The sequence below is a fragment of the Mastigoproctus giganteus genome, chromosome 2 (assembly GCF_048544385.1).
Source record: "Mastigoproctus giganteus isolate SK-2022 chromosome 2, ASM4854438v1, whole genome shotgun sequence".
In the NCBI taxonomy this organism is placed as follows: Eukaryota; Metazoa; Arthropoda; class Arachnida; order Uropygi; family Thelyphonidae; genus Mastigoproctus; species Mastigoproctus giganteus.
Genome location: NC_143576.1, coordinates 94,089,954 through 94,162,042, shown reverse-complemented (window position 1 = coordinate 94,162,042; position 72,089 = coordinate 94,089,954).

Sequence of the window (72,089 nt, the reverse complement as noted above, 5' to 3'; positions counted from 1 at the left end):
TCTAATAGATCTTACCAGGGAGCAACTGGAACAACAAAATGGGGATGTGAACAAGCTCCAGCAGAATATCACAGATACTATTAAAGAGGCGGCTAACAAAACCTTCCCACTCAAACAAAGGAAGCCCAGAACAGTCCCCTGGTGGACCCCAGCACTTGCAACACTAAGGAGGGAACTAAGAAAGGCTAGGAAGGAATTCCAAAAGGCAAAAAGAAACAACCACAATCAAGCGGAACTGGCCACTCTATATGAAACGTACAAAACAGCTAGGAACAATTATTTCAATAACATTCAAAAGGAGAAAAAAGTAGCATGGGACAGACTAATTCAAAGAACACTGGGAAAAGATCCTTGGGGCTTACCGTACAAACTACTTATCAATAAGCTACATCCAGCAACCCCATTAGCATCAATAGTAAAGCCTGACACAACGGAAACACTCTCCTGGAGTGCAACTATGGACACCATATTAGATGAAATTATATACCAAGATATAACTGTACCAGAAAACCTGGAACAGACAAACATTAGGATTCAGCACCTGACATATACTGCAGTGGCAGAAGAGGCACCGTTTTCAGAACAGGAAATAGAAGCTGCGATCACATCTTTAAAGGATGGTAAAAGCCCTGGAATAGACCTGATTGAGGTCTCCATAATAAAAAGGGTATGGAAAACCTGCCCAGATATGCTGAGAAACCTTTATAACTCCTGTCTTGTAGCTGGCACCTTCCCTACAGCTTGGAAAACAGCCAACCTGAAAATTATATTAAAGTCCCCAGAAAAACCGACAAACCAGGCCACGTCATATCGACCAATAGCACTGTTACCCTTCCTTGGGAAAGTGCTGGAAAAACTCCTGGCCCAAAGACTCAGAAACTACTATAACTCAAAGGCACTAAATTCAAACGGGCAACTAGGCTTCACTCCACACAAGTGCACCACAGATGCAATTAACCTTATGCTAACAACAATTAAAAATTATAACCACAAATATGTCCTCGGCCTCTTCGTGGACTTCAAAGGGGCATTCGATACACTATGGTGGCCGAGTGCCCTTGCGAGGTTCCGAGAGGCTGGGGTATCAGCTCCAATCTACAAGCTTATGGACAGTTACTTTCAAGACCGGCGCGCAGTAGTCTCCTCGGGCTGTTGCTCAGTTATGCGAAAGATAACAAGAGGATGCCCGCAGGGTTCAGTCCTGGGACCCCTGTGCTGGAATATGGTGCTGGACGGGTGGCTAAATCTACCACATGGAGAGATTATACCCATCGCATACGCGGACGATCTCGCCCTGGTAATCCCAGGAAACTCACGCAAGGAACTCGAGGATAAAACAAACACAATCCTGCAGGAACTTTACACATGGAGCAATACGCATAAGTTGATAATATCAATACCAAAGACCAAGCAAATCCTTCTCAAAGGCCACCTCGACCTCAATAGACCACCAAATATTAAATTAGAAGGTCAAAGAATTGAACTAGTGCGTCAGCATAAATACCTGGGCATCTGGATAGATGACAAGCTATCCTTTCTGCCACACATCAGGCATATCGTCAAATCAATCAGGAAAATAGCAGGATGGCTCATTAACATCACAAAAGCCATATGGGGAATTAAATCCTCCACACTAAGCCTATACTACTCCTGCTTGTACATTCCCATTGTCTGCTATGGAGCCGGGGCCTGGGGTTACAGAGCACTGAACTCGGCTTGCAAAAAATACTTATTGCAGTCACAAAGAGTCTTTCTCCTGGCAACCTGCAGAGCATGCAGGACAATTTCTACTGAGGCCCTCCAGGTACTGTGCGGGAGACCACCCGTATACTTTGATGTAATCTACCACTACCTGGCACACAACCAACGGCTAGGCATACAGGCTACGCTGGGAGGAATTGCCAACGACACCAACCAAAGTATAAAAGAAAACAAAGCAAGAATTTATAGGGACATAGGCACAAAATGGCAGGATATCTGGCAAACAACAACTAAGGGAAGAGACACCTTCACCTTCTTCCCACAAATATATCTGCGAGACAAATCCAGGAACTGGTGGACACCAAGCATGCATACTACTTTTCTAATCACAGGACATGGTAGTCTCAACTCCAAACTCCACAAATTAGGCCTAACTCTCTCCCCCCTTTGTCAATGCGGCGAAGAAGAAACAGTGAAACACCTCATACTTGACTGTTACCTCTACACAGATCTGAGACATCCCCTGCTATTGGGGACTAACGTAACTAACGCTGGAGAATTCCCACAACTGATAGCTGGGGCAGAATCGCTCAAACTTCTTTCAGCTTTTGCAGGAAAATTATTCAGGCGAAGGGCGGCCCTCCAGCAGGAAGCACAGAGAGACAGTAGGTAAATGGGAAAATGAAAAGAAGGAATGAAGTGGAAGGGACTCAACAGAACAAGAAAATAGGAAGTAACGCAGAACGGAAGCACAATTATACTGAACTGAATAAGAAGCAAAAGTAAGGACTCAAGAACAAGACATCCCACAGCTTAGGAGCAGCGGAGCACACATAACTGTGATGTAGCTTCCTTGAAATTAGTGACTAACACTGATCATGCCCTAAAGAACTGGGTCGATGTCATAGGCCACATAGTGTCTTCAGTATGTGCGTTTTTTTTTTTTATTTTTTTTTTTTATTTATTAGTGAGGACCCTACCTTCATAGGACAGGACCGAGATCTACGAGAAGCTGAGCAATCGAGAATTTCATTTGGTTATAGCCCTACAGGACTGGGTCGAAGCCACTGGCAATAATCATGTTTCCCGTTAACTACCCTGCCACACTGGCTTGTCCGTCCTTCTACTCGCAAAACACACAATGAACTCATCTCCACACACTCTAGGACAGGATTGAGCCCTGCAAGAATGTGTGTCTTGAATGCGGTGCTTCCCCTCAAGATGAAATTAAACCCTGTAGGACGAGCAAAGATAACTGTGAACTGTATAGCTATGATAATTATAAGATATTCTTAACTACCTTAGAACTGTTAAGTTGCTGTTGCGGTAGCGCTGTGGTTAAGGACACTGGTTGTGTCTTCGGCCGTAGTGTTGTTGCGACAGTGGCTGTTTTGCCAAGTATTTATATTGTCAACTGTAAAATTGTAGTAATTACTAACTTAGAAGTGTTCACTTTTGTTCAGGTTTGCTGTGGCTCCGGGGGTGCCGCGGTTGTGGTGCACTGGTTTGTGTCTGTCGCCGCGGCTCCGTCGTGGCTGCCGCAGGTGCATGGAATTGATTGTTACGCCGTGCCCTCTTCTGGCAGGATGGGCCCCTACAAGGGCCAATATTTGGTATAGATCATTGGACAACCTAAACATTGAACATGCTAAACTCACTAGAAACACCCACTACTTTACTGCTCCCCTTAACTAAATCTAAATTCATCCACACGCTATGTTTTAATCTCCTGACGAAACTTAACTTATTTTAAATTATTACCATATTGTATGTAAAACACACTAGAAATATTCACTCCATTAATTGATCCCCACTCAACTAAACCAACTCTATCCACACTTGATGATTTACTCTTTTATTGCTATATTTATCTCTATTTTAATATTATTGTATAAACATATAGAGGTTCAAGAACCTCCTTTTGTGAAAACCAGACTCCCTGGAGCGCCTCCACGTGGCTAGGGACAGGAGTCAGGACGCAAGATATATCTGTTCTTGCCTCCTGGCTGCAAAGTCTCCAGGTGCCGGCATACAACACTCAACAAAACAAACACTCAAACAAAAACCTCCCCATACACACACTCGCCGGCTTAAAAAAACCTACAAGAATCATTGCGGCAATAGGGGAAACCCTGGAGGCTGCAGTAAACAAAAATACTTTGCATACTTTGCATGATACTGTGGAACGGGGAGAGTGCAATTTCTGTACCATCTCCGCGATAAAGTGACACAATGCAACTACTATCATCCCTCTCCCTGATAAATCCTCCCCGACCGTATGTCCAAATTGCAAACTCAGAAATAAACCTGCAAATCATTCCTACAAAGATACTACTTGCCCCGAATTTTTCAGGGCGCAAGAACAGACCAAATTAAGAACTGACTATGAATAGAACACAAAATAATAATGTAAATTTTAGTGTTAAGATATTGCAATTAAACTGCCAGCGTAGTCTGGCAGTTGTTAATGATGTATATAGAATGATTTCATTGCATAAGTTTTCTGTTTTGGCCTTACAAGAGCCATACTCCTTTAAGGGCGTAGTTAAAGGTCTCCCACTTCAATCTCGGATCGTGCAGTCTATTCCAGAATCTTCTTGTGCTGGTCGTGCTGCGGTGACCAGGGTTTGGGCGGCCCTGGTCATTGCTGATCCGTCGATTACGGTTACAAAGATTTCAAGCCTATGCTCTAAATTCGCAGCTTGTGCTTGTGTTGAAGGATCTTTCGGCTTATTCTTTTTTGTTTCTCTTTATATGAGGTGTTCCCAACCTATTGAACCTTTCCTTAATTATCTTGAGGACCTTTAATTTAGGCTTTCGGGTTTACCAGTTTTAATCTCCTCTGACTCAAACGCTCACTCTCTAATGTGGGGTGGTAACACATCCTGTCCCAAAGGTGAGTTACTCGAAGATTTTATCATCTCTAAAAACCTTATAGTCCATAACACCAGAGGTCAACCCCCCACCTTCTCAAATGCCTTGGGACAATCGTTTATTGACATAACCATATCTAATCGTCCATTTAATTTAGGTATTAATAACTGGTTGGTTCGTCCTTCCTGGTCTGGTAGCGATCACCACTCCATTACGTTTGATCTGGTCACCACACTCAGACCCTCTCCTTCCCGTTTTAATCATGATACCCCTCGTTATAGGACAAAGGACGCGGATTGGTCTCTTTTTGATGCTAATCTCCTCAGTCTGGCTACAGAGGAATTCATTTCAAATACTACTACCTTAGATCCTAATTCTCTGGAAATGAAAATTACTGAACTTATTTCCAAGGCCTCTGATCTTAGCTTTGTAAAGAGGAAAAGAATCATAAACTCTGTTCCGTGGTGGACTGCCAGTCTTAATGCTCTTCGGCGTCTTCTCAGGGCTGCTCGACGTGATCTAAATAGGGCCAAAAGGTCTGATAGGCCTCCTGCAGAACTGAATAGGCTCTTTGAAATTTACAGAGCTGCTAGAAGCAACTACTTTAACACTATCCGGAAGGAGAAATCTCTTTCATGGGATAGATTAGTTGAAAAAACTATTAAAAACGATCCCTGGGGCCTACCTCACAAAGTTCTTGCGTCAAAATTACATCTGCATACCCCACAGAATTCAATCTCACTCCCCAATTCCTCTGAAACTCTCACTTGGTCTGCATCTATTGAAGTGATTTTAGATGAACTTCTTCCACAGGATACTTCGGTTCCTGAAAGTAATGACCAGACTCTGTTTCGTCTTCAACATCTTTCCTTTGAAGGCCCCTCAAATGAACCTCCTTTTACCGTTGAGGAAATCGATACAGTGGTCAACTCTTTCTCTTGTGGCAAAAGTCCTGGGCTTGACAATCTTGAGGTCTCTATCGTAAAACGCACTTGGAAAACTAAACCCTGTCTCATTGCTACCTTAATGAATACTTGTTTGCTTTATGGTGTCTTCCCAGATCGTTGGAAGACTGCCAATCTTAAACTGCTAATTAAGAGTCCGGCTAAACCAGTTGACTCACCTTCCTCCTATAGGCCAATCTCTCTTCTTCCTTTTCTTGGGAAAATTCTGGAAAAACTTCTTGTTGCAAGATTTAAAGACTACTATGTTTCTAGGAATCTCTCCTCTTCTTCCCAGTTTGGTTTCACGAAGGGCAGATCAACTACAGATGCTATAAATCTTCTTTTAAATACTGTTAGAACATCTCCTTCAAAATACGTTCTCGGTCTCTTCGTGGACTTCAAAGGGGCCTTTGACACCTTGTGGTGGCAGAGCGTCCTGGAGAGGTTCCGGAGGGCCGAGGTTTCCTATCCTATCTATAGCCTTATTTCCAGCTACTTTCAAGATAGGAACCTTGTGGTCTCATCGGGCTTCTGCTCGGTTTCGAGACCGGTTTCTAGGGGTTGTCCTCAGGGATCCGTTCTTGGTCCTGTCTGCTGGAACGTGGTCCTTGATGGATGGCTAAATGCCCCTCATGGCGATATTGTTAATATTGCCTATGCTGATGATCTTGCCCTGCTGATCCCTGGGAATTCTCGCCTTGAGCTTGAAACAAAGGCTAACCACATCTTGGATGATCTACACTTATGGTGCTCACTTCATAAACTTTCGATTTCTGTATCTAAGACGAAGCAGCTTCTCTTAAAAGGTATGTTAAATCGTAATCGTCCTCCTGTGGTGAGGCTTCTCAACCAGACAATCAAGCTTGTACGTGAATTTAAATACCTTGGGGTGGTGATTGATGATCGCCTTTCTTTCATTCCACACTGCAAATTCCTAAAGGAAAAAATTAAATCAACTACTGGCTGGTTAATTCACATTGCCAGATCTCTTTGGAACCTCAAATCTCGAACATTGGGTTTATACTACAAATCTATATTCCTCCCAATTGTTACATATGGCGCGGGTGCGTGGGGTTCCCAAGTCCAAAACTCTCTGATCCTTAAAATTCTTCTACAGACGCAAAGATCCTTCCTTTTGGCCACGAGCAGGGCATGTAGAACTGTTTCTACTGATGCCCTGCTAGTTCTGAATGGGCGCCTTCCCATTCACTTAGAAATTATCCTTGCATTTCTTAAATTTCACAGGAGGCGTCTTACCCCTGCTTCCATTGGTGTTTTTGAAAATAATTATAATAACTCTACCGACCTTGAAGTTTCTCGACTGCTCAGTTTAGCCCTTGATGAGTGGCAGCTCTCTTGGGATGACTCTTCCCTTGGCAGAATTACTTTCTCCTTCCTTCCTAAAGTCTTTGTAAAATCTAAGAATCTTTCCTGGCTTCAACCTGGACTTTTTCCCTCTTTTCTTCTTATGGGTCACGGCCTTAACTCCCGCCTTTTTAGGTTTTGACTGGTCCCCTCTCCTCTTTGTCATTGTGGAGCTGAGGAGACGGTGGAACATTTAGTCCTAAATTGCAACATATATTTAGATTTACGTTACCAGCTCACGTTAGACACTAATGTTTACACCCTAGATGATTTCCCAAAATTTTTGGAAACATCAGAATCCTTCTCAGCTTTTTGTAACTATGCTAACTCCGTGTTTAGAAGACGAAAGATGCTAAACACAGCTCATCTTGTTTAACTCAAAATTTTGGATTAAAAAAAAAAAAATTATTGTTTAGAATTACAACTTCCTCTTTTTATGTAATTGTGAACTTAATTTTATTATGACTCTCGGAGTTAATAGCCTTGTTAAATCTCAAGTTTTCCTCATTGTGTGTTAAGATACTAGAAATGCAGTTCTAACAAAATCACTGAAGGTTATTAGATTGCTTGTTATTTAGTGTAACTGTTTAAAACTCTTACCAACTATTGTTCAGACAAGTTCTGGGCTTCTCAGAAGTCTTTTTTCTCACTGTAAATTTTTGGAAAATTTGGTAATTAGATGCTAAGTTAAGTTATTTTCTTGGTGTCTCAGACACAATTAAATTTGTTTCTTGAGTTTTCCTTTCTCTGGCTGGCTGAGGTTGGGCTCCTCTTCCAGTCGGAGAAAACCTAACTTTCCTCTCTGTTCTTAGTTGTTAATTCATCCTACCGTTTTCTGCTCCTTTCTTAAGAGAATATCTCTCTTCTTTCTTTGTCCTACTTCTCCTTCCCATAACTTTCACGGGTTTACCACTGGTTGGAAACCCTCTTTGCGGTTACTAACCCCTGGAGCGCCTCCTCGTGGCAAGGTACGGGAGTCTGGACGCAGGTGGCTTCCCCCCCTGTCTCCAGGCTGCAAAGTCTCCAGGGCCGGCAAACAACACCCATCAGAACCTACACTAAAACATACACACATACATTTATACACACTTGCCGGCTATAAATAAACTACAGAAGATACAGCGGTATATAGGGGAAACCCTGGAGGCCGCATTCATTACACGAATACCTTGTACCTTGTACTATCATCCCTCTTTCAAAGTCGGTAACTCACGATATCTATCCATACTGACATCGAATTACCGTCTACGTGAATGCAGTGTACCTATATATAGAAGAACTCGTTATTGCATACAAAAGGCACACGCTGTACACAATACCCTTCACGGCTACAAGCCAGGGGTTTACAGTAAAGGTTAATACAATGTAATAAATATGGATGAGAAAACAAACAAAAAAAAAACAATATTACTAATTATACAAGTGTACGATTAAACATTGGAGAAAAAAATGAAAAATTTATATATGGAAATATATACACAAGAGAATGTTATATCTGCCAAGAGGTGGGTTCCTCCACTAGCGAGAGGGTTGACAACGTCGCGTTGCCCAGGAACCAGTTATCCCATGAATTCTGTCCTTTCTTTCAGTGTAGTAGTATAGGTTTCAACATCAGAAAGTAGTGGAAAAAAAAAAGAAGCGAGTGTACTCTGAACGCACGAAAGATGTTTTATGTGGAAACATACTTGGCTTGGAAGAGGTTAGCGAAATCCAAGCCAATAGCGTAATTAGAATGACACTATTCAACAAATTGAATAGTTTTTTTTTAATTCAATTCTGACGCTATCATTCTATTCAACAAATGCTAGACATTTGTTGAATAGAATTGCAACAATCAAATGCTTGCTTTCTTGCATTGCCTATGCTAATATGGTACAATAAAACCAGTAGACAAATTGCTAACCGACAAATTGGTTACTTGTCCAGAAATTGGTTACTAGTTAAAAAGTTACCGACTTATGGAAGATATTTTGCCTGCATTGCTTGGAGGATTGGATTGGATTTTAGATTTTTTGGCGCATTAGCATCAGTGGCTGTTATGTGCAGTATTGCTTGGAGATGTTCGTTGCCAAATAAGACGTGAGTTCTGATTCATGCAGTGGCGCTCCTGTCGATTTCAGTAGATAAACGAGGACTCATCTTGATACCATCTACCCACCCAGATGGATAAATAGCGTAGTTGGACAATACGTCCCAGCATTTTTTGCCCATACTTTTGATACACCCTGTATCTACTGAAATATATGGTGAAGTTGAAACTTTAAAATAACAACAATAGGAATTAGTATTTATATATTTACGACTGTCCTTTAGAAGTAGTTATTAGAAACGTAATTTTTAAATCATCTTGTAATTAGAACTTTTATAGCATCGTCTCTTTAAAAACTAAAAACACAGTTTCCAATCCACCCATTGTAGATTTTTCTGTATTTGAGTCCCACTGCGCATTTAAGCTTTGTGAACTGAGACGCACTTGCCGAGTTTATGGCACACCTAAATTGCTAGAATTCAGACTTGCAGAATAACTTAAAATCTTTATATACATTTATTAATTATGGTTATTTATACAGAGCACCTCACCTTTACAAGGTGAGCATAGTTGAGCATTATAAACACAACATTTATTTCAGACTTATCTCCCATAAGACGCCGTATCTTCAAGTTATGCTACTTCATGACCTTCCTCCACTTGTAACTCACAAAATATCCTACGTTTCTCTTTGAAAAGCAGAGCAAGTTAAAAGGCGGTTCCAGTAAGTACCACTCCTGTTCACTTGAATGAAAATAAATTTTCATTTCCATCTACACGTTCTGCTGTGGTGCAGGGATTTAAAAAAAACGTTTCATTCCCATTTCTTAGGGTTTAAGGCGTTAGGTGCCAAAATTTAAGAAACTGTTCGGTAGGCCCTTATTTGTCTTTATATCTAACATTATCTGTTTACAGAATTCGTCCATTCTTCTTTGATCTTTCTAATGTGATTATTAGAGACGCATGCCAGAAATTAAGAAGACGCTTGATGATTGGAAATAATCCTTAGTGGTTCTGCTTCTGGCCGACGGATGTACAGACAAGAAATAATGCGCTGAAAAGGAGAGAGAGAGAGAGAGAGAGAAAAAAAAACGAATCTCAGAATATAAATCGGCTTCTACAAGAACATTTAATAGAATGCAAATTTTTCTTATCCGACTTAAGGAAGCCGTTAACTTAAGACCGGTTGAGAAGTTTCGGGCCTTTCAGAAGGTTCATATTATTCCTTCTCATCCGAATTCCGTTAGGTAAATGATGGCGTGGTTCTCTTTGTTTTAATATACGAATAAATATGGATGAGGACTCGAAATCCTCTTGAGGAAGGCTAACGCTATATGCAAGGCATTTAAAATTTTAAACCAAATGCATGAGAAGGGAGAGAGAGACGAGTTAAAATTCGCGAGATTTCTACGTTTCCTTTGAGGATGCGTACTGAGAAAACCACAAACTACAAAAACAGCAGACGGTGATGGAATTCCTTGTGTATGCAGTGGCAGAATAATGAAAAAAAGAATAGCGATGATTTTTTAAAAATTCCCTGACGTTTTCACGAAAGAGGAATACTTTATTCTTAAAAATGTTTTGCGCAGATGTTTGGATCTTTTCTAACTAACTAACTAACCGAAAGATCTTTACAGAATGCAGGAAATGAATTAATTTTTGCTTCTGGAGCGGGTTCAAATAATCGATGGGTAGAGGTTCCGTTTAAATCAAAAGAAAAGGAAAGATTAATATTGTGGAAAGTGATCTACTTCTGGAATTCTTAAGAAAGAGGATTTTTACATTGTTTCACTTTTAAATGACTTAATGACATTCGTTTTTATATACACTATCCTGCCAAAAGTAAAAATGTATGTGGTCTCTTCTGTTTATGTAAAAAAATACCTTTAGGATTTCAGGCAGTCGTAAGGGAAACTTCTGAAAATCTCTTGTTCCCAAAATTTCTGTGCCCTTAATTTTTTTTCTTTAATTTAACCTTAAGTTAAGGAAACAGTATTTCTAAGAAACTATAAAAAATTGTCTAGTCTGGGGAAGCCTAATTTCCCTCGATTCCCAAAAGTTAAGAAAACTTATTGCTTTCCAAAGCACCTCTCTTATAAATTCTGCGCAACACTTTTCTTGAATTCATAATAAACGCTTTGCAAAAGATACAGAGAATTATTTTTCGCAAAAACTATTAAATAAATCTAATTTTGAAGAAAATATATTCATAGTACACATATATATAAACTTCTAAAAGAAAGTTATTCTTCTTTAACTGGTTTGGTGACCACTTTAAATACTAAGGTGGCCACAATCGTGCTAATAAGCATTTCTACTGCAGCAACATAAATCTGCTTGCTCATCAAATCACCATAAACTGTAATGGTGGTACTGGAGTGATAGTATCTAATACTATCACATATTGTGTGAGCACTCAGAGCAGTCCTGTTACAAAATGTGATGCTCCCCTCCATCACAGGCTGTGAATTTTTCACATCTGCTTACTGTTTAAATTCATTAATTACATCACTGTACACGGTTTCAGATGTTTGTTATGAAAGATTTGTCATCTTCCATAACAAATTTGTCATCAGTGTAAATCCATTGTGTCCAGACCTTTATGTATTGTTCGAGATTTCCGGTGGCCGCTCGGGACTCCAACCTCAAATTCTTTAGTCTTTTGAGGAGGGGAAGGTAAGCAGGCTCAAGGGGTGTAATCAAAATCCAAAAGGCGATGTTTCAATGGGAAAAAAAAGCCCGATAATAGTCGATTTCAAAGAAGGACACTTATTTTTGGCGCACAAAAAGGTGGAAGTACGAAGTAGCAACTATTGAATTCATAATCCAAGTCTATAAAGGCCAGTATTTATAAGAAGCAATTAGAAGATGAGACCCACTTCCGGAAGGATTACTGTGGCAGAAAAAGAATGTTGTAGGAGCGCATTATTTGAGTCGACACGACTGGATTTTATGGAATTGAGAACAGGTCCTGTGGTTTGATTAAAAGCGATTTACTCTATTGTGTGGGAATGGAACAAAGCAGGGCTCGTGAGGAAATCGTATAAGGCGATAGATCTATCGTGTGTGTGTTGTCTCTACAACACAAGCTGTGAGATGTCGAATGATGCATGACGAATGTTCTAATGACACGGATTAGGTCCATAGACATGTCTGAAAGGACGAAAAAAGACTTCTGGATATGTAAGAGAATTATCAATTACGTGCATCTTATAGGATTCTTCTTTGTCTCCGAAGAGGGACACTTTCAAGATGACAGCACAACTGTCCATCGAGTTACATCTATTCTTGAGTAGTTCCACGAACTCGAGGGCGAACGCAGCCACGTGCCTTTCAGTTCCTTCACTCCATCACCTCGTTGAAAATCTCAGGAATGCATTAAAACCTAATGAACGGGCTCGCAGTACGCTACCCGATTTCAGCTGTAATTCGGGCACACGTGTATTTAAGGAATTTCAGCTTCTCGTTAGGATTGTGATTGTATTGCACAAGGTAATATGGAAAGCTAGGTAGATAGTTATCTTAGCCCTTTACACATCATTCTTGTACAGACAAGTAATTCACTTAGGAGAATGTGTCAGAAGCATTAATCGACTTAAAAGTTTAATCATAAAATTTTCTCCCCCCTTTGGTATTATCTATAATCAATTTAAGTGAGTTTATTGTAGGTAGACGTAATATATGTGGAATATTTTTGCATGAAAACGCAAGCTATTGATCGATGTAAAATAATTGTCTGCTAGTTTAACTTCTGTAATTGTCGAAGTAAATCTTTGTGTCGAATATTAATGCGGTTTGTGCAAGGCTGTATGATTGTTCCTTAAATAAATTCCTCTGAACTAAGTAAAATTACTGCTTTGTGTAAAGAGGAACGTAGTTGCTGTGCCCGAATAGGCATTTGTGAGAGTAACAACAACTTTATTACGTATTAATTTTCTCCTTTGCGTATCAATGTCTTCAACTGCAAACACCATTCAGAGTTTCTGTTGGTAGCACTTGAACATTCTTCATCCAAACTAGCTGGAGAAATTTATGTTGCCCGGGAAATTTATTCATTTATTTTATTTACTCAGTTTTAACAGCTGTAAAGCATTTAAAATAGATGGGCTTACAGGTTTCATCCCAATTTTGACTAGCTAGTAGAGTTACATTAATATATGGAATTAAGAATACATAGAATAACACATTAAATTACCTCGAAAAGCATTGTACTTAACCGTTAGAATATAATATAAAATTAGACTTAGTTGCACGAGAATATGTTTATTTTAGAATTAATCAATGGAAGCTGTTTTCGGTTAGGGTAAATTAATCAGCAGACTGGATTAAAAAAAAGACAACCCATCTAAATAGTTTGAATTAGATTTGTGACAAGGTTTCAGCTTTGTGTTTTTCAGAGTTGCACGTCTTAGTGAAATCTGGCCACAGCATATTGCACACAGGAATTGCATTAGTTGGGAAGAATGTTCAAGGAAGTCAAGGTTATTAAGCTTAAAACCGCCATTGGGTGTTAAGGGTACAATGTTTACTTTCTTCTCCTTAAAGGTCTGTCAGAACTCTGGAGATATCAGGAGGTGTCAATTCCCTCGTTATGAATTGGGACAAAATAGTGAGATTCTTAACAAAAGCAAGTTTTTTCCAAGGGATGATTTGCAGGTTAGCAAAAATAACTGAGTAAAAATGGTTGGTGGATTCAATCAACTTCATTTGGCCATTAGAGATACCCAGAAACTGTTGGCTTCAACTGTTGATGATTGTCCTCTTTCTGCATAGCAGCAATGTATAATATATTTATATTATGAATATATTTTCATTATATTTTCTCTATTTAACTGTTTTTTTTTTTTTAAATTTTGTATATCATATAATGGACCGCATAGGACTCTAAGCTGTACTTAATAAAGTGGCCACTAAGTGTATAAATACTCTAAACAACAACAAAAGTGAAATGCATGATCGTGAGATATATTTTATGTGAGTAACTTCCATGGAGTTGATGTTTGCATCTTTAAGTGCAAGAATTTCATTGAAGCAGTGTTTGTGATGCCGATTTCGGTTGCCTGAACTTGGACAGTGAAATTTTCTTCAAAACACCTCGTTGAATAAAATTCTAACGCCTCGAGGATGATAAATTTCCATAATTCCAAGATTAATTCTGGATTTGTCTCGCAATACACAAACAGAATAAACCGAAAACTCCGAGCTTTTGTAGTTAATTGAATTTAAACCCTCCGTTACTGGTGCGATGAGAATGAAATGCTGAACTCCCTCATATGAGCGAGTTTGCAGCATATTCCGAGTGCGCACTTTTATCACACGGAGGAAATACAAGTAATTACCCCATCAAGTACGCGTGACTAATTCGTTTACACAAACATTAAAGTCAAATATCAACTTCCCTGAACTTTCCTAATTCACTTTTCCATTTTGAAGAGACCAACAGTCGTATTTCCGGAAGGAATGACATTACTTTGTGTCCGACGTGGCTCGTTTCGTTATTTCCTTCGGGTTCGCACGAAATTAAATTCAATTCATTTGCAAGGAACACGACAGTTCCATAATTTATTTGTATTTGCAGTCTATCAGAAGAGAGTAAAATCATGCGCTCCTAGTTAAAATTTCAAATATTTTAAATTTAAAATAAATGGTATCTTTGCTGAAGAGAAGACACTGCTTCTGAATAAAGGCTTCTCCATCATGTATGATGGAGACTTCTCCATCATACATGATGGAGAAGTCTCGAATTCGAATCCCGTCTAGACGAGAGGAATATTTATGGAATTTTTCATCCGGGAATAGTTAGCTGGTTTTAGGAGAGGGTTATACGATTTTTATTTCTGAAACTCCCGCTTTCTATTCAATAAAATAGGAAAACTGACCACAGAACACAATCATAATACACACCATGACTCCAACGCCTCATTACCTCAGTTAACTTGGCTTAAATACTTGGTTACTTAAATTCTTTGAATCCCGCATGCCTGCAGGAGTCAAAGAATTATGGACAATTAAAGACGATGATAATTTATTATTTTTTTTAATAAAATTAACTTCTAACCGCCTATGCCGTACATTGGATCTAAAGAACTTATCCTAACTTGGCAACATTCATGATATACAACAAAGGAATGACAAAAAAAAGTTCCAACTCTAATTTTGTAATTGTATATGTAAAGCAATCTAGCTGAGAACTGCTGGCATAGTTCGTTTATTTATATGAGTGTATCCAGCTGTGAACTGCTGCCATTTCATCCGTGATGGGCCATTACGTGATATATGTAATGAAAAATAAGTATCTTTCTGTCTTTGATCGCTTTAAATCCAGAAGCAGCACTTCTTTCTTTTTTAGAAATGTGCGGACTGGCATGCAATTCAATTACTATTTCCTTTCATCAGTTTAAAAACTTGTTGTTTCGCATAAGTTTTACTCTCAAGGAATGTTTTCAATGATTGTGGACTTTCAGCAGCTGCAGTCTGGTGTGCACAATGAGTGTCGCCTGCCCTTTCTGCTTATAGGCTTGCCTTCATTCGATCACAGGTGCTTTACACTTTTATTTTGACAACATTAGTGTCCACTCTGATATGCTTCTAGTTGTTATCTTAAATCCAGTACATTAGCGAAGCACAAATTTTTATTTTAATCGAAAATAGTGTCCTTTTCTTACATTGCGCATACAGTTGACTTGTGGGAACTGGGTCTTTCTTATTTTTTATACTTATTTTAATTTCTTTACTGTATAATTTTATTGCTTTCTAATACCCCAGATGACCTTGGAACCACAATTGGGTAGCTGTTGATAAGTTTGGATTCAACACTGGGGTCCTCACTTCTCCAAGGCCCACAAGCTACCTGACTGCGCTACTATCCTTTTACAAAAAAACTCCGGTTCATGAGGATTTTTATTCCCTTTTTCTTCCTCTTGTTCATGATACTAAAGTGGTTTACTGTAGAGCTGTGTGTATTTCTCTGTATTGATCAGACATTTTCATTTTTATTAACATTAACAAGTTTATTATTCAGTATTAATCAATTGGAATTTACAAACACATAATAATCATATAATAACACACTTCTTCCTACCAACTACAAGAGCAATACAAATACAGGGTTGGCTGGTATACTCTCCTCTACAGTTATACTTAATTCTACAGATAGCTCGTTACTATTTTAGCCAAATCCATGCAAGTGTTTTGCAGTCTATTATTAATAATATGCCGATATCATACAATTCCATTATAATCTCACTTTCCCCGGATACACTGGGCATCACATTCGGGTACATTACCCTCATTGGTTCACAGATCCCTCTAGTTCATATACAGAGAGAATTCTACACTTTAAACTCTTACTTCCTAAATCTTACTTCTTAAATCTGAAAGTACCTGACAGTACTTTCAGATTTATAGTTCTACACACGCCTCTCTGTCATAGAAAGGTAACACTCTCTCTCCCTCACTCACTCTTTCTCACTACTTAAGTAAATCTACTCCCATCCTTTATTAAATTACTCGGGCCAACTTATATGCCTTGCATAATGTCTATGTGATTAACTATCAATTTTTCAGAGGACTTACTTGTACCGTTTCTTCTTGCCTTCTCTCCTTTTTCTTTACCTCTCTCTTCTAGATAGAGTTCTTTCTTACAGGATTCCTACGATCTGCCGTCTTCCTTAAATGGCTTCTGCATGACCCTTGCTCGACATTCTCCTCTTTGATGCTGCTGTCACAAAGATTCTCGTTACTATTGGACGCTTCTGCCCCTTGCATAGGAAAGCTTTCTGGTGCTCCTCGTCTCGGCACTATTTCTTTAAACACTCCTTTATCCTTTCACACTTCCCACTGTTACTCACTAAATACCCTTCACTGTCCCACACTCCCTTCCAAAAGAAAAACACCGCACTTTTCCATTACTACTTATCTTCTCCCGATTTTGATACTTTGACTTCTCACCCTTTAACCTTCCTCCACCACATCAAAAAGAAAAAGTCACCTTCTCTCTCTCTCTCTTTTCGCGCCATTTTCCTTTTCCATCTCATCCTCTCTCTCTGGCCAATCACCTTCCAATTTTTTAAAGCATCCTCATTCTAATTCGATTCTGGCCCTCTACTTTTGTCTAGAACCTCGTTCTGATTGGTCGAAAACTATGTTCATAACTGAGGACAGTTTTATGTTCAGAGATTTCTAGAACATTCCTGCTCGCAATATATGTCCACTTACCCCATTTAGTCACACCTTATAGAAGTGACCACCCTTGAAATTTATAAGGGTGCACTTAACATCGGCCTCTTTATTCTTCACTTTTAAAACTCTAATCCTTGCTGCACTAGAGATCTGAACTGCTATAGAGCTCTGGAAATTTCTTGCGGGGAAAGTATCCCTAGGAGGTCTATACATAACGGTAGCCTCTCTAACAGCCATAACCGCTCTACATTTCTGAAATGGTCACTCTCATATCAGTCACTTTTTTCTGCCTCCACTTTTACTCTTCATTTCCCTCAAGTGCGGTGCCCGCTCTACTCTTTGTAAGCCGTCCAGCCCCTTGCAGTTTGTCATCCACTGTTTACCCCTTTCCCTCTGTAGCCATTCTTAACAAGATGAATGCGCCCTACATCAAACAAGTCCCGCTAAGCGCCTTTCGATGTGATTATTCTTTGCCGAAAGTTAGTTTTATTTCCAGAATTTAATCATAACCAAATATTATGTCCAAATATTATGGATGAGGTTCTATTCAGGTAACCCTAATATGACAGGTTTTTTTTGTATCTTGCTTTCAGTAAACTCCTCATAAAATAACAACGGTTACTTAAGAATGAAACAGACTCTTAAACTGCTATTAACTAACAGCTAATACTCTTTTGAACACTGATTAAAGGATTTCCAAAAAATTATAAATAATTTTTTGGAAATTTAATATTTTAATATTTTCAGCCATTGCAGAGACTTTGGAAAGTGTATAGAAGGTCAGATGGAAAGTATTTTGAAGGTGACCACTTAAGGAGTGATATATTTTTTCTTTACAGCACTCATCTGGTAACTTTATTGCCAAACCTTGTATTGCAGGGATTTTCGGTGTCTTGTTTCTAAATTGTGGACCTTGGAGAAAGTACCTGAATCGCTCATTTCAAAATACGGTTTAGCATCTGTTGGTCCCCAGTATATTTTGTTGTTAGCTGGAACATCAACAGCGTTAATCATCAAGAGAGCTCTGTTCGATTAATTCATGTTAATAGACTATCCGATGGTGCTGAGGGACTGCTCCCTTTCAACTTCCGCTTCCTTTCTCTGTCTCGCCAACTGGTAATTGTCATTTCGAGTGAGCACTACCGGAAATGGAATAATCAAACTAAACTTTGGAGTGGCAAATAAGGAAACATGGACTCTCTGAAGGGTACGAAAAGGAAATAGATTGAAACGATGATGACAAAACAGAAAGAAGTAAATCAATTTCAATTAAACTTTCAGGAAATTAGTAATTAGAACAGAATATTCCGAAAACTCTCGGAAACTTCCGATATATGAAGACTCCGAGGAAATAGATGAAGGATTCAAATCATGTTTGAGAGGCATAGATATTTTTATGCTTGCACCCATCCTGGAATTAATTGAGAATTTTAAAATTATACAAGAGCGGATTTTGGTTAGATGTTGCAGGTAAGATTTTCATAAATTTTATAAAGAAGCCATTCAATATTTGACAGCTCAGTCTGTGGAAGGGTTTAAATGATCTGGAGACTCTTTCCTAGTGTTTGTTATAGTTATTCTGGTTTAACACAGTGCAATTTCACTGCAATGCGTGGTACTGGTTATTTAACCAAAAGAATTGAAATTACACGAGCTTTTGGTAGTGACAAAATGGATAGCGTTTCTGATTTCTCACATATTTAGCATTCTCTTCAGTTTGCAAAGGCACTCGTTCGTTTACTGCACCTGGCCGAAATTGAGAAAAAATTGTCGTTGAGATGGGTCATCGTGGGTGGTTATAATCGCCGTCCTTCCTTTCTACACGGGGCGTAAAAGGCCCAGTTCGAATCTCGTCAATGACTCGATGGACTTTTATGGGCTTTTTTCACTCCGAGACTGAGTTAATCGGTCTCAAGTGAGGACAGCAGGTGTTTTCGTCCAGCAAAACAGGCAAACCGGCCAAAGAACATATGTAATTTATGGACAAATGTACGTGGGTGGTTGAGGATGTTCTTTGGTAACCCTAACATGGCAATTTTTGAATTGAATTTTTTGTCTTCGAGACGGGGAATAATTTTTATTTTCTTTCTTTTTTTGCACTGTAGTTTCAGCCTTGATCTTTATCCTGTAAACTGGGATTTTTCATCTAGAAAAACAGACTGAGTTTCGGCCTTATTTACTTTGACACAAAACAATGAGCAAGAACAAGAAATTAGTATACTTTAGAGCACTCCCTGAGTTAATTAAAAAGTGTAGAAGGGTTCGTGAAGGTAATATTCATTTGGCTGCAGCATAATCCTGGTGTATCTTATAGCCACGAATTCGTCCTTCATTGCAGATAATTAGACCCGGGTTATTTCACTTTGCAATGGCACGAAATTATTGCATTTTTAAACACTTTCATTACGGCTTATCTGAACTTCGACATGTTTCTACGATGAATCAAACTTAATCTTTCTTCTCAAAATAGAAATAGGTTGGCGACTGCGCCTATAATCGATGTGCGCGGTAATTTCCAAACTGATGGGATCAGTGTCTTTCGCTTTACGGGCATCTGGGTACGTGGGAATCTTCACTCTTAATCTCCGTCTAATCCTTCCCTCGAGAATGGCATTCTCTGAATTATAAGCAGAAAACATTACGATTAGGAAATATGTCACCACTGAATATGAGGAGGTTCTGTCCAGCAAGTTCAAGCCTAGTTTTATGTTGCACATTTCGCCGTGATCCCGAAAACTGGCTCGATTACAAGAGCTGTCAGAAGAACAGTTTCTCTTTGATGATGTCTGCTAACATTTAGTTGTTAATTGTTTCTTTGGTGATAAATAACATAGTGTTGGAGAGCTAGTTGGTCACACACACACACACGCCTATTTAATGCAATTAAACAGACATTCTCAGATGATTATTCCGATATAGAGAGACGTGTGCTGCTAATCGCTTAATAGTAAGCTCGCCGACTGAAACCAACTGTTCATCAAACATAACTAATTACATTAACAACCAGCTAGGGAAACCATCCAAAATATAACAAACAGGTTCGGGGGAATCCTTAGTATTGCATCTTTGGATTCAGACACGTTTTAAGCAGTTATCTTTGACATTTAAGAAACCATTCAGCAGTACCTTCAAAATATTAATGACGATTTCAAAAACCGGATGTGTAGTAATAATTTAGTTTCTCTTGAAGGTGGAATCATTGTACTTCAGAGGAACTATTCAGACCTTTTTCAGCTACCACGAAAGCTGAAATAGATATATCTGCAAGATATGTCTGCAATAGATCACAGACGGGTGACTTGCACATTATATATTGACAATCGGAACTCTCTCTCTTCCCCTCTCTCTCTCTCTGTACCAGGTTTGTGGGGATAAAACGCAGGTGGCTAGGGCTACCAGGAAAATCATTTCATATGTTGTGTCTGTAAATTGCGTGTGCTCTCCGGTCAATTTGACTGTTTTACTGGACGAAAAACCCAAGTTTCAGGGAGAAAACCATACTATCTACGCCTCAGACCGATTAACTTAGCCGCAGAGTGAAAAAAGCTCATAGAAGTCTTACGTTATTTAAATTCGGGCCTTTTTCACCCGGTGGGGGGAGGATGGTGGCGATACCACTGTGCTACACAACCAGACAGATGAAACGCAGTGCATCACAGTTCAGACGCATTAGCAAATAGGAATAGTTCATGGTTTATAGAAAAAAAAATCTAGCAAAAAGCAACGATTTTAGGCGCGAAGCGAGAACATTTCTTTTATACGCATCCATCACATTGAACAGCAAACACAATATCGAGTGTGTCAGCTGCAATATAGGATATATGGATAGCCCAATTGATATGTATGAAAAAACATAATAATTTGCGAAATTTATATTGGACTTAATTTAGTGAAAGTTATTACGTGCGGACGGACGAACAAATAAATAATAATTGTCCGATATCTGTTGATCTGACTTTAATGAAATTTGGGATGGCTCAGTTCAAAGAATCTTTTTAAAAGGTCCAAACATAATATTTCATGAAACTCCATGAGCTATACGCCGAGTTATCATATGCAGAATGGTTGTCATGATCTGTCTCCTCATTTAAGACTTACCAGTCTTAGTTAGACAAGCCAGGGTGACGAGCTCTTAACAGTTAAATAAATATTCATTTATTGCAAATAAGTTCTGTATGGTCTGATGATGGAATTCGACTGGGACCCTGAATTGCTACTGTAATAAGTTTAGGAAACAGGTCAACGCACTTAATTCATTAAAAAAAACTGCATTATTCATGTAGTAAAAGAGTGGTTAATTTAAAAAAATTAATCTTTAAAGTCGGATGGGAAAATCTGCCCACAAAACCACGTAAGTTAAAAGAAGTTATTTTTTTCTTTTAATGTAATTGCAATTTCGAATGTGAAAAAAATAGTTTTTTAGTGCCTGTAGCAAAAAATGAGGAATACTCATAGATGTCTGCGCTGTGTGCATTTAATTTTTAGTCAAAGAGACCACTGTATGACCATAAGCTCAGCTGATGCGCAATAGTTTATTTGACCGCAACAAGTTTGTCTAATCATTTTTTTTTTCAATATCATTTGTCAGACACAGTATGTCCAATGTTGCCTGTGCGCCAAAAATTGCGCAAACAACAGCAGCAGGAGAAGTAACTTTAGGCTTAACACTCCACTTACTGAATTTTTTATTTTTGCCCTCGGAATAAGAGAAACGTCACGAGCAGAGATACCAGATTCTCCGGATTTGATGCGAAACAAGAGAGACCCAAACAAACAAGATCGCATCGCCCAGTTTATTTTCCTTCGATTGTCATTTTCCTTGGCAGCCTATCATATTCTATTATTAATAGAAGACAAAATTATTAGGCAGGGCCCTAGGAACACACACCTGCAAAAAAACTCCTCTAATCTGGCGTTCTCTTGGAGAGGTCGCAAAGAAAACAGACGTTTTGTTTTTTTTATCCTCGGGCTTCGAGTTTTGCTTTCTGTTCGAGACGACCACTCGCAGAGACATTCACAGAAAGATTTCCATAGAGACCAGCTAGTGATTAGGGCCGTGCCTGAGCCTTTTATAGTAAGTTCTTAAAGATTTTATACGAGCACATTAGAGGATGCGTAGCCGTGATGTCATATTGAGAATACATTTTGGTGGCACTTGGGAAATAGCTTAGACGCGTGCAATCATTGGCAGCCACCGAGAACTGAAAATCTTTCCACCAAAATACTGCAGAAAGTGTCTTCACAGACACAATATCCAAAGTGGCAATGGTGTTTTTAGTGATAGTGAATTGTTAGAAGAAGCAGGTAAACAATACTCAATCACAGTTGGTCTTTAGGACTTCATCGTGATTGCATATAAATTGTCCGTTTTGCTTAAATTAAAAAGTAGGTTAGAATTTAAAATGATCTCGTGTAAGTCGCAAAGCCAATTCGGATTACATCAAATGATGATCGAATGTATTAAATGTGATTGTCACTGGGGACTGTGTTAGTCTCCGACGGGATTTGAACCAAATTCCACTCTATACAGGTGACAGTCGCAGAGTAGGAAACGGAGGAGGGGATCTGGAGAGGTGCGTAGTTCTGGTTTTTATCATCGTTATAAAATAAGAATCGCTATATAGGAGACGTTAGAGTTATGGGATTTTCTGGTGCAAGGACAGCTTTGCACCTATCAGAATTACTGAGGCTACATACGATGACCGGTACGAAAATAATGCCTCATCACGTGTCACTGAATGCTCACTAGGGGCCTTTAGTTTCATCACTCTGAGTGGCGCTGTGATCGATCTTCTGAGTGCAGCACACAGGTAGTTCAGAATGGTGGATGTTACAGATATACATATTAAGGAAGGAGTGGCGATTGAATTCCTTACCAAGGAAGAAGTGACGCCTATCGAAATCCGTACGCGCAACAAAAAATGTTTATGGTGACGATACTGTAGGTGTGAGTACAGTCAGATGTGGAGTAAGACAATTTAAGAGTGAGGGGAAGTGACATCGTGACAAACCCTGGAGCGGCCGGCCAGTAACGGGACAAAGATGGGGTCTTGCTTGTGGACTCCTTGGAGCGTGGCACCACAATCAACTCATATCGATATGTTGAAAAAAAAAAAACAATCTCAATGAGTTCTTCTCCATGACAATGCACGAACCCACACTAGTCTGCGCACGATGGAGGCCATTGAAAAACTGGGATACACTGTTTTTCCTCACCCCTCTCATAGACTACATCTTGCACCAAAAAATACAAAAACAAACTATTATATTAGGCCACCCGAATATTTAAATTCATCTTCCGTGCGTGTCTTATGTCTGTTAATTGGGTGTGTTCTATGGTCGATTTGTCTGTTTTTCTGGATGAAAACCCCCCAGTGTCTGGGTGGAAAAACCTTGCCATCTACGCGTGAGACCGACTAACTCAGCCACGGAGTAAAAAAAAAGCCCTTAAAGTTCCTCACGTCATCGACAGGAGTCGAATCTGGGCCTTTTACACCCGGTGTGGGGAGGACGGTGACGATACCACTGTGCTACCCGCACAGACTCCTACATCTTGTACCTTCCGACTATCACCTCTACAGCCCACTGAATGATGCACTCGTGGAACCCATTTTGCAGTTGACGACCAGCTCAATCGCACTGTTCGCGAAGCCCTCCGGAGCAAGAGTAAGGACTTTTACAGCATTGGAATACAGCGTCTGACTCAAAGATGGCGGATGTGCATAGAAAATGATGGTGACTTTGTGGAAAAGTAAAAGGGCCTTTATTAATGGTTGAGGATAAATTGATGTAAAAGACTTTGTTGTAGGAATTAAATTTTCTGAGGAAAAAATAGGAGATATTACTTCGTACTGCTCCTCGAATGATGGCTGCTGAGGGCAGTTAGATTGGTTGGTTGTTATAGGGTTTTAGGCATAGCAGCAACTTAAATCATATTGAGCCGTACATAATATGTCCGTAAATTGCCTGTGTTCTATGGTCGGTTTTCTGGACAACCTGAATTTCCAGGGAGAAAAGCCATGCTACTCTCGCCTGAGACCGACTAACTCAGCCGCATTGTGAAAAAGACCCATAAAAATTCCTAAGTGGTGGAGGAATATCTGTAAATTGAAGATATCCAATGACTGCCGTGACCAGCACAATAAGCAAACTTAAATCTTTATCGAATTAATCTTTATCTAATTGTCGAATATGTGTGGGATTGCCTTGGGCGTCCCACACATATTCAACACATACCCCAAACATAAAAGCCTGGAAGGCATTCGAAAACGTCTACCGGAACTTTTCAGGCAATGGGAAACCACAAAATTACAGTGAAATCATCTGTGAGCTAATTTTAGCGCACAGAGAGTTGGGATGCAACATATCGTTTAAGCTCCATTTCCTACATTCCCATTTAGACCTTTTTCTTGAAAACTTGGGAGCGGTCTCCGATGAACACGGTGAATCGTTTTACCAGATATTTCTCAAATGGAAAAGAGACACCAGGGAAATGTAGTCCAAATATATTGGCAGACAACTGTTGTAATCTCGTACACCAATGGACGATTATGAAAGACAAAAACCACAAAATAAGTGTTTTGTTATCAGATAAATATTTCTATAAATAGAATAAGGTTAATATACCTATTGCTCAGTATTTAGTACTGTATGTAACATTTTCTTAAATTATATTAAATTTTTTTTATCGTAAACTCAGTTTTTGACTTTAATCCGTTCTCCCTTAAAATTTGTGGATGTTACAGCAATATGGTTGCCATATTTGAATTCGACAACGTCAAATGTAGACGAATCACCCTGAATTTTAATAGGGAGCGAAATTTTGTTGTTTTTTTTTGTCGACCAGTGATAATCCATTCATAAAAAAAAAAGAGCAAAACGCAAAAACTTTTATACGCTCACCGAAAACATTTCCTTCCTTTTTATCCTGCATTATGTCCATTCATTCCTCCAACCAGCGCAAGTAACAAATAATATCCAGTGCTTCAGCTACAGTATATGGATATCTTAAGTGATACGTACGAAAAAAAAATATAACTGCGAGATTTCTATTAGTCCAATTTTAATAATTATGTGGGATATCTTTTCAAATCTTTCTAAAAGGCAAAAATATAAAATTTCATAAAAATCCGTGTACTAGGATAGATTTATTACATGCGGATGGATAGACGGACGGACTAACATGGTGAAGACAATATGCGCATTATGCATGTATGCTAACGCGCCTAAAATGTAATGCCTTATAGCAGTCAGCGTAAGGAATACTCGCATCAAGATTAAAATATTATTTAGAACCATATAGTTCTAAGAGAACCTGCACGTTGTCTGTCAATGCTTATAAATGGACAACAGCTGGTATTACTCGTATAAAGAATGATCTTCTGATAACATTCCGAATGGATTATCAACGACATTGAGAGATTTTTTCCAATAAAGAATTGTGGCTGTCCCAAAGTGGTATAAAACCAATCTAATAGCGCACAAAAGAAAACGTATGGGCGTCAAAATATCAGTAGTTTCCTCGATATTTTCCGCTCTAGCGATGAACTGGTCTCTGGTGGCACAACTGCGTACTAAGTGAATGAAGTCGTGTACTGTAAACCCGCACTAAAAATTCCCAAACAGATATTCAGACAAAACCAAAAAAAAGGATAGTTTATGGGGAAAAAAGTACGTAGCTCGGGTGTCACTTGACAGCCCAACATCCTCTGAGATCACGGCAACCCTTCGTAATATTGATTGATGGTAGCTGCCACCGGGAGTGTCGTTAGAAAAGGCTATTTGTTTTCGTTAATGTGACTTTATCTGGTAACATGACTGCACTGTTGCTGGGAGACACACCACTGGTAAGGGAATCCCGAAACTCCGGAGAAAAGATTATTTAATGATGTCCAAATAAGGGATCGGAGATAAGAAGATGTATGTCGATAGCGCGAGGGATGGCGAGATGAGATGTTTGTCAGATCAGTCACCTGGCAAAACGGCACCGGGAGAAGCACCCGGCGCACTCACAATTAGGGTTAGGGTACGGCTTTGGTGGGGCTTTCAGAACTGTGACAGTTTCCTCGAAAGAATATATATAAGAAACGAAAGAGGTTTAAAAGTCTTACTTCTCCATTTCAAGACGTGTCTGATCATCTTAGTAAGAAAAATCTGTCCGACGATGCTGGAATAGCAATTCTAGAAATGGAACTGCACGAACTGCCACGTTCGTATAAAAGCTCTTGGCTACTGCCCGTGAAACGCTAGTGGTGCATTTTATGGAATATAAGGTCAACAACCCCTCCAGTGGTATAAGTGAAGATTTTTCTTGGGTAAGACATCAGTGACGAAGCTGTATGTGAACAGCAATTTTCCTTCGAAAAGAGGGAACTGGCAATAGAGATGTGTTCACTTACATTTGTTTTCTTTCGTGTAGTTGGCATCGTTTCTTGTCCCGTATAATGAACATTGGCTGCTGACTATAAATTGCCATTGAGTCGTGGCACTACCACACAATAGCGATGAACAAATGAAAGTAAATACCTTGCTGTTATTTTGTATTTATAAAAGCCGATGCTATGAATGATTAAATGTTACATAACGTAGTTGAATTCATGTAGCTTAAAGCCACACGCAACTCTAAAACTGGCTCTCATAGCTTAGATAGAACAGATAGTCTACGCTAGCGCATGTGTAGTTCCATAGCGAATCTTTAGATCTCTTCTCTCTGTGCCACGAAGGGATGTGCCAGATCAAAACTGGCTCCAGTTTCTACAGTAAGGAGAATTTCTAAGGGCGGGTCAAGGTCATTTACTGGCTGTTTTGAGACGCATGCATTGCAGTTCCACCCCTCTTCATCAACAATATTGTTGGACTTAGAAACGTACTGCTTACTTAAGCAGTGGATAGCACGAATTATGTGGATGAAAGGGTTACGGGATGAGAGAGAGAGAGAGAGAGAGAGAGAGAGAAGAGGGTAGCTAGCGAATAACTCTCGAACGCCTTTAGTTTCTCTCTCGCGTGATTTTTGTTAGTGTTTATTAGCAATGAATACAATAACGTATGAAAATAAAAATAAATGTTATTTTCTCGCTATTATATGATGATAACCTTGAAATTAAATGGTTAAGTCGACCTGATTCAAATATCGTGAAAAAGCAGTGTTATATACAAGGTGTCCCAAAAGCCAGTGCGTATTTTGGTTAAACAGTGTGATGTAAGGACCCGTCCTTACATTAATTAATGAAATTTGTTAAATATTATGTGAATTTAACTGTAATACGAATAGTGGTTTTCTGGTAAAAACAATATGGATTAAGAAACACTGGAATTCAAAAATACCTTCCAGCCACTCTGTTTAGTAGTAGCTTGTTTGTATAGAAGTTCTTTGACGAGTCAGTGAAAGTAATATACCATGACAAATCCCCATTAAGACAGAGGCAGATGCACCATAGTAAGGGCCAAGAGTGCTTAAGCTGGCCCTTTTAAAAATTTCACGGTGAAACGCTATTAGAGGTGGGCGACGTCACCAGGTGTGCGCGCGTGAGGTCACGGGAGGAGCTGTGACGCTTCTCAGCTGACCGGAACTTCCGCCTCTCTTTCTAGATTATTCTTGTATGTTCGAGGTCCACGGAAGTTGGGACACAAAGAGTAAAGAAGACCCGCCCACGGAAGAGGAGAGGAGACAAATGAGAACACAGGAAAAAGGATGTGCAGATCTCCTATTGGCCAGGAAGAAAATAGAGGGAATTTTGAGAGGGAGATTCTGAAAAGGTTTTCGAGGCATTCTGGAAAAGTTTTCGTGAGATTCGGAAGAAGTTTTCGGAGGAGTCGGAAGAAGTTCTCGGAGCGGTCTGGAGAATGATTTGAAGGTCTGGAGAATGATTTGAAGGAGCTGGAGAACGATACAAAGCAGAGCAGTAGTCTAATTTGGGTGATAGCTGCAGACCTGAGGTAGATGGAAACAGTGATAGAAATTCTGCATATCCCGACAGCCCGTAGGAATGTTCACCTGTAAACATGGAAGCCATAGTGAGGAAGAAGGAAGAATCACACCCTGAGAATTATATAGGCAAAGCCAGTCGAATGAGTGGTCGAACCATTGACCTACTCGAAAACCCCTCTATCCACGGAAGAAGAAATGCTGACCTGTAAAGAGTATGCGACACTGATTGATTCCAGCCGTGCAGTACCCGGTAGGGAAACACCATAATCCCCGAGATCCCCAAATGAGCGCCCCCGCATTCCAGTACCTGAATGACCGATATGAAAGGAAGCCGAGCAGAGAGGGAAGTTCCAGGCCAAACACGTAAGTGCTAGAGAGTTTACCGAAATAGGTGTACTTAATTTATTAAGGAGAGGACTTTAGGAGAAAAATGTGTATATTTAAGTAATGAATATATGAATAAAGGGGTAATGTATTTAAGACGGACGTAGCCTATAATTTGAAGTGAAGCCCCTCATATAAATGCTTACTGGAAGGAGAGATTATAATAGGTAACTGAGAATTGTTTAAAGTTGGGAAAGGTTTTTATAATATGTATGAAATTGAAGGTTGAAATTTCAATTTATTATGAGTTGATTTGTGGAGAGTATTTCTGATTTGAGTAGGGGCTAATTAATAAGTGATATATAAAGGTATAGAGGATTAACTGTTCAGAAGGGTAATGTTAAATTGAATTGATTAATATTTCCTGTTAACCTGATTGCAGAAAGGGTGTTTGATTGAATAAATGCAAATTTCTTACAAATTGAGACACGAACTCTGAAGGTTTTTGTGAGCCAGTTCATTGGCTGGTAGTTGTTGGTTTATTATACAGACTGTTCATAAGAAGAGTGGGAAGAATCTATGTAAAGTGTATGACACGACCTATTGAAGTCCCTGTAAAGAACATGAAGAGACACCATGACATAATGAATAATAATGTGTATTAGAGTAGAATATCTGATGATGAAACAATTGAGTTTGAACAAGATATTTACACATATAAAGGTTAATGAACTAACAAGTCACCAGCCAAATATAGTTTGACTAAATACTATTGCTAGTTTCTGTATGATATGTTAATAAACATTGTTTTATTTTACATTCATGTGTTGGAGTCTGTCATTCCGAAACTCAGCCAATCCGGTAGAAAAATACCTAAATTAATTGGGGTCCCCTTTGGGTCTGGTAATCTTCTGAGAACAAACAAGTCAGATGCTAAGTGGGAGGATTGGACTACGGGGATATACATATAAAAAAGGGGATAAATTACAATAATTAAAATATAAAGAAAATTAGGACAACCAAGAAAAACAATAATACCCACCCCCCCACAATAAACAAGTACAACCCCCACAGTGATTTTCAAATAAATTTCATTTCGATAAATATATTTATTCTTTTTTACATAAAATATAAGTATTTGTAATGTGTTAGAGATGTTATTATGATTTTTATTAATTTTTTAATGTTTTATTTTCAGGCGCAAAATTCATGATGAATGTTCAAGAGCGAATTTTTGTTGTAACATCCCGCATCAATGGAATGAAGTTTTGTGGAATTAGGGAAAGATTTTCAAGGAGATTCATAATCCCGGTCCTACAAACAATGCGATTGGTGCACTGGTGAATAAGTTTAAAAGAACTGGGTCTGTGCGTGACGAGGAGAGATGTGGACGCCCAAGGACAGCACGTGAAAGCATTGAATCAATTCGATAAATGTTCGAAGAGGACCCAAAATAATTAGTTAGGTAAGGATCTCGAAGACTGAACATACCCGAGACATCAGTTCACAGAATTTTGCGCTCGACACTGATGAAAAAGCCCTACTACGTCCAACTGTTGCATGACCTGCATGAAGAAGATTGTCCACGTCGAACAGCAATGTGTGCAGAACTTTCGATCAAATCCAAAATAACAGCATAATGGACCACACTATGAAATCTCCTTGAAAATCTTTCCCTAATTTTACAAAACTTCATTCCTTTGATTCGGGACGTTACAACAAAAATTCGCTCTTCAACATTCATCATGAAATTTGCGTCTGAAAAGAAAACATTAAAAAATTAATAAAAATTATAACAACATCTCTAACACATTGCAAATACTTATGTTTTATGTAAAAAAGAATACATATACTTGTTATAATGAAATTTATTTGAAAATCACACTGTTTCATCAAAATACGCAACTTAGCTGTTCTGCAGAGAATCACGAATGAGTTTGAACAAACAGTATCAAACAGATATTCGCACAGTCTTAGAGAAGTCCATCATAAAAAGTCCAGGGAACAAATGTTTGATTACCTTTATGCTGTATTGTGTGCTTAACACTACGTAGTTTTACAACAGGGTCACTTATTTTTACATTAACATTTGCTGTACAGGAAATATTAAAATCTACTGCACCGTGGGCACTTGTGCTAAGCCTCCAGTCTTCATTGAGAACTATGCCATTCTTCATTTTTATCACACCTAGAATTATTCGTTGCTTTGTTGGTCCATTCCTTTTCTACATTGGATAGTGTCGTTTTAAGACAACTCTTAAATCCAATTCCCTCAGAAATAACACGAGCGTCTTCTGAAAGGTTTCGGAATTTTAATTTGCAATTTTTTTTGTCCGCCCGCTGTTTACTCAGAATTCCATTTACTCGACTGCAGAATTTAATGCAAAAATAAACCCGAACAAAAATTCTCGCGCAATAAAACTCGGTGGCAACAACTCGCTCGTGCATATCTCACTGTTAGTGGCAATCTTCGCCGCTTTAACTCTCCCGTCCCCGAGCTGTGTGGGTATTGATTTTTCAACGAAGTTTCCATGAATTGGAAACTACAAATTACTATTGGAAAATCTGGCAGTAAAGTGACTGTTTAGACTCCGTGTACGAATGCGCTGTTTACAACTTATCGGAATACATTTGGTCAGAGTCAACGAAATTGATAGCGTCTATCCGTAATCCTCTTGATGGGAATTTATCAGGTTCCAGGGCATCGGGAGCGAAATACTTGATGTATGATGTTCGCTTCCTAAGATATGTTCGTATTTTGAATCTAAAAATCGTGCTGGGATTGGGTACAAAATTATCCATTCAAATGCGTATGCTTCTTTGAGGAAAGATAACATAGTAGAATCCACTTCTATTTCTTTAACTCTTTGTGGCCAAACTCATTTAGGGAGAGTCATATTTCACTTTGATATACTTCGGTATAAGAAGATTCAAGAATCTTTGAATTTGTGATGAAAATGGATGCTAAAGAAATGTTTACATTTTTTTTTTCCAGTATTTTGATACATTCCAGTTCTGTGTTTTCTTCCGAAGTTTGTTGAAATATTTTTGTTATTTACAGCAGTTTAAGATCATGGATGAAACATGAGTTCGTTTTTAGCCTGAGACCGAAAGACAAAGCGTAATTTATCTTCGCATTCGAAGAAATTTCATGTCATTAACTCTTCAAGACACAACAATTTTTTTTTCCAGTAAGTGTCTACCATTACAGACAAATACGAGGCATTAGCCTACGCACAGTAAAATTACTCCAGGCTGTGGCGTTCAAAATGCGAAACGCTTTGTACTCTGATATAAATAAAAGAAACCATAAATCTCTGCTGAAGTCCATGATTTGCCTGTTATAAGTGTTTTCATCCCAGCTACAAATTTCATCCCAAATTTCAACAAATTTCATTCCAGGTTCAGTATTTAAGGATTCAATAAGCAAATTTAGGATATATTATAGGTAGGAAACTGTACGCAAAAACACAGGAGTTTAAGGAAGTAAAGTGAGTGTTGGGATGGTAATGAATCCGTAATTTTAGATGGGTGTCGAAAGATTTCCCTGTTTGTAGTTGCAGTAGAGTATGGAATTCCTCAATGCTGGTTCTGTACGATTTGTCTTCACATATAGTTCATGGTGGATTTTTACAGAGTTGCAAACCAATGGTATTGCAAAGAAACAGGGTATTTTACCACTTGCGAATAGGTTAAGGATCGATTCAGGATTTGAAAACAATGAAAGAAATTACATAAACACGTGTCTGATTCTGAGCAGAATTTGAGTGAATTTTTGAACGTGGCTATCGAATTTTCAATAGTAAAAAATAATGAAAAATAATTAAGAATAAGCAAACGTGTATGTTGTATGAATAAACATTTTACTAGGCATGTGTCTGCGCATTATTATTCATCATTTCATTTTCTTATTTTTCACCAATGAAAGCTCCATAGCGATTCCTTAGAATTCAAACAGCCATAGTTTACGTAGATGATAAAGTCTTGCACGCTGTTGGATTGCTGAAGATTTAATATAACCCAGATGTCATCAGATTCTTCTGTAGACACAGGAATTCCCTACGAGGTTGCAAATACCCCCAGGATATAATGTAGCACTTTCCTTTGCCAAAAAATTATATAAAAATCCTTCAAATTATCCACTCATTATAATGAAACGGATTCGTTGTTATTCATACAATTTGTAAATTAATTATAAGGAATCTGAGCGTGAACCCAGAGTCAGGTTTCCATGGTAACGCTGCCTAACGAAATGTTTGGCATCGAACACCTTAAAAATGCTTAAATACTTTGGTTTTTGCACAGTTCCTTTCAGCCGTCTTAGAAACTCTTTTCCTTATCGCCTGGAAGTTCCTCCGGTTGATGTATTGCTGAGGGCCGGGTGTCTATCACTATCCGCAAATACCAAATTCTTTGTGCCCGCAAATAGAAGGGGGTTGTCACGCCCTTACATGCCGCAACACGTTTTCTGTACAGCTGCTCTCTCCCCGTTAATTAGCCGGGCATTTGGATAAACAAGAATAAAAGTGCATTAGCTATTCTTTCTGCGCACGCTTCTAATTAGTTTAGCGGCAAGAATAATTGTTTTTGTTTTCTTAGGAGGCGCGCGTGAGACGCACGTCTCTTTAATCACACCTCGCTTAAAACATTCAAGTAAACGAGAAGGAGCAATTTGTTCGAAGACTTTCTTAATGTCGGACTTCATTCTCTTCACAACTGCCGAAGCTCTTTGAGATCAGACGAGGGAGGTCGTGAGGGACCGTACGTTTTTCTAAACACCCCGTTAAAAATAACTCCGCTATTACTCATTATGATGTGCAACTCCGAGCATTGAAGAGAATCAAGGCATTAATGAGTTGGAAATTAAAAGAAATCTTACTGGGCTAAAAATGAAAGATTAGTTTGTGGAAACTGAGAACGTTGTAAAATAAGACGCTTTCTGCTTATCACAGCGTGATTTTTAAAGTATTTCGTATCAGTCATCAACTTCAAACATTTCGAAATCCCTTAGGTTGTTTATCGTTTGATCTTAAGATTAGCTGTTCACACTGACATTTATCTGAAATCCTGCACTCCAGCAGATCAGTACAAAGCTTAGTTGCCCTCGCACAAATTTTAAACAACCACATCCAGCTGTAGCAAACTGAACGGACAGCTTTACCCTTTGTTGAACTTTCAATAATATAAGCTGTTTAAAGTACTGTTTTAAACACTATTCCCAAGTCTGGGGAAGAAGACTTTTTAAAGAGGATTTAGATTACTAAATCTTTAAAATTTCTCCTTCCACATACAAAATGAATCGATGAATCTAACCACTGTTTGTATGTCCAGAAATCGAAATGTACTTTATAAAATTACAAGGTCGTAGATTACCTGTAGATGTTCAAGTCTGATGTTAATACGATTTCTTTTTAAATCAACCTTCAGCCCATCATCTGCATTCATAGAAGGTGGTAAGTAAAGATTCACAAGAGTGAAATCTCGGGAGCCCGTAATGATACAAGAGCAATAGTGACGGGTTCTGGGCTACGTAGATTAAGGGACTTTTTATTTCTATAAGAACTCTGTGAAATTCAGAGTATGCTACATTCCTGTTCTGTCTGGAAGACACTAAGGAACGGATAACGCATCCTACAATGCCACTGATGCCGCCATGCTTCCTGTTTCCTTCTATGACATTTCTGTACAGCCCAAGCCTATATTGTGGCATACAATGGTCATTTTGAGATTGCTCCAACATCTCATTTATGCCTGTGTTTTATTCACTGCTTTGTCATAAACGGTTGCTGAACGGAATATTATCATCGTTGAAATAAACGTTTGCGCATATGGCAAGGATTCCATGTGTGCTGTTCTGCTGCTGTGTCACACGCCAGCAAGAATAATGTATATTTGCCTTTCGAACATGCTACAATTGCCTTTCGTCACTCTATCCTAGGGTCTAGTATGTGCTTCTTGTGTGTGCGCGGACCTGAATGATTCTGTTGCGACAGTACTAAATCACTGATGCTCTTTAACTTAGCGCCACCAGGGATGCCGCAGTCTGTCTTATCGAACAGATTACAGACCTTTATATCAGGATCTCGTGAAATTTCAAGAGTCAGCATTCTCCTTGAATTTGAATTCTCCTTGAATAGGACTTTATTTATTTACCAGAGTGGGGCAAATGAAAACGAGATTATTCGATTCTCTAAATTTAGATTGTGTTGCCACTGTAAATTTCGGGATTGGATTGGACTGATGATTCTTCTGAAACAACAAGGCAGGTCGACCGTAGCTCAATATCCAACCTAATAGATCTAATTCAGTCCTTTCTTGAATATTATTTGCAACGGTCATCGAACCATTCGTCCGTGAAAATCATCACATACACGAATCAATCAATCCCACCCCACCTCCAGAAACGAAAAACACGTAATGTTTCCTCAAGCCAACCCCAACAGAAACAGTTCAATGTTCCATGGAATCGTGATCCCAGATGTCATTATCAACACTCTTGGGAAGAGTATTAGTTCCTAATGTCAGCTTTCTGGTCACGAAGACAAACTTACCTCAAAAGCCACCTGCCTCCAATGGATAGCGAATCATCACCTAGTCTTTGTAAATGATCCCCAAGTAATTCGGAGATATATTAGGTCTGTGATCTGTCGTTTTAGAGATTCTTTTTCCAGCACGTCTTGCACTTACTACCATGCCATGTTCGAAGTCCGTTAGATCACTCCTTTTCCCCATTCTTGCTACGGTTTGTACGCTTAACTGATACTAGAAAGGTTGTTCTGCGGCATTTATATCCACAACTGTGGTCGTGTGGCTTGCAACGTTGTGGGACAAACCATTTTTGTGCACAGCAGGGGTGTACCTAATAAAGTGACAGCACAGTGTATGTTGGAGATAAAAGACATTAAGGTAAGGAGAAGTAATACGCGTCACAGTATTATTTCTATATTAAAAAAATGTCGGAGACATTATTACTATGCCTGAGGGAGAATTTTTTTTACAACAGCCAATGAAGTGAGGAACCGACTGGGCAATGCATTGTGGAACTGAATAGAAGTATGCAGAATAATTCAACCATATTTGGCTACTAATCCCATATGGAAAGAAAGTATGATAGCTGTGGATCTGGAGCGATTATCGACTGCTGATCTGTTTTATAATCTTAAATATAACAGAAGACTGAAAAAGTAATTAAGACCTGATGATATCGAAATGGATGTCATCAGAGAATAAATTGCCGTGTCTGAAGCAACCTGCAAAAAAAAAAAAAAAAAAAAAAAAGAAAACAAACATTATCATATTAGTGCCACCCGAGAATTACCTCATCCATCCGCGTGTATTATGTCTGTAAATCATAAGTGCTGTTTGGTCGGTTTTCTTGTTTTGCTAGGCAAACTAGACTAAACATCCGAGGTTCAGGGGGAAGACCTTGCCATCTTCGCTTGAGACCGTCTAACTCAGCCGCGGATTGGAAAAAAACTTATAAAAGTTCCTTTCCTCATTAATGAGATTGAGATTCGAACTAGGCTTTTTTTCCCTCTAGTGTGCGGAGAATGGGGATTATAATCAATGTGCTACCTAGAAGACAATTCTCTCACAGTATAGTGGAATCATCACATTCAAAGCTTCAGGAGAAAATCAACTTTATTCTATGGCCTTAAAGGAGTGACGTATCCAGTTGGTCATATTTCAAAAGGCTCTCCAAGCATGGCCAATCTTTGCAATGTGAAGTGATACGTATTATTTAGGTTTTTCACCCATTAAATCCAATAAGGCAAAAAGCAGCTACATAGAAGATGTGCAGTGAACAAAATGGACATACTTTTAAGTCAAGGATCCATTGCAGGGATCCATTTCTGCTAATCATGTGTTCATTCGCCTGTCAAAGGTAGATGGAGGATTATGTATGTGGAAAGAGATTACCGGTTTATCTTTGGTCGCTAATCCTACATAGCAGGAAAAGTAGGGGTGGATAGTGAGCAACGATCATGATGTTAGGCAAATGATGGATCTGTAAAAATTAAAAATTAACCTTTAGAGATCCATAAAGGATCAGATTAAATAGAATAACAGATCAGAATAAAAGCGTCTACATATGGAATGTGCACAATGAAGAAAATGGAAACATCTATAGGTCATTCACCATCTGCTGCTAGCCATGCCAAACGTGGCCAAAGGATTATGGATGTCCGGGAGATTACCGATTAACCTTTAGCCACTAATCCTATATAGGATGTGAAGTATGGGATGGACGATGAGTGATCACCATGATGGTTAGGCAATCGGTGGATCTGGAGAGGCTATACAATGCAGAAACAATCTGTGGTCTCAACAATCCTGTACAGGAGAAGATGCCATGATTGGAAGACTAATTGTTTAGATAGTTATGCAATCCACTGATGTTACTCATTGTTATGAGGGTATTCTTTCTCTATTTTAAACAATGCGAGGGCGAGGTTGAAAACGCTGTTTAAGCATGAGTAATGTATCTCCATCTTTTCTACTACCCAGGTAGTATGCATGCATCGTTTTATTATATTTCATATTGTGAATACCTTCACAACGTTGTGAACGACTAACTCACGTTGTGAAGGTATTCACAACGTGGCTGAGTTAGTCGGTTTCAGGCTTTATCTGCCCGAAAACTTCGGTGTTTCGTCCATAAAACAGCAAACCGAGGGAAGAAGTACACGAAATAACAACGCAGTACGCTGACACCTCATAGTCTCAGTTGCTTTAGCGCTTGAAAGGTGAGTCTTTAAGCGATTATAAGTTCGTTTAGAGTTGTAAACACTAACAACGACACACCTGTATATATTAGATTATTCAATAATAATAATAAAAATACTGCCAGAATTCTCTTATCTGAGTTCTGCTTCTACAAACATTTAAATCAAGAGAACATCCGTTAATAATTAAGGAAATCTCTGGAGAATGTCTAAGAATTAAGCTTGCTCATCGAATGCAGGTCTACGCTCACATCGCTCTTATCTCACCACAAAAGCAAAGAGACGCAGGCCCTTTATTGCGAATCTGTAACCTAGCAACCTTATCTAATTGCGTACGAAGTTGGTCCCACAATCAAGCAGAAAGCAATCACTTTCTCTGCTTGCTGGGCATTAGGCTTAGTTTAGATTACACCAATTAATATCTACTTAGAGTTCTGTAATGGACAGTCACTTTTCTGTCTCCCTCTTCGTCTAATTATGATAACGCGAACTCAGACGCAATCCTTCTCCTCTCTCTCTATTTGTGTTTGTACACAGTAACGCTCATTCGAGACGCTAAATAACTTCGGCGATGACTTCGCTGGAGGGATTATGTGTATAGACAGAATCTGGGAGATGCGAAGTGATTTTTAGTGACAGATGTGCGATCCTCAACCCTTTTATGTAGTCGTTTGAAAAGGAAAGTTTCGAATACAGTAATTAAGTAGGTATTGACTTAAACCAACGTTTAGTATCGTTAATTGTGAAGACTCATCTAGAAACAAGTTACAGTTGATCGATGTAACAGATTTCATTTATTTGGTCACTCTGAAATGAAAAGAGTCGTTTTTCATTTTAAAATACTTATTTGATTACTCATTAGTCGACTGTACCTAGCAAGAGTTCGTGCTGCCCTCTACTGATAGCTTACCAAGATATCGTGGAACTCAACTCACAACTTCGGGCTAATTACGAAGCAGCGCGAACACAAGAAAGGCGTGACACATAACCGCTCTTAGGGTGACCTTCGCTTCCAGGAGATTTGAGAATTCCAGCTATTAATCCGCATCGTTAGGGGTGCCTGCCATTAGGCGATTGTTCATCAGAAGGCTGCCAACCTACAACTAGTTTTAATTAAGCAAAGTGAATGAAAGGTTAGTAGTTCGTTGTGTACCATTCATTCAATACAAATTATGGCTGTGACGTCACGATAGTTTCTAGAACTCGGGCCATAAACATCTGAAAGTCACACGTGTATGGTGAGACTGGTTTAAGGAGATAATATTTGATTTGTAGTGCATACGATATAAAAGTTGTAAGCTTTTATAAGAATCAAGCCAAGGATAATCTTAATTGATGCAAAGAGAACGTAGAATAACCTTGCTTTACACTGGACTAATGTACTGGAATAAAGAACAGTCTAACACTGCGCTGTTTAGTTGATCCCCTCCCTCGCACTTTGCCAAATGTTTGGAGTTAAAAAAGAAGAAAAAGAAAGGCAAAAAAAAAAAAGGAAACGGGTACGATACTGCCCTCCTCGTTGCTCGGATAATTCTTCATTGTTCACTACATCACTGGAAAAGCAGATTTAAGAAGTTTCGTGTCAACGCCACGTGCCCGGAAACATCCCTAGTGAGCTATGTAATGTTATTACCGAGCACTTAGGTCACTTCGGAAGAATTTACCAACTCGACAATCAACGAACTTTTGACAGGTACTCGCATTACTCGTTCACCTTGTCTCCACCTCTCCAAAGAAACAAACAAAGAAACAAAAAACGGAAGGAAACCTGCTCGTGGCGAGCGTTTCTCCCTTCACTTTATCGCGAGCTACTCTTGCGGAAAGAGATAAAATATTGGCGCCCAAGTTCACTCAGGGTTTGACAGCAGGCGCGAGACTGTAGCTGTTACTGGAGGTGTTTATGGAAAGAATTATACGTGGGAGAGTGTATAAAATGTGATTTGATGCGAGCCTTGACGGCTACGGGAATCCGACAAGTTTACCGGAAGTTCTTTTAAGGCAGTAACTGACGGCACCCAGAGTCTTGTGATCTCTATGGAGATCAGCGTAGTCCAACTCGCTATTGACTGCATCAACTTACTCAAAGTAAGCGGGAAGGAATATTGATTTTCAGTTTCTTTTGCCCGCCACTTCTCCCGTGTATAAACAGCGGACTTAAAAATAGAAACTTCTGAAGTGAACAACCCACTCAGAAGATGGTATGCATATAAATAACGAGGAGTACAACAGCTGTGGTTATCTTGGGAATTTTATAACTAGATGTTGGATGCAAAGCAGCTCTTTTGGTGGAAGTTCGGTGGACCCTGGATGACAAAAGTCGACTAAAGGATTTTAAAGATTTCAGAACTAAACGAATGGATCAAATGGGTTTCCATCTTTCATTTTTTTCCCTTTCCGGCGAGCAAGTAAGGTGTAACATCCGGGCAGGAATTTCGCTGCAGGTTTCGGTTCTTATTTCTAGTGAGAGAGTCACTTTTACACCACGCCGGTGATATCCTTGTGTGTCATTTATATGATCCATGATAATCTCCTCATCACTAAATGAGAACATTGTCCCTGGACACGTAATCGCAAAGCCACAGGAATTTAAAGTCTCACGACAGCGTAGAATAAAGTCGAAGTATTTAACTGCATTCCTTTGATGCATGTCGAGAATTCCGAAAGCAAATACCAGGTGTATCCTTAAACTATGGAGAGTGTGGTATCTCAGTTACGATTTTGGAAATTCCAATGCTGGAATCAGGTAACTCACTAAAGACAGTGAACGCGACCTTTGTAATTTATCTTCGGGTATTGGATATACCCTGTTGTGTGAGTGAGCCATGGGAAAAATTCCAAGACCACATCATACCACATTAATTAAAGGGGCTTTTAAAATAAAATTCTGCTCTTGGACTGCATTTTATAGCTCAAATGTTAGATTTTGGAACTGAAACAAAAATTAAGACCAAAATATGGGAACTAACGGCAACGAAAAGTAGCGAAAATAAATCAATTATGACGCTGATTTATTCATCAATTTTTGTTAGGGATGCAATAGAAATTGATTCGAGAGGGGAGAATATCAATATTGGACAGTTATTATCACAAAACGGCAAATATTTCGGTATAGGTACTTTTTTACGATCAAAATATACTCGCTTAAAAATTAAGTTCCAATTGTAAAATCCGAGTTATCAAATATACGTACTTGATGGACTGATAGTAAATCTTTTTTGGAAGAGTAATAAAAGATTCAAGTTATTCCAAAGGAAATATGCTTTTGTTTTCATACATCATAATCATGTGACAATGAATATACAAAAATGAGGGCTCAGTCCGCATAATTCGGGAATTACCTGTTAGTATGACTGACGATAAGGTAGTATCCTCTTCAAGAGCAGTCTTACAACTTGAGTGGGGGATCTGTGAAGAGGTCGACGTAGCGCAACTTGTCTTGCCATTCCTTCTAAAGAATGTACTCATCAGCTAAGTTCTTGTGGGAGGGAAGAACATTATCGTCCATGAAAACGAATTTATCGCCTATAACACCTACGTAAGGTCCCTCGTAGTATTAAAGGATCTCACCTCCGCCTTTGAGCAGCCAAAGAGCCACACTCAAACATTGGTGCAGACAAGTGCCGCGATAGTCATGTCATTCGCCTGTGCGAGATTTTCCCTTACGCGATAACCAACTGCACGTACCAAGTGGAATCGACTTTCTCTTTCAATAAAATTCAGTTTAATTTAACTCAGTTTAATTCATTAATAATTATTATTGTAATTTGCCATTAACATTCGATATGTAATATGCTGAAATATTTTTTCAAAAATAATAAAGAAAACATTATTATTAATTATTACAGCAGTTTCTTTTCGTAACACTAGGACTGGGCGACTTCCATATTCTCTCATTCTCTTTCTACACTAGAAAGCATCAAGAATCTCTTCCACGATTGAATCTCGATTCACCTATAAAGCGGATATCAGTATTCTATAACAGGAGGGCCAAGGGTAATGGTCCATTTGACATAACATCTCTATTCTTGATTTTTCGTGGATACAGGCTGCCTTTAAACTGTTGCAACTGAGAGTTAAAGACTAAGAAAGAAAGAGAAAAAGACAGACCTAGCGAAAGGGAGGTTCGCTGCAGGGTCTCGCTGTTAGGAAGGGGGGAGCTAGATAGTAGTTATCCTTGGGATGTACTTTGTAGCAGATCTTGAACCTTTCTTCCGATGGTGTCCCTATAACCTTAAACTTACTTACAATTTTTAACACGTTATTAAGAACAGTTATTTCAAGTCTGGCTATCTCTCTCTCTCTCTCTCTCTCTCTCTCTGTGTAGCAGTCTACACAGAGAGAGAGAGAGAGAGAGAGAGAGAGAGAGAGAATAATGTGTGGCGTTCTGTATCGCTTTATATTATAAATTAGTCGTGCTGATGCAATGCTCACTTTACAGCTCATAATGCATTTTCCTTACCGTTCTGGCGTCATAACCGGATTTAAATTACATGGAAACTTTCTAATAATTTTTGCAATTATCTTTGAAAATAATGAAAACGAACATGGCTGAAACACAGCTTTTGAATACCAGTATATAAAAATATATTTAGATTTTGTTCCAATTTTCTCAGAGAGAGATAATTTATGCAGTGATCTCCCCTCTGCGGACTCCCCGTCTTCTCGGGTAAACAGTGGTTATAATCATCGTCCTCCCCACATCGGGTGAAAAAGGTCCGTGTTCGAATTACACGAATGACGAGAGGAACTTTTATGGGCTTTTTTGCTGAGTTAGTCGGTCTCAGGTGGGTCAAGTTCTCCCTCGGAAACTCGGAGTTTTCGTCCAGAAAAACAGGCAAATCAAGTTACAGACATAATCCACACAGATGGATGAGGTAATTCTAAGGCGATCCTATTATGACGGGTTTTTTTCGGATGGCCCTGATTTCTGTAAGTTAAAGTTGTATCATGCAACGGTTCGAAGTTCTATTCTCTCTTCTACAGTCCGCAATAGCTTTGTGAATTAACTCCACGTACATGGTGGCAACCAATTTACATACATGGATGTCATTTCAGCATCATTTTCCCTGGCAGTCCTCGCAGAAATCCCATTTCCCTCAAACAGCTTCAGAATACCCGTCTTAATTACATGTCTTGGCTTGAGACGATAATTTATCATCTTTATGGAAAAATTTCGACAAACACCCACTTCTGGCAGTCACTACGTTAATACGCGTAAAAGATCTCTTTGCTCAGACATAGTGAATAATCTTACCCGTGTTATATGCAAAACTTAATACACTTTGGGTACCAACACCCATCACTTCAGTGATTGCAATAATGGGTACCTAGATCTCTACAGAATTCATTTTGCATTAGGTATACAAATAAAGATTTTTGAATTGAAACTTATAATGTGACAGCTGAAAGAAGACGAACAGTTTTTTTACAGTAATCGCAACACTTTTGAATACAAAGCTTGAATTTTATTTTATTACAGTTTTTAGCAACATCATTCACTTTATAATTGCATCAGTGTATTAAGATGAAAGTGTGGACGTGATCGCGTGCAAGTGCTGGCCACCAGGGCCTCAAACTGATCATCGAGGCACTTCTTTGTAACGCAGCTGTAGAATAACGAATACAATATTACTGAGATCTTTGCGTGTGGTAAGGAAGGAGGAATTTTCTTGTTTGCATCCGGGCTCTTAAAAGTCTTGACAGAACATTGTGTATTACTTCATGAAACTTCTCCGTAGACAGGATTAAAAAATTCTCCTTATGGAGATCTTATCTTAAAAAGAAAAAGACATTGCATTGAGCTTCTTGAAGGGTCCAAAGACGGGAAACTCGAATAGGTAGATCGAAAGAAAGACTCAGCATATGTGGGCTGTAGAGCTTCGCAACCAGGCACGTCAGAGGTGACCTGATTGAGGTTTATAAGGCGCTGAGAGAGATTAGTAAAATGAATAAAGATGGAAACTAAGGGCCATAAATTCAAATTACAAGGGGCTGAGGTTTATTTTAGATGGTAGGAAGTTTTCTTTTAGCCAGCGAGTCGTTGATTACCAGAACAAGTTTCCCTCGCAGTAGTTGAGACTGATAGTGTGAATAACTTCAAAGGTCAGCTGGACACCTGTGGGAAGAGGGAAGCATATAATTTGTTGATTCTTATTTACTTTTTTTTGCCGTGCAGCAAAAGCCTGTGGCTTCCTTGCACTATATGGCGAACACTATTACTATCTGATTCTATCTTGTCTGTTATTTATAATCGAAATGTTTATGTCGTTTCTTGAAGTTGTTCTAGAAAATGGAACCAAAACTGACCACGAATAAACTCTAGGCAGGGAAGATGCACTCCAACTTCATGGAATGGCCGATCTTGTGATTTGATTATTGGCACTATGAAAGCTAAACGAATTTAGCGCCCTCACAGAAAACGTAGCAAAAAGCTCAGCTGTTTATCCACTCGGAGTAGAATTGACCTGTGTCGGATTCTCGTCTTTGACCAAAGGTCAGGAGTATTTTCCGTTTTATCTTTTATTTTCTCTTAGTTGTTGAGTTAACCCGTCTCTGGAGAAGGGTTTCGTGACCTTCCATCGTGCTACAAATATACTTCCAGGATTCTTAAAGGGACCAGTTAGTTTTTTTTAAGGTGGAGGAAAATCTGTATCCTCCGAATGGGGTTTGTGTACGTATCAGTGATTTTTAGGGAGAGGGTTACCTATCAGCATGAAATTTAGTACAAGTATACCTAAGAATATTCTAATTAATTAAGTCCAAAATTATAAAAAATCGCGGAGGAAATCGAGGGTGGAAATGAAATCTAAATCCTTCCTCTAACTTGCATTCTGTTTCGGGGTTGAAATTTGTGTTTTGCTGAATTCATATAATTTAGTTAAATACCTGCTTTTGGAATTACGGTTTATAGTTGAGTGAATAAATTATATAACATTTTTTTCAATGAACCGTTATTTCTTTTATACATCAATAATAATTAATCGTGGTTTCAGTTTTGCCAGGTCGATTGGCAAAAGCAGTATCACTGCACGTGAAAATACACTTGCCAACGAAACGTGATACTGCACTTAGAATCCAAGAGCAGTATCTTAGAATTTTGAGGAATTCTGTAAGGAGGGGAGGAGGGAATTTCGTTAGTTGACTGCAAGCATGAGCATGTTTCAAACATAATCAGATTGTTCATCCAGCATGTTTGTATAACCGTTTACTTAATTCATTTATTATGTCAGAAATAGATACTAAATTTTAACAGCCAATCTCTGCTCCCAGCTTTTAGTATCTCGTTAATATCCATAAGTTATGTCACTTCCTTCATTTATTTATTTTTGTTAAAGCGTGAAAACTGAGTTGAATCCATCTGGAAACATTACGTTCTTAACTGCTTACAATTTTATCGATAGCCCTTATTGAGAGCTCTTGACAGGCCCCAATAACTAGCGGTCGAATTGCCCAATTTAGCGACTAAAACGATTAAACAATTACGTAATTACAAAGTAAACTATTAAATTAGATGATATATTATGCATAGATGCCAAATTTGAGGGTAGAATCGTGGACAAACACACACGAATGGATTTGATAATGTTATAACAGATTGTTGGCTCACACACTCGAACCAAAATTTGCATGATGGCTTTTTGAAAGAAGTCGCCGTTTCCATATTCAGTTGCGTTCTAGGAACTTGCTACTAGGGGGCTTTTCAGTTGTTGTTACGTGTTAATATGAGTTGACAGCTTCTGGTAAGGTAAGTGGTGAAAATGGATGTTTTATTACGCGATTTTATGATGTTTTAACGGGCAACTGCTTCTGCGAATGAACAGAGATTCGTGTGTGTTTCTATCCCACCAAATAATGTCACCAGAACGAGTTTAATATAATATGTATAGAGATTCGATCTACATATAAATCCCACGATACAAATGATCTATTTTGATATTGTTTCTTTTCTTTTTCCTCAAGGGAAAAAGAAAAGAAACAATAAAGAGAAGAAAGCCAAACTTGTATAATGCCTCGCATAGTAACAGAACTGAACATAACATCATTTCTACCACAGACTTAATGTTACCGTCCCTGGTACTTCCATAAAGATGGTTAAAAAAACAAAAGAATTCTTCGGGCCAACGTCCCGACTGTGGAATAGTAATAAGCACGTATGGTAGCGTTAGGATTTGTAGAAATAAAATGCATTTTTCATGTGGAGAATGTATCTGCTTTCTTGCAGACTGGAGGCTTCTTAGGAGTAAATAAAACAAAAGAAAGGAACTTCTCTACACGAATTTGGGGGGGGGGTTATTTTTCTATTTAGGCCATTTAAACGATTCCTTCGAAATGAGAAAGAAGCTGCCAGGTGTTGCCAAAGACACGCGCTAACGGCAGGGCTTTAGCTCATATTTTGGTATTTTCTTAGGATATTAATGTTAATGAGACATCGCAAGGTCTTTCTTATTCAAGGAAGTCAGTTAACTTATTAAATGCAGAGACTCATTTCCTCTTCGGTGATGAAAAATAACCACAAGCTTGGAATGCGTGATAATACGAGGTTTTAGCACATCTCTATGCATAGATTAAACAACATTATGAAAATTATCCCCCCCCTTGGAAATCAGTGGAGAAGAGGGGAAGCTAATTTGGCTTGCAGGGATAAATGTTAAGGGGGATGTCAGCTAATTTTCGCATTGTTCTAATAACGGCGTAGTTCCAAAATCTTTTGTCAGTTGTAATCTGGTTTAATTAATGTCGAAATAAGTAGTCTAAGGATTTCGGCATAACCATCGTTACAGGGATTTGACTTACTGAACGACTGATACACGCATCTTCGGGGGACGACACAAGTGACTTGACGAATTACTGAACGTAAGGGGGTGTCCGCTACGGACTGTTATCTTTGAAAGTTACTAACGCTTTTGAGTCGCATTGGATGTTAAAGGGTTTCTGTCAAAGCAAGAAGATATTTTAGAAGTATTTTCGGCGAGAAAATATCAACTCTTAGTATTAATTAAAATTAGCTAAATTAATATGTATATGAAAAATCACTTGGGCTCTTCTGTCCACTCATCTTTTCAGCCGGTAGATTTTAAACTGCAGTGATCTTAGTATTCATTCAGAGCCGACTTTCTATATGGGCCTCTACAATTAGGAGTTCAGGTTCTTGACTTGAAGTCCTGATTGTAGAGGGCCCCCAAAAGTTGATATAATAGTTGTTTTGACCACTTGGTCCCAACAAATGTTTTCAAAGATCATTATATAAAATTGTTTATGAAAAATTATGCCTGTTCGAACCCCTTGATTCAATCCCCTCCTTTTTCATTGGAGTGCGCCCATGAATAAAATGGTAGGCGTAACCGTCGTGCAAGGAAGTTTTAATGTTTATTATTTTTATTAGAAATACTTTATTGGAAATTGAAAAAAATGCATTCATATTAACACAGTAGAGAGGTCCTCACGCACGAAGTTGCAAATATTAATTACAAAAACGTCAGCTCCCCTTAAAGGTTCCGGGATGCTCCGATGGGATAAAGACAGTTCCCTGCCTACAACAGAATGACATCGCTAAAAGGCCAGGGTGCCATTTATTTAAAAGCTGACACATCGCTATAACAGCCTGTTTCGGTAGCTAGTGGTCCATCATCAACTAGTCAGTGCAAGACGATGATAAAAGAAAGCGTGTGTGATGAGGTATGCTATATGTGCGTGTCTTATACACACATCTTCCATTATAAGCACGGCACACTATATCCGTAGTTGCTGATGCGCCAGAAAAATTCAAACAGGCAAACAATTCCTTAAGGCTCAGGTCATTAAAAACAGAAGCGTATAGCCTTCACTAACAATGTCTCTTTTGAAGTCGTGGTTACCATTCTTAGATCATTATAGCCCAGAGACCACTTCCAGCAGTTCTTAAAGTTGGGTGTACACGGTATAGTGTAGTTCATCTTGCGGCTGACCAGCGATGACGTTGATTTCCGCTGTCTGCCTTCTTGTTTTACACCCCGAATAATTTTCCACTGAATTGCGTGTGTTGTTTAGTGCTGCCGTGGATAATTTCGATAACCTGGTTTGCCGAGCATGAACCCTTTGGAGTGTGCTCCCGTGTACGCCGCCGTGTAAAATATCCTGTTCGTTTCCAGTTTAGGAACATTTACCGAAGTGAAGGGAGTATCTCAGCAGTGAGCTGAGTTAAAATTACCCACCACACACGCCTACAGAAAGAGATAAAAATGAGCGCCTTGGAAGAAATCTTGATGTGGGAAAGGACCCGTGAAATAGGATTGCACGGCTTGGGCAAGAAGAGAAAAATCACGCTCTAAGAAGCTACACACGGCTCACAGATAAATTGAGATTGTAAGAAATTTCTCGGGTTAGGTGACACAGTGTGAGGACACAGCTGGGCTCGTGGGCCGCCTAATAACGTCTTCTTGGACTGCATTAGCCGCCAAGTCCGCAGGAAATGAAAGAATTCGAGCTGGCGGAGGTTACTGTTTGACCTTCAACGGCAGAACGGGTCAGGAGTGTCACGAATAACGAAGAGAACACAGAGCGTCTTACAGCCCTCGTCTTGTAGCTGCGACGGAGAATACTGATTTGGTTCGGGAGAAGGGGGGGGATAAGAGAGGATGGTCGGCCGGAATCCTTTCACGTGGAAGGCTTATGGGTAATGCAGCGAATACGAAAGGTGATTTTTCTATTATGCGTACCCACTCACCGTGGTAATGTAGTGTCTATCAGTACAGACATACGTGTGGGTGTTCTCGCAGAGTTATCTACGTATTGCACTTTTAATCCAGCGGTGGCAAAAAATAAAAATCACATTTTTGGCTAATGACTTAAAAGAACCTGAAAATAAAATATTACGTCTTTTGTTGTAGATCAGCTTTTGCCATTCGTCTCAGTTTTGAAGGAAATGTTCAAAACGACTGGAAAGAGTTAACTAAATTACCATTTTCTACTGCTACTGACGACTTCAGGACTTTGATATAAGTCGATAGCGTTGATATAGTCTCAATGTTGTCAAACCCTCATCTGACTTCCAGACATGACACCACAAACTTCCAAGACCTTTTCTTTAATCAATTTTAGATAACCTTAGTTTATTCATTAACGTTGCGAATTGCAAAATTGAAATCCTAGGTTAGGTAATTAACCTTATTATATAAGGATAGGTTACCTAAAATAGGTAATTAGTTTTTAATTAAGCATTTCGGAAATATAATTTTATTAGTTGTCTTTAATTTCACCATTGAGGTAGGAATTTCAGGTCATAACGAATGATGATTAAATTTAGTAGTAAATATTTTTGAAATGTCAGCTGTATTGAAAGATATTTAAGAATGTCTGTTATAAATTTAAGAATTAGTAGTGCTGTCTATGATTACAAATTTATGTACTTTTATAACGCACACGCAAAGTAGATAAAATCCGGAAAACTCTATTGGATTTGTCTCTGATATTTATAATCCCAAGTGGCCTACAGAGATTGGTTATAAAGCTGAAAAAATATTCCAGAATATTTTTTGTAATCTTTGAATGCTGAAATAATAAATTAATTAAATTTACCTCGTAAATTTAATTAATGTAGCCTCAATTAATTATCTCAAAACCCCGCTAATTCGGACCCCTATAATTCGTACTGCCTAACAAGAGATTTTTCCTGAACAAGAATTTAATTGTACCACTCCCAATTTCCTTCAGAAATGTTTCACTTTCAAATAGAAAATTTTTAAATGCAAACGAAAACATTAGACATTTTTCTTGTTAGATAATTTCTCTGCACGCCTTCTGATAAAATTTTATCAAGCGAAGATGGCAGTGCGAAACTTTTCCTTATTTTCCAGTACCACAGCATTCATAAAGCCAATGGATCATAGTCATCTGTAAACGTAATTATAGAAGGAAACAGTCGAAGAGTTTTTTGTTTTTTTTTTACAATTATAACAAGAGAAGAAAAGACAGTGGCCAATATTAAATTATAACAAGTCCTGTTTACAACCGGGCTGCAAGTTGGAATGAAATAAAGCGGAGTACAAAGAGTAAATAATTCTTGTTTCTTTAAATGGAATAGAAGGTGAGGAGTATCAAAATATGTCGCACAACGGCGGCGAAAAGGATATTAATTTGGATGAAATAAAACGTGGGTAGAAGACGAAACAGGAACGGCATTTTAAAGGGAAAAAATTATACGTGAAGGGAAAGTAAAGAAGGAGTAGTTAAATAACACGAAAGCAGAAGTTTTCTAGTTATTATTATTATATTTAATAATTCCGATGAGGACTTCGAAAAACATTTCTAGCTCTGAGAAATAAACAACGGCTTTATTAACACTCCAATAGAACGGGACAATTCCGATGTCTTCAAAAGAGAAATTTTATTTGAATTCTTTGTTCTGTTCTGCTTTAAGCACGTATTTTCTGTGTATATTATGAAATAAATTATTTTCATCATATTTGTGTCTTGATACCATTTAAACTAATACGTGTAGATTGTGAATAAATTTGTTTTCATGAATTACGACTTGAAAATGTTTATATCACTGTTATATACTATAATTCGGACTGTCCCTCAACTCCTCTCCCACAACCCAAATTACTGAGGTTCTACAGTGAACAAAGAACTAACACTCGAGTAATATGACCTGTTGTTTGGGTGTTATCTACTGCTTGGCTATGTACAAAATAGAAACTACACTACTAACGATTGCCCGTGTCACATTACTTTTCATTTCTTTGCATGACTCCTCCCCTTTGTTTACAATTAAGGACTTCCCAGATTTAATATTGTCAGTTTAAAAAAACAAAAATAAACTTGTTTTTACGTGATTATACACTGAGTGATCACTTCATTAAGTAACCTACCTAATATTGAGTAGGTTCGCCCTCAGAAGAGCATGGATTTGTTGTTGATTCAGGGAGTGGTCGAAAGGGTGCAAAAGGGATGCTAGTCCATGTTGGAAAAACTGCTTCCCTTAATTGTTGCAAATTGGATGGTTACTAATCTCTACTCCGAAGAGCTTGTTCTGCCTCATCCCCCAAGTTGCGCAACTGGATTGAGATTTTTTGTTTTAGAGTTTCATATCTTGTCGACATCCAGGCAGAGCATGTTTCACAGAAGTGTATCAGCTGGGAAAACGTGTTCAAGGCAGTTGAGGTTATTGAGCTTAGAGTGCCATTAGGTGTTACGGGTGTAGTCTTTCTGCTCGAGGAGTCTGAAGATTTCGGGGGTATCAATCTCGTTATGAGTTGCACAGGGCAGTGATGTTTCCAGCAGCAACAAATTGTTTCCGTGAGATCACGATTAGCAAGCATCACAGACTTCTAGATGGTGTTATCGTTGCTCTAATAGATTGTTATTTGACGACTGGCTTTTAATGACCTTAAATGATAACGGTCATGACATGATGAACACTAACCTTTCACGACCTAGATATTGATCGTCATGAAATCGCCTATTTTTCGTGCAAGAGGAAATATGCGAAATAATTAAAATATTTCTCCCAGTAATGCCATTGTGTCACTAGTGCGGGCTGCGAGTTCTTTTCTAGAATCAGTTTCGGATTTTGGTTGTCTGGAGTTCCCTAACTCACATTATAAATACACTTTAATCAATTTGGGCAAGATATACAATATTAAAAAGTTTCGTCAAAATTACCCACGAAATATTGTTTTAAAACAAAGTGGAATAACTAAAAGGGACTTTTTCTCGCCGCATTGATATAATTATGAACATGTTTAGACGTGGTAAACAAGAGTGATAATTATAAATGAAAGGTTATTTGTTTATTTTCTTTAATGTTTATAGTCATTTGCTTATTTACAAAATGTAGCATAATATTAAAAAATTATATCTTTAAAAATACACTTTAATCAATTTGGGCAAGATATACAATATTAAAAGGTTTCGTCAAAATTATCATGATCACTTTGAGGTTCTGAAGCAACTCCCATCGCTTGTGGACTTGCCTAGAACCTTTTGTGTAGCCCTCTGGCCCTTGGACAACTTTGTGCGGCCAAAGAGCACTTCTGGATCTGACATCCCTGCTTTGGATTATTGGCAACTCCAGTTGGTAATTCAGTTAGAAGGCTGTCATTCATTTGAATCGAGTCATCACCAGCTGTCAATGTTTTTCCAAGTTCTTTCAATGTCAGATCACTGTTACTAATGTGCAACAGTGATCTGAGCGACCAACGAAGTGACATTTCATTCGAAATGACACTTCAGTGGGCGGTCTGCCTAAAAATTGATTCGCATGTTGTGCGGGCTGACAAATCCAGGGTAACCAAGGGGAGGTCCTACCTTCTCCGCGTGACGTTTCATAAATCCGCGAATTTTTTCAAACGTAAATTTAATTGAACTGAAAATGCAGATTTATTCATAATATATAAATCTCTTAATTCACCGAGAATGTTACAATAAGGTCCTATCGATGCCCTCCGATATTCGTTAACAATCCACCAGCTGTTGGAGTTGGCGGTATGCCATAAAGAACCATATTCCAATTAATTAAAAAATACATCTACACGACTTCGCCCTCGGGTTTATTCCCCGATCCATTCGGGAGATTAGTTTACGAAACTGCAACAGCTTTTCTTGGTATCGCTTTTCCATTCTTCGTGATTTTGAACAGCGTGATTTACGGACCCTATTTTGTCTCCGAACACATGATTTATGTGTCTACCATTTTGCTTTCGATCATTTAATATTTGAATCGCACTAGATGGTCTCGGGCATCAACTTCGATCGCCTATTCTTTTTCATACGCTACAGTTCGATTTCTCGGCCTTCAGAGAAGCAATTTATTTATTTGATTATATTTAATTAAGGGAAAATGTAATTGGGAACGTTCCCTGCAGCGAGATCACAGAGAGAAAATGCAATTGATTTGGAGGAAAATCATGCAGAAATTGGCTGTTAAACCAGATCCGAAATCAATACAAGCAAGATGATATTTTTCTCTCATATCATTACGTAGTGATTTGTCGATAGGCATAAACCACTGGTACACCCGAGATAATTAAAAATAGGAAAGAAACGGCAGGTTGATGCTACACTCTTGTTATTAAGCGTAATCCTTAGACGTGAAAATCTATAATTATAAGAAAAAGGGGTTCGTAAAGTTGGTATAAATTCGAGATCGAAATTGGGTGTGGAAAAACAGAAGATGAAGTCTGTGGAATCCCAGAGACTCGCTTAACTCAACATAATCGAGATATATTTTGGTTTCTGTGAAACGTCACTTTCAGGATCGATATTAAATGCACCTTGTATCAGCTGGATGTAGTTTATAGCAAAAATAAGCGCTGTAGTTGAACAGAAATGCAAGCTATTATTCAAAGGGCACTTAGCGAATATTTTGAACTTTTGTTATGATATCAAATTTTGTTGCTACAGGGTTTTAGTCATTTAGTTTTACGATTTTGTGTGTATAGGATGTGAGTACATTATTCGCTACATTACAAAGTACCGTAAAAAGAAAAGGTACAGCAAACGGGAGAAACAGTTCACTTAATTCGAAAGCTCAGCTGAAATTTCACAGAATTTCAAGTGGGGCAGTTAAGATGAAGGGCTGAAAAAGCTTCATTCAAAATGGCGACGCAGCAACAGAGAAAGCGGTGTGCGCGCTGTGGTATTGGGTGTTAAAAATCCTTCGTTAAATCGGAAGGATATTACCAAGTTGCAATTTGGAGAGAACTAATCGGTAAAACATTGTCTAAAGATGACACAGTTTCAAAGATTTGATAGGTTTCCACGCGGGAATCGAATAATGTTGATATAAACGTTTTTTGAACTATCCTTTTAAATAACGTAAACTCCTTTTTCTTTATGTAGTGCACGGCAGTTTGTAATTCGATAATTATTATCTGCTCGGTTTGTATCCTCACTAGAAATATGCGAAAGCAACTAACATGGCGTAAAGACAAAAATATTAAACGAAACATAAGCGAATGAGAAGTTTGCCTTTTATTTTCAGACAAAATTTGTTCTTTCTCTGCTGACTTTGTGTGCCTCTGTTCCAGTTGACGTTCTCTAATAAAGCTGCTGAAGTTGGCGATATGCCACAAATATCGCAACCAATGCCGATCTCCAGATAATTCTTCAATGGGACAAAGAAACTTTGGTTAACTTCAGCACCGTCTTATTTCTTGCAAAACAGGTCTACTGGTCGGTATTATCTTTGATCACATTCAGATTTCCTGACAATACCACATATCTCTGTGAGGGATTACCCTGACTTCTAATCTATCTTAGCAAAAGCATATCACAAATATTGCTTTTTGCGCATTAAAAAACTGGGTTTTCTCTTTCACTCTCGGCGTTACTTTTGTTCCAAACGGCTGTTCACTCTGTACAAATCCTCTCTACCATCGAATATTTCCCCCACATTTGAGGTTGTTCACCCGAAACCTCTTTCAGGCGTCTAGACTCCATTCAAAGGAGGGCCGTCATGTTAATTAACGCTCCATCTCTTACAAAATCTCTCCACTCTGTCTCATAGAAGTTCTGTCTCTGCTGCGTGTCTTTTCTATGGATACTTCCACGGGTACTATTCTTCTGAATTTCCATTTATAATTCACTCATTCTCTTTCAAACTGGTCCGAAAACGTGCCACAACCAAACGGCACCCATTCAGTGGCCAACTCCAAACTCACACAATCACTTTCTTCTCTTCCTCATTTATCCTTCTTCTTCTGCTGTCTGAAACAAACTTAATTCAAATGTACCGTATAAGGCGACCTCTGTTTTTTGCCTTGAAAACTTTACGTTTAATTATACACTCGGCTAATCGACTCCTGTCCCACTCAGCTGAATTTTTTTTTTTTTTTTTTTTTTTGATTTGGTAGTTGTTGGCGCATCGGCTTCTGTGGCCATATTGCACCTCCCAAGGTTTTTGCAGTACTTTGATCCAAGCCCGAGGCGAGAATCGAACCCGCGACCTTTGGGTTGCCGGGTAGGTACTTAACCCACTCGGCTAGCCCGGTCGGCTAACTCAGCTGAATGTACAAGCGCAATGCAGTACTGCACTAGCATTTGAGCCGACCATACGCGCGACTACTGAATATAGTTAATGATTGTATTCATTGCTCCGATAATTTATTGTAATCTCCTCTTACCTAATGGTCGTGCCCGAGTATAAACAAGAGCATTTTTGTCATTCGGTGACTTCATAAAACACCTTTCATTTGTTACTCATCTGTCACGTCTTTTTCACCTTATTAAGCACTACAGGTTCTAAAACTTTCGTGTTTGGGGGTTTCGTGAAAAAAGAATATGGCGATGTAGTGTACTAAAATGTCAAACACACTCTAGCACAGGTGATATATGGAAAATGCCTGTCGATAGCCTTTTATAACAAGTATTAAATATTAAAGGACCATTCCGGAAGTTGAATGAAAATTTACGACGCTTTTAGTGTCGCACATATTGGTACGACTCGCCTGTAAGCAAGAACGATGCCATCTGTTACGTCGCTCTCAGCGATGCGAAGACCTCGATGTAGTGAATATTTATCTCTCGCGAGTTTATTTTAACGCCAACCCCTCTGTCCTTTCGAAGCGCAATCAGAGAAGCGGTAAATAGAAAATATCGAAACAAGTGTGATCCTGTTACGCCTCATTGAACAGGTTGCGCCAAAGTTCAGAAGTTTTTTAAATCTTACAAAAAATTTAATTAAGGAATGACTGTGACTTCGGCTCTTAGACTCGATGATCATTATTAAGAATGAGGAAAGAAGTAGGTCACGTTGTTTTCGTTCACGTTTAACAAAAGTCGCGGGGAAGGTCTTATTTATTTTTATTACTTTTTTTTTTCTTCTTCCAGAAACGAAGCGCAAACAGACTCATTGCGCACAGCTGCTCGCAGTTAACTCTCTAACTATTGCTCTGCAAAAAAGGATAACAGAAAACAGAACACTTTTAATAGTTCTACAGTCGCTGGTATTAGATGAACGAACCTCTTAGGGACGTTGTTAGAGAAGAAAAAGATTCGCGAAGAAATAAATGCTGTTGACAAACGCAGCTGTAATTTCTTTCCACCTGTACTTTGAAGACCTTTCGGAGTAAACAGAAATCATACAACGGAACAAACCCGAAGGTCTGTTTCTCCTCAACGGAGAAAATCCAATTATATCCATCAGTAAATGATATTAGTAAATCATCCACTTTCATTTTGACTCCTTTTTTGTGGGGGGGGGAGCAATTCCTCCAGTTAATGTGGAGATTGATACTTGAAACTCGGGATGTGTCCAACGTCAGAAAGACTTTGGAAATATCGTTTAAATAGATATCAGATTGTAAACGTAACTGTATGACATGACCAAGTAATGTTGATGATCTAAAATAAAGTTTGAACACCATTCTCTTCAGCTTTTTTTGCATGTGATTCTTGATTACCCTTCGAAATCCGTATCCATTTTGCATGTGGTTCTTGATTAAGAATTCAAAATTCTCCACTCGTTTGGAGAGGTCCGAATTCGATCCCCGTTTATGGCTGGGAATTCTCTAAAGTCTTCTTCAATCGTATGTTCAATTGGTCGATCTCGGGGAGAGGGAGTAGGGGTTTCAGCAAATTAGTCCCTAAACCCACATTTGTACAGAAGTGGTACATAATGCGCCTAACCCATACAAAATACTGCACCAAAAATTATACAAAAATTTGCATTTTTTCGTACCCATGTTTACTTTCCATCTATTTCTGAATTGAGGGCATTTATTAGATAACTGTTAATATTTTTTAGAAGAATGATATTGAAGTTATTGAGATCTATAAAAGTATTACTCAGTAGAGTTCGCTTCAATGCATCTGCAGAGAAAACTAATTTACAATTTTTATATTTCAGAGGCACACTTTGGAGCCGCCGATATCGACAAGAATTGTGCAAAAAGGGAAGTTCTGAAAGTCACCACAAGGGAGTGAAAGATTTCCTCGTCTTGTAAGGTAACTAGCACTTATAAAAACATTATAAACAAATAACTAAATGCGCAAGGCATAATACGTTAAGAGTAAGAGTTTAATATCGGTATAGATACGCCATAGATAACTCTTAAGAAACTACGATGGTAGTTGTTGTAGTAGGCATAATTTGCTCTGTATCTCATATTGTGCCCTTTCTTCACAACTGGTTTGTCATGTCTGCAATACCAGGGTACCTGCCCACCCACCGATGATAGGTCAATAACTTTGAAACGGTGCTGTCTCGGTCGTGGTGTTCACCGAGAATAAGTAACAATAGTCTTCTCTATTAGTGAAGCGTTACTCCTTCGAGGTAGTGCAATACCATGGCAACTCGTTGTGAAGGAGGAGCACAGTATGAGATAAAGAGCAAATGATGCCTACTACAACAACTACCATCGTAGTTTCTTAAGAGTTATCTATGGTGTTTCTACACGGATATTATAAAAACATTATACACTTTTCTGGATATATCTAAGTATATTAGTTATGCGAAGGGGTTTTCTTTAAAATCTCAAGCATCCAAATCACGTTCAACGATTTAAAAATAAGTTTGGGAATGTTTTTTTGAATTGTTTTGGAGTGCCTTCGGTAGATGGCAGCACTATACAACTATTTCTGCGAATTTCGAAGCCGAAAGATTTCTTCGTATCCCGATTCAGTCCCGATCACAAAGGTGAGCTAAGGATATTTTGTAACTTGACTTAATCCACATTAAGCTTCAGATGGGAGTATATTTATAAGTAAAACTATCATCCTTCGGTTTGGAGTGGATGTAAGTGAACGCATCTGTCTGCATCATTTAATTTTCCTCGATTGGTATTAGGCCATGAATATTTATCACTGGAGGAAATCAGAGTCCAAAAAGCAACCAACCCATCAAAACCCGTAGAAATTTCTCCAGCAACAAGTGCGAACGAGATAAGATATTTTAAGTATCGCAACAAATCAGAATTATTTTAAAATTACATATAAAACGTGTAAAATTTCTGCGAAATGATTATTCAAGATTTCAGCGTAGTAGTAGTGAATTAAACTAAGGATTGTTACTATTTTTTATTTATTTATTTTTGTTTAAAAATAATAAAATACTAACTATTGGGACATCGATATAATATTTACTACAGTTAATAATAGATGGCAGCACTATTCGAAAGTTTTCAAAAAATCGTTTTGCAGATCGAAGGAAGCCGTTCGTTTGTTCTAAGTGATCTAAATGGATCTTAATGAACGATTAAAATGCCTAAATGTATACACATTATTTATGAGTTTAAGTGTAATTATTAATTATGAAAATTCAGTCAATCCGCACTACATAATGTGCATTAAACTTCACGAAAGGTACAGTACTATGGAAGAGCTCCGTTAAGAATTAATCCTCGGATGAACAGGTGGATTAATCAACAACGCGAGTTAATTCCTCTAACCACAGCATCGTGTATGATATCGTAAAAATATTGAATTTGCAATCACACACACAGCTTGCTTTGTAAAAATATAAATTGTAAAAATCAGTCCACTTATATAACTCCGAAATGCATCACGGTATACCTTTTTAATCGTCACATGATTAACGTAGTCAGTAAGGCAGATTATGTCCACGTATTATGTAAATGATATAGACTACCTGCAGCAGCAGTTTATCTGATCCTCCGACTATTATAAAGACATCGAAAGTGGTAATCGATAATAGTTATATTAAGACATAACAGACCACATTAAAGTTCATGATATTTCAGATTATTGAATGATCAAATTGATAAAAGAATACTACATGATCTTGAAGAGAGAGACTGGTTTCCCTCGGATGTAATGCATTTTCTTTTTTCCCAGCAAGTAGTGCCGCCATCTACTATCAGAAAATGCAACTCTCTCAAATTTCCTCTGGATTTGCAGCAAAATGATTTGAGATGATGCCATCGTTCTCAGTTCTTCATATAGGAATTCCATTTTTTGTCTTAGTAACCACCCTCCAACTAGTTTTTCACTGACCAGTGCAGCAGGAATTAGCAACATTTTCAGACCTCCTAAATTTCTCCATAAGAGTAATGTACAGTTGTTTGTAAATCTGGCTTTGATGAGAAAGATAGGTTTTAATTATTCAGTTGAAAGTGATCTGATTTGGGAAAGGCTTGGTTTATATTTGAGCCAATAATGGAAAGACTTTAATCAGGCATTTCAAGTTAGGGGGATGAATGAGTCAACCCGTTTCATACGAAGTCGAATGATGCCCGTTCTATATTCTGCAGTCAAACTAGCCTTTGAAAGCACGGAATTTGCAGAGAAATACTCTAGGATTTTTGCTTTTTTAGCACACTTTGTGATTAGTCGGTTAAATCATTACGTACTTAAAATATTGTAAATTACTGAGTTTATTTCATTTTTTCCATTTTGTCATTATTTTACAATCCTAGACTCGCTGATCCGCTCCTAGCATTGCGATAAGTGTATGCACGAGTTACATTAATGGATTATTTATCACTTTGGACCTAGAAAACTTCCACTAATACGGACCACGAATCCTATTTTTAAACATTACATTTTGTAATTCACAAGTTCGTGTCTCTTAGAAAGTGCTTTAAGTCTAAAATTTTTGATTCTGAGCTAAAAGAAAAACTCTTGTAGAATACACAATGCTGATCCCTCTTCGCCAGAACTGCCTTAGCGAGGAGGGGTCAGTATTATGTTATATCGTAAACAAACCGCGCTGACTTAAGCAATCTTTATTCTAATGTTCATAGAGATGTGTTTATCCTGTTTTATTAATCACATTAAACATACCAACAGGTTTTACGTTGTTTGAACGTCTAGTTTTCCATTTCATATTGTCATAACTGAGAAATAACTTGCAATATTTCTGCAGCCTGGAAGTTCCTAATTATAAGTTCTTCAAACGGCTACTAGAAATGTTTATTTTCCTTTCCATAAAGAGGATTTCTTTTGAATTATCCTCAGGCTAAACGATGGTTTCATTCTCAAAGTGTGCATCCTTTTTTTTACTTCGATGCAGACCCCTTTTGTTGAATGCATTTCTCCATATTGCGCTCTATTGTTTGCTCACAATTGGACTCGGGACGTTAATAGAATTACTGACTTACGCAAATGAGAATTTCTAAATGTGTTCACTGTTGACTGCTTAGGTGGGGTAAACTCTGATTTATGTGTTTGAGTTTCTCTTCCCACGCTTGACAGCTGAATGCAAATATTTAATGAATTATTCAAGGATCGACATAAATAGAGGTCGTTCTTTGTGGAGAGTAAATGGCAGCTTTCTTTGTGTTCGAGTGCATTCAGAGAGTAACGGAATAAGTGGTCCATTAGAGATTGCAAAGAGCTGCCATAAACAGAAGGGAATTGGTTGAGTGAGTGATCGGTGCCCTGGACTCCTCAATGATTGTTACAGATACATAAATACACAATTAGCTTCATCGCAAGTTTTCTCTTAATTCTTTCACTTATAGTTGTTTTTTTAAAATATATTCTAGTTGTTGATTTCGAAACAGCCACTGGAAGCTAAATTGTGTTTGGTTTTCCGTTATTGTCATCAGCGTAAAAACATTTGGCTTATTCCTTTGCCCAAAGTTCCGGTTTTCAAATCTTTGCTTCTTATAGTTCATGACAGTTGTGTTGAAAATGAAGCAGTTTTCATTGGCGATATTTACGATTGGTGGAAAGCAGTGCTCCAGTTTAGGGAAGTCGTGGAGCGATCAGAATTAAGGTCACATATTAAAGGTCTTTGCCCCCAACCCAAACACTATGCCAGCTAGAGTAGCAGAGCGTTTTTAATCACTGCCCTCCTAATACCGCGTGGTACAAACCTGACTTCCAATACTGTCAATGACACGGGGAGCTTTTATGGGCCTTTTTCACACTTCTGATTTAGTCTCAGACGAGGACAGCAAGGTTTGTGGTCGAGTAAAACAAGCAAATCGAACAGAGAACCACGCAGTTTATGGACAGATTATATGTGGGTGGATGTGAGTGTGGTCTCTCGAGTAACTCTAATACGAAATATATATTTTTAATTATTAAGCTTGTCGTGGTGCGGGGTCTGGATGAATTAGAAGCGATGCATTGTCCTATCAATCGACAGCTTGATTGGTGAACACGTTTTGCCGACTGTGTTACGTATGCAGGTCCTAGTGTTTGTAACCTTTTGGATCAGTGAATTAGTAACCAGCATGCAATATTTCTCTTGATGTGAAACCAGTGACTTTGACTTCTTTCTCAAGCTGAAAGAGCCACGTCAGAGCAGTGGCATCCATCAGACACAATACCGTAGAATGCTAATTGCGAATATCCGAAGGCATTAGGATTAGGAAGACATTAGGACACAACAGAGACAAAAATAATGGTTACTGGAAAATAAAGTCAAAGAAAAACAGACAAGATAGAAATAGATAACAAGGAAATTGAATAAGTAAGTTCATATGTTTATCTTGGAAGCAACATACAAGAGAATGGCAACAGCCATTTAGAAATAAAAAGAATTGCAATAGCGAAAGAAGCACTTAAAAGAAATCATTTATTGCAAGCAGGATAAACAAAGAAAAGAGGAAGAGGTTCGTGACAACCTATATATGGAGTATATTGCTGTATGGATGTGAAACATGATCAATAACAGCAACAGACTGGAGGAGAATTGAAGCATTTGAGAAGTTTTGTTGGAGAACATTGATGAAAATCACCTGGAGAGACGAAACGACGAATGAAGAGGTCCTCAGTGTCGGTGAGGAACAAAGAACAATCAAGAAAACCATAATAAAAAGGAAGATGCGGTTCCTAGGACATCTCTGGAGAGACAATGATTGGACAGTAAACATAGTAGGACAGCTTGAAGGGAAAAGAAGCAGAGGACGACAAGAATCACACCACTTGATGACGTGCTCCGGCTTTCAAGAATGAACTATAATGAAGCAAAACAAAAAGCCCAAATTCGGGATGAGTGGAGAAAAAAAAATTCTATGACGACAGGGCTTGGCCCTTAGAATGACGATGATTAGGATTTAGGTGACATTTCTTTACATCCACGTGTGTAGGGACCATTATACTGAGAGCAAATAAAAGTTTTCTTTAATGATTGGGTCATCGCTATTTTTCACAAAGTCCCGTATCATGGCAAGCGTTGGTGTATGGAAGTTAAGGCAGCGTTATTCACATACGCAACTCTGCTATAAGCTAGATTAAATTAACCGGAGGAATAATTTCACTATGTGCACTACCAGGTGGTGCTTTTTAAGATCAGCCATTTTATCATCAGCCTGAGCAGTGATAATCGAGCATGCTTCCCGTATTTAAACTGGTAATCTTCTGACTTGCTGCTTACTTAAGACGTCATCCTCCAATTTGATTTCAGTGACAGATATAACACCCAAAGCGAAGTATATCATTATTCCTGCAAACCCAGACAAGTTTATTGCGCCGAAAGCTTCGCTCAGACTGCCTGACATTTCCCTTGGTGCCTTGTTATTTACCTCCAACATAGTTCTACACTCCGGCATCGAAAGATAAATGTAGCACTCTCATCTTGCATCCAGGTACTTGTCATATCACTTTCCAAAGAGTTTACCTATTCTTAGAAGAAACGTTTTTTTTTGTTTTCCTTCCTGAGTTACTTCTGTGTAGTTAGTGCAAACATCAATCGCATTATCTCCAGTATGACGTCACTCACGGTATTTGCTGTATCCAAGATTTTGCAATGACCTCTCCGTATATTCAACCTCGTTATTTCACTGGACAATAAATTAATTAAAAAGCATTCGAGTTATCCATTATGGGGCAATTTCTCTTCGGAAACCTGTTGATTAACTAGTTTCTAGTTATCTGGCCTCCATTTGTCTTCTGGCAGTCCTTTCTAACCAGGTGTGATGCAATTAGACCATTCTGCTGACTTCTCTGCTGCCGTGTTAAGTGGAATATTTCGCAATTTATCTTCATATCTACGCTTGCACAGAGAGTGAGGAGAGGTTGTTCGTGCATGACTCGTGCCACGTGATCCTCGCAGGCGTTGATCGTTTCAATGAATCTAATGCGGTTCTGATCTCTGTCCAATCAATTATCTGCATTGTTGAATCCTCTGGCTCGCTTACGAAACGGGTGTTAATCCAATTTCGCGTGCATCCTTGAGCTGCTTAATGGCCATGGTTTTCGTAAACTTTCGGACAGTTGGATGACGGAAGTTTGTGTTCACATGAACGGACTAAGAAGACGGGATAATCCCGATGTTTTGTTGTGTTTGACTACTCGGAAATAGTCCCCCTAGAAATGCATTAAATAATTAAACTATTCATTAAAGGAGGGACCCTAAATAAACAAACACACAAATCCAATACAAACAGGAATATTAATAATGTTAGGAAGTTGGAGAACGATCCGAAATGAGCTTCGGAGTTGTATTTTGGAAAATTTAGGTATAAAAGTGAAACTGCTTATATCTCTGTAAAATCCCTCTCCAGTAATAATAAACACCATGTTATTAAACTGTTAACACGATGGGATATATTAATGGCTGTTAAAACTGAAGTAGAATCGATTCGTACACTGCATTTAACCATCCTTCTGGGACATAAATTGACCTCCAACATGTATTGTGACATCCTTCACCCCCCAGGAAAACATGAAAGGCAGATGGCGGTAGGATATAAAAGGCATTCGTACTCAGTGGCAGGTAGATGAAAGAGAATGGCATGAGCAGAGGATCAAGATCCCTTCACAAAAAATGTGACAGTAGCTTGTCACATAGCAGGCTTGTCCATTAGCTTTAATAGCTGAAAGAGTAAGGCAGAGTAGGACATTAGGAGCATCAAATCGATAAAAAAACAATGAGTTCAGAGGATACGCAAGTTTCTTGCGATTAGTAACTGATTCCAGGGATGGCTAATAAAGACAGATGATTATTCCATTTTATAACCCAATTGTTAAGCGGCATCTGGAATAACATATACAAGCTTGGAAGGACGTAGATCTGTTGACCACAAGTATAGAGAAGAGCGATAAAGTTGGTTAAGAGCACAATGGAGACACGACTTCTGTAAGTTGTTTGGAAATCGGACATCTTTGGGTGACCTGATCGAGTTCTTTGTTAAGGCTTTCAAAGGATTGACTAACCCTGAATGCTGTGGACATCTTAATCCTTAGGCATTTGACACATAAGGAGGAATAACTTTAAATTGAGAAGGGACAACCGCGGAATAGCTGTCTGAAAGTTTTCCTTTAATTAAAGAGTGATTGATTGTTGGAATGGACTCCGGCTTACTCTTATGAAGGTTTGGAAATTTGTTGAAGTTTGAGGAGGAATTGGTTAAATACTTGAAAGCAATACCTGATGCAACATGCATTTTGCTTGCTTCAGTGCATGTTTTTTTGTAATATCAATGTTAAAAGGATGAACAGAGTCGATTAAAATTATTACAAAAGCAATTTATAAAGGCAGTTTAAGTATTTAAAGTAGCACTTTGTTATGTTCAAAAGTCCGCGTTTATTATTCATTAAGATATTTATTTAATTATTTATTAATGTAGAGTAAAACGTGTTATTTATTGAAAGTCATATTTCATTCCTTTGTATAGTCTGTCCAGCATTAAAACAAAATAAAAAAATATATTATTAAAATCAGGATGTTTGTAGTCTAAATGAAAGAGGCCCCTATGTTTATTTCTCAGCATGCTATGAAGGCGATTAAAAAATGAAATTTTCTGTAATTTTCCTCAGATCATAAATTTCTAGAGTGACTTATTAAGAGTCAACGGTTCAGTGCACACGTCACGATGCAAAGGTTGTGCATTGCGGCACGTCCATTTAAGTGTTTATTTAAAAGTGGACACGAATGCATTCTCTAAGCGCAGTTAAAAAGGATGAGAATAAATACGTAGAATGTAATACTTTGCAAAGTGGCAGATCAGGTTGGTCAGGTTCAAGAGAGAAATTCCCGCATGACGATTGTGAGGCATTTTCACCACCCATGAATGAGCTCTTTGTATTATCCCTTTTTTAATCCGTTGCAGAAGCACTGATATCAAGCTGTGACTTGCCTTTCTGGCCTTAACATATACAGGAGAAAGCAATGTGGGTGTTGCGGCTGTGGGTTACCAAATCTCCAGTGACTGTAAAGAGAAATTCCAGAACGATCCACTTAAGAGAACAATCAATGAGGCGATGGTTGAAACAGTTTCAAGAAACCTGTAGCGTGCTGCACCAGAAGGGAGGAGTTAGGTCTAGTTTATCTGCAGATGAAGTTTCGAAAATTTAGAAAGTATTTACCCAAAGTCCTACAAAATCTATCCTCCCGGCAAGCCTGCAGCTACAAATACCGCTAGCAATATTGCGCAGAGTGGTTCTCAAGAGATTGCAACTTTATGCTTACCAAGTGCAAATCGCCCCCGAAATTAAGCCTCACGACGTACCACAACGAGAGGAATTCGCAGTTCACATTCTCAACCGTATAGAAGAAGATGAGGTGATGAAGGGACATTCCACCTGTAAGGTAAAGTTAACGGACGCAGTTGTTACATATGGGGATTTTCAGATCGCGCCTGAAAGAGGAATTTCAGGCACGAGGGGAACTTATAAAATTCTCACTTAGTTCGTGAACACGAGCGTGATAGTCCCAAGGTAAATGTGCGGTGCGCACTATCCTTCAGCCAGGTTATTGGACCAATTTTCTTCCATGAAACCACTGTGAACTCCCCAGATTACATAGATATGCTCGAATTGTATGCTACACCTCAGCTGGAAGAGATGCGGCCCATGTGTTCTATCATCATGATGGGGCATGCCATACTGGAGCTTGCACGTTCACGATTTCTTCTAAAATAAATAAATATTTCCTGACAGATGGATCGGCTGCGATGGTCCCATTGTATGGTCTCCTCTTTTTCAGGATATTACACCTAAGGATTTCTTTTTATGGGGCTATGTAAAGGACATCATGCATGCAAAAAAAGTAAGTTAACAATGCCACATTGTTAAAAAAAAAAGATCGGACTGGAAATGCAAATCGCCTCAAAGAATTGAAGTTCTCTTTGAGGCACGAAGGGATAACTTATGAACACATTATACTGAAAGTAAACCTCCAAGTGGGCACCTTTGTTATTGAGTTGCTTTATTAAGTGTAGCAAACCGTTTTACAGTATCCACGAGTATTACAATAAAATTTTAATCGTGCTTCTTAATCAGGTGAATAATTTGTAGGCACCATTATATTTAATCAAACCATATGTCCGATTTCTTGCAAAGAATTATGTGCTGTATATGCTTCAAAAATATAGGTTTTTTGGTCTGGGCGAGTTTGTTACCCCTCCCCCCTTTCACCGTATAAAACTAGGTTATAGGAAACACTGACCCACTGAATTCTGGATATTTGGAGTGCTTTCGAATAATTTGTGCGCAATATTTTTAAGGAGATTTGTAAAAGGAGTTTTAATGTAAAAATAATCTGCTCTTCGTTCATGTTTTGAGACCCACTACCAGTTACTACTTCCCTCACAGCGCTGTTTATACATTCTGCAAGGTAACTAGTGATCATATTGCAATGGCAAATAGTGTACTCAAATCATGTGATCCGATTCAGTGAGTGGTGACACTCGATACTTGTTTCGATAACCGCAGCTGTTAGTGCCGTTTTATCTCGGAACCTTATGGGGAATCAGAGGAGACAGGCTGCTACTGCGGGGGTTGTTAAGGTAACAAGGCACTGGAGAGCGGTAGCAGGAAACTCTGTGGCTGTTGGTACTGGGACTAAACCTGATGACGTCACCAGTTTCGGAGAGTATCTCGGATTACACGCGTAATCTCGTGCCACTGTTGTTCAGGGACGACTTTATTATGCTCCGAGCACCGAACCGTTAAACAGAGTACACGGATTTCTTTGGCGCACTTGAATTCTACCAGCGGTGTGCGCTGTTGAGATAAGGAAGGGAGCAGAGTTGAAGCCCTCTTTGAGGAACGAAGGGGCAACTTATGAACACATTATAGACAGCTCTAAGCTCGCCTTTCTATCAAAGAAACGTCACTGTATTTCATCGTGGGATGTCCCTGTGGGCGTCTTTTGATGCCCTCCAAGTGACAAATATTTGTCACTCCAAACACCTCCCACCTTAGGTGCTGATGGGGATTAGACTCCGATTTCTTCTGCTGAATCTGTCCTGTGGCAGTGAATTGAAGCGAGCACGTGATGCTATAGTTTTGTAAGAAACGAACTTTTTGGTGCCGGAGGTATCAGTAACCGTTCTTGTATAAAGACTGATGCAAGCTCTGTAAAGTTTTAGACAAGGGTCACCTATCTAAAACTCTCTCTCCTGTCTAGAGCATCCCAAGCATGCTTTGGTGGATTGAAGTTTGGAGATCTTTCTGGTCATTCCATACGGGTCTCTTTCCCTCTGAAAATATTTACGGGATCATTGTCCATTAAAAGAAAGTTCGAACAAACTTTCTCTGAAAATAACAAACAGCTTGAGGTGTATCCTATAAGCTCCTGAAAGGACAAAGAAGGATCTCATCTCGACACCTTACAGTCGTGACTTCCTCACTGTAAAATATACTTTATGCATTCATCGTCAGTTGTTCTAGTCTACACCATTAAATCACTATCTAAAAATGCATCTTTTCCCGCTATGTTAGTGGGATGGAATATGATTTGTCTTTCCCTCCAGATGATACCGTATCGAGAATCAGGTTAAAGACTGTATTCTGATCCACCAATTTAGCGCGTCATAACAAAACGCCAATTTAACAAACAGCAAAAACATCTGTTCTTTGTGAATGAAAACCTCTTTCGTGAAATCTATCTTCTTAGATTATATTGCTGGCTACAAGCTCTCCTGCGGATCCAACAAGCTCTGAAGAAAACTTCCGTTTTGCGAAGTCTCCACGACGACTCGCAGATGGGGCCAGATAGCGGTCATCTTGAGTGGAGGCGATACGAAGACGAACTCAGACAGGTCTTCGAGAGACAGTTTGAATTTCGGCCTTGTCTCATTCCACAGCCTGCTCACAATATTGTGAGTCACGTTCACTCATCCAGATACTTCGACTTCACTTTGTCTATTCTCCATTCTCCCTTTCGCTCCCCGCCTCAAAGCCTCATCAAAATGAGGTCTTTGGGATATTTTCACAATACGATGACTATCTGGAAATCGATGCTGTGATCAGTAAAGGCGAAATACAGAGATTCCGCGCTGTTTTTTCTGGTTACCCGATTTGCATATTGTGGCAGACGGTGTGGAATTGTATTTAGGAGCGAGACAGATTGTATTGTTTCTTAAATAACGAATATTTGGTTCTATTTTTATTAAAATATATTCACATTATCGTATCTGTTCCTCTACTTTTGATCACCAGTGTGTATTATTATCAGCATCCCATTCGATGTATTCTCAATCACAGTTTCGATAAAAGCAGATATTTGACTCTCATCAAGCACTGGTTTCCGAATTAGACACGAAAGAAATGAATATTTTCACCTGATGGCAGTGATGGCGCTGCAATCGGCATTAATTTCTTTTCTATTTAGTGTTTCGATACTGTGATCGTTCTAGTAAGCAGATCGCTCAGGAGATGAACCAAAAGGTTAAGAAAATTATTTTAGAGTAATTAGCTAAGATTAATTATGAAGATTAAGATTTTGAGGGAGTATTGTCAACGCAAATTACAATATAATAAAACTTTGTCATTAAGCTCAAAACCATAAATTTTGTGGTGAATTTTTTTTCATCCTAACGCATTAATTTTTTTTAAATGTTATTTTTATAATATCTGAAATTATTATGATGCAGACCGTATTAATAAGTGTTAACTATGTTATAATATGCACATATTTAGCCAATAACATTCCCATAGCTATTTGGTTACTCAAACAAACATATCTTCCAAATATTCGAATGGAAACAAGTTGTGATTGGCAATCAGGGGAGCTGGAACTAATGTCTAAAAACCTGTAGCAACACGGCTGTTACAAAAAAGCTTTATTTGACATTTAGATTTCCCCCTAAGCAATCTTTGGCCTTCTGTATAACTCGATTCCAAACGTGCGGGCGGTATCTGACACTATCTATCCACAGCCTGATCTTGTTGAAGGTTGGAATGTTAGCGTCAAGGATAGCGAACATGGAGTTGGGCAACAATAAGAATTATTATGATGTTTGTATGACACTTGGAGTTATTTTTAAAATGTTGCGGCCTTTTATCAGTCTTCAGTTTGTTTATCGGTCTATTATCGTTAAAGAGATGATATTCAAAGCACAGTTGTCCTGAAAGAAGTGGATATTATGAACTCAATTCATTGTTAAAGTAGATGGTAGTGGAATTCGGAGACACTTCAAAAGATGGCGCCTCCGTAGCCAGGTGGGCAGGAGCAGCAGTGCGTAACACACGCTTCTTGATTACACCGGGGTTCGAGACCGTGATCGCCAAATGCGGAGAGGTCTGGGAATGACCACCGCATACCCCGGAGCAATATGGCCTTAGTTGCTAATGCTCCTAAAAACCAAATAACAACTTCAAAAGATGAAAATAATGGCAGGAGAAACTAGTATCTTGACTAGAGGTATGTCTTTTATAACATAAACGAGCTTATTTGACTGAAAGAAAAATTCAGAAAGGTGTAATTCGAAAAGCCAGTGCTTTTCTCATCATGTCCATAAGGATTCTTCCATAATAATCGAACTTTTCGTAATCCTTACGTATAACGATTTTATTATTTAATCTTTCTTTCATATTTCTTTGGCTTATTCATTTCCATCGACATCATGGATTCCATGTTATTGGAAAATATATATAACTTATGCACAATGGGAGAGGGCATTTGTGTACGAAACTGGTTTAGGTTTCAGGAATACATGAAGAATTTTTAAACTGACGTTCAATTAACTTTTCATTCATGATGAATCTTTGCCTAAATTACCCAGTAATTTATTTCTATTAGCCTAGCCACGTCTGAGACATTTAAATTTCTTCTAAGCATATGCATATTGCATAGCCTCAGTGGCTGAAGAGTTTGATCATAGAGTTTTAACTCTTATTGGACTGTTTGACCTACCTCTAAGAAACACGCTTACTTTTACTATCCACTTCAATTTTCCATTCTCGTATATTGTACTGCATGTGTAACTACACTAATGTCACGCTGTACCTCACTTCTAGACAAAACGCGGCGAACTCGATCACAATATCAACATTTAAAGCTGCGAAGATTTTAATTAACAGCAATGAGGTAAGTTTTCGCTTGCTTTTACCGAATATTGGCGTTAGAATTTGTGTACTTGCATGCAATTGTTATGCAAATGAAGATCGCCGTTTGTGATTCCTCTTGTTAACACGGTGGGTGGTGTTTATTCTATAATTCTCTTTAGCGACGAACCAGGTTAACTTGATTATACTGTAATATATATTCATACTAGTACTAGAATGATCACTGACTATACTCCGCGGAAAGACTCGGTAATTTTACATCAGAGACGTCAAGTGGAACGTTAGTTTCGCCAATGGAGCAATATTTTGGAGGCTGCTTACAGAGCCTTTGCGAATGACACATTGATTACGATCACTGTCCTTCCACACCGTATGGAAAAGCCGTGGGTTCGAGTCCTCCTCTGAACAAGAGGAATTGTATGGACTTTTTTCACATTATGGCCGAGTTAGTTGGTATCCGACCAGGGTTGCATGGTTCCTTTCCCTGGAAACTCAGGTTTTTCACTCAGGTGAAATAGGTAAACAAACTTTAGAATATATGCAGTTTACGGACACCATATAATGACACCTCATAGCTAGAGCCGGTCCTAGAAAGTAAGAAAAGGATGCACCGCATGGAATGCTTCAGTGGCCAGCATTACATTTATGCGTTGCATTGAAAAATCATACTTTGAAAATCAATAGAAACATTGTAGTATGAAGCAGAGGGACAAGGGAAGAGCATATTATATGATATGTTTTCCAGATTATTATCCAGCGAGAAAATTGATGGTGAGACAATGAGTCATGAAACGCTAGCAACTTAGGTGAAATTTATTGTTCAGCACTCAGTGTAAATAATCGCACACCGAGCAAAGTGACCACCAATTCTTCATCATCATATAAAAAGTTATGAATTATGGAAATCTAAGCGAATGCAATAGCACCACAGGAAAACTTTGAATCGGCAATTTTATTTCACATCAGAACCTCTGGGATAACTGTGTGACTGTATCCGCAATGCTCTGCCTTTTATGTTTAAAGGGAATCGAGAATGAAAAATACCCATCATTATTTAAAAAAGAAGCTAACACTGGTTGTTTGTTGGCAAGCAGCATTCAAATATGTACTTTTTAATGTCGTTAGTCTGTAATTATATACTTATTGCTTTTTTCCTTGTACTGTACTATTTTTAACTCCTGCCCATTTCAGACGCATTCAGAAGACCCTCGTGGGTAGCACAGTTAGTATAATCAACGCCCTCTGCATACTGAGTGAAAAAGATCCGACTTCGAATCCCGTCAATGACGCGAGGAATTTTTATGGGTCTTTTTCCCAAAGTAGCTGAGTTAATCGAAATCAGGCGAGGGTAGCATGGTGTTTCGTGCAGCAAACGGGCCACAGAACACTTGTATTTTACAGACATATTATATATGGCGCAATATGGTATAAGTCGCTGATGCACCTAAAACCCCACACCCAACACCAAGTGCGATCAGAAGCTGGATGAGAATTATTTGCTTAGGACTTAAACATCATTCCCTTCCATGTTTCTTCTTTGTTAGGGGAATAAAACCGCTGAAAATGTGGATTTTAATAACAGGGTGCGCATCAAAAACTTCTTTCCGGTCTGCATTATTTGAGTAAAACAACCAACTGTGTTATTAAAAAGCTTGTGTTTGTCGTAAAACAAAATTGAAAACAATAAAATATATTTTTATAACCCACACTTTTAGAAATACGGTAACTATAACTTGTATAACAGATTATCTGTAATAATCATAAATATGAATTACTAGTACTTTAAAAGTATTGATACGTGCAGTTCTTTCTTCTGATATTTATTTGAGCATAATCATTCAAAGATGCGGAAAACTTTGAGGATGAAACTGAATTCTTTTTCCACACTTTTAAAAACGTTTAGTTTTCTTTCTTTAATCGAATACTCCTATAACCGTATTTTAAAATACGAGAGTCATTCGTAAGTATGGTATTGGTAGTGGAAAATGATGCAAGACACAAGATTATACAGCATCAGACAGAAAAAAAAATTCCATTTCATCTATCCATCCCTTCAAATAGTTTTTCTTGTTCTTCCTTGAATTTAATCAAACTATTTACATTAACAACAACGGATGGAAGCTTGTTCCAGCAATCAGTCACCTGGTGGCTGAAGGCAAACTTCCGCACAACTGTTCTGCATCCTCATCCCTCCTCAATGGCCGATCACGCGCGTAGTCTGAGCAACGGAAGAATCCCATCAACATTTGGCTTGCTCAATCCATTCAAAGCCTTAAATACCTCAATCAGATCACCTTGCAGGTGGCTATGTTCCAGACGCTATAATTTGCATAATTGATACCTTTCTTAGTAAGAGCACCCCTTTGTTCTGATCACTAAACTTGTTGCCCTTCTCTGTACTTATTCCAGCAGCTCTACATCCTTCGTAAAATGAGGCTTCGAGATTTGTATGCAGTACTCAAGATGCAGCCTAACCATTCTTGTACAACAGGATAATCACCTCCCAATTCTTGTATATAATTTACAAATATAATATCGGTGTAAATACACCATAGTTAACCCATATATTTGAGCTACGATTGTAGCGTAGAAGGCATCGTTTTAAATGTATCTCATAATGTGGTTGCCTTCACAACAAGATAGCTACTATTGAATTACTTCAAATAAATAACGCTTCTCTAGTAGAGAAGACTATGGTGTATTTACACCGATATTATATAGTTAATTATCAAAACCCATAAGGATTATGCCTAGTGCATTTAATTTTCCAAATACATTACCACCACACCCTTCTGGCATCTCTCATAATGTGGATAAAACTTCGCAACTGAGATGGCTTGTTGTATTACCTGGGTACCTGCCCGCCCACTGATGACGAAGCCAAAAAGCTTCGA